The 72,089-nt window shown below is 33.1% G+C and overlaps 1 protein-coding gene across 1 annotated transcript; it reads right to left on the minus strand.

The window, feature by feature from the left end:
- Window positions 1–30,224: 30,224 nt before the first annotated feature.
- On the minus strand, window positions 30,225–58,942 carry LOC111051692. The gene is made up of 5 exons (XM_039435543.1): window positions 58,729–58,942; window positions 57,603–57,662; window positions 36,086–36,175; window positions 32,217–32,360; window positions 30,225–30,315 (listed from the first exon to the last, which is right to left on the minus strand). Exons 1-5 carry the CDS (start codon window positions 58,759–58,761, stop codon window positions 30,241–30,243), a joined length of 402 nt encoding a protein of 133 aa, XP_039291477.1. The 5' UTR covers window positions 58,762–58,942; the 3' UTR covers window positions 30,225–30,240.
- Window positions 58,943–72,089: the final 13,147 nt, after the last annotated feature.

Genomic DNA, 72,089 nt, shown 5'->3' on the forward strand with positions numbered 1-72,089 from the left:
CCCTCTAGTACACCACTATTAGGAGCGCCGCTCGGAACGCAGCCGTACACGAACCCGTTCACCGAACTACTGCTTTCTCCCAGGTCTTCTTGAAGCTGCACCGGGTCGCTGAAAATTAGGAGGCCGGGGGAAAAGAGCTTCCTGACCAATGAGAGTCTGAAAAGACGATCACGCCACTGGTCATGTGACAGGGTTTGACTCAGCTGCTCCTGATGCTAAGGGTGCAGCAAATGATGACAGTGATACTAATTGCTACACTAATTCAGGCCGGTAAACAATATTTCTATTCCAGAAATTTCATGAAGAACGATACCAACCCGACTCGGTAGCCGCTTATCGTTTAGATGATATGAATGCTGCTAATTTAAAGGGGTTGACGGCGATGGTGATGATGTGCATGTACACAACTGCAAATCTAACAAAATATATCCGGCAGTCGATCCTATTCCTATTCTAAAACAGAATAAATTCGCTAATTTTACACTAGACGACTGCTCTCTATCCGTCACAAAAATTCACTTTGTGACAAAACATTTAAACATTTAAACATTTAAACATTTAAACATTTAAACATTTAAACATTTAAACATTTAAACATTTAAACATTTAAACATTTAAACATTTAAACATTTAAACATTTAAACATTTAAACATTCAAACATTTAAACATTTAAACATTTAAACATTTAAACATTTAAACATTTAAACATTTAAACATTTAAACATTTAAACATTTAAACATTTACACATTTAAACATTCAAACATTTAAACATTTTGGGTCGTTTCGTGTGTGGTTACTTTGATTGTATCCGCACCAAAACCCCACTTCAGAGATAGAATCATTTGATACTCTTATTTTCCAAGAAGGATTTTGCCTCTTGTCTAATAAAAATATTCATCATTCTACTCTGGATCCTAAACTAACAAATTTACCATTTTCATTAAGTTGACAATGCGTTGGCAATAAATAAAATACATTGCATCTGATTACTTTTATTGAAAACTTTTTAAGTTTACAAAATAAAAGAATGTTAAACAATAAAAAACTTATTACTACCAAACCTATACTCTGAATTATGTTTTCTTTTTGACAAGACCTAATTTTTAAAATAATGAACAAATTTTACTGATTTTCTCAAAATAGATTAGATTAATTAATTTTCTACTCACGTGAATTTACCCAAGATTCCACTATTAATTTTAATCACCTTAAAAAATTTAAATTGACACTTTCAAAAGTTACATTAATAAACAAATTTTCTACTTTATGTTTAATTGAACAAATAAATGAAATAATAAGCTATTAATTTAAATTTTACCAATAAATGTGGAGCAACCAAATTTTTTGTTCTAACTCGTGGGAATCTCAGGTGAAAAAGGTACGGAATCAAACAGGATATATTATGAACTTCCTCTACCTGGAGCAATTAAATCTCAATGCTACTGAAATCTGAGTTATATAATTCAATGTATCAACCAAATAAAAGTTAAATTTTAATTTATAAACTGGTTATTTAATTTGTACAATGTCAAAACTTTATAAAAAAATAAATAAACTATTGTTACAATTCAATTGAGTTCATTTATTCTGTTGTTTGACAATGAAATAGACTAAATAATCATATGTGTGATTGGCAAGGCACTGGTGACTCCTTACTGTACTCTGTCTTTGTGAAGTGTGTGTAACATGCCTTAAGTAAAACGTTTGAGTTCAATGTATTGGTTTGACTTTAAAGTAAAAATAAAATCAGTAATAATGTTCAAATAATCGTAATACTTTATTTCTTCACCGATATAACCTTCAACAGGTTATGGGCCCAGGCTGGATCTTTCGTGTGCAAGTAAAAAAAACCTTTTTAACCTAAATACTCTCGTGCAAGACAACAATGGAAGTTCGGAGATTCAACTCTAAAATAGTAATACCGGTGAAGTGATTGAACTCTAGTAAAAACATTAAAAGTGAAAGTAAAATACCCAAAAGTAAAATCAGGTAAGGCAATCGAGTTCAAAGTAAAAATGGCTGGTTCCAGTGATTCGGACTTGGGTATGGTTGGAAAGCTATCCAACGATGAAGACTTTCAAATGTGGAAATTTAAAATTAAAATTTTGTTCGACTCTCAAGGACTTAGTGATATTGTTAATGGAAAAGAATTAAAACCAAACGACCCTAGTAAAGAAAAAGAACTTTCTATTTTCAATTTGAAGGACGCTAAAGCCAAGAAAATAATAATAACTACAATTGACTCAAAACCTTTGAATCACATTTTGAACTGTGAAACTTCATGTGAAATGTTTAAAAAACTGTGTCAAATCTACAAACGTGATGAAAAACAACAGAAATTTTCTCTAATGCAGGACTTTTTCAATTTTACACTAGAGGCTAATGAAGACATTGCTAGTTTCATCAGCCGTCTGGAAAATTTGACCCATAAATTGAAATCTGTTGGACACGAAATCGATGACGAGATGGTTATTGGCAAAATATTCAGCTCCCTGCCCAGGAAATACACCCACTTTCAAACTTCGTGGGAAGCAACCGCAATTTGTGACAGAAATCTCACAAACCTAACCTCCCGGTTGGTGAATGAAGAACGCAGACTATCTACTGATAAAGGTGATTCTGTGCAACCAGTGGTATTCAAAACATCAGAAATCCAGTGCTACAGATGCAAAAATTATGGACATATTTCCCGTGAATGCAGAAATAAAATGAAACAGAAAAGTGGTCTATTCTGTAGTATTTGCAAGAAGAATAATCATGAAGACAAAGACTGTTACTTTCGTAAAAAACAGAATGATAAGAAGAAGAACCAAGTATCCTTTTTAACTACTAATTCTAATGTAAAATACTATGACACTTTCGTAATTGACTCAGGGTCTACTTCACATATGGTAAAATCTAAATCACTATTTGATAGTTCCATTCCAATTAGTTGTAAAGTAGGAGTAGCCAAGGAAAATGAATCAATGTTTGCTCTTGAGGTAGGAAACATCAAATCAGACAAATGCAACTTAAATAATGTTTTATATGTTCCAGAACTTTCTAAAAATTTGTTATCTGTAAGTGCTATCACTGAGAACGATGGTAAGGTCTTATTTAGTGGAAATAGGGTTGAGGTGTTGAAAGACAATGAAGTCATTATGGAAGGCATAAAAAATTCGAATGGTTTGTTTGAAGTTGACTTGAAAATGCATAATTCAAATTCAGTCCATCATGTAATGACTAGCACTATTTCACCCAAGTCTAATGAGTCTAATGAAGTAGAATTATGGCATAGGAAGCTAGGCCACCTTGGTGTAGATAACATGAAAAAGCTCATAAATCTTAGTGAGGGAATGAATATTAAAACTAAAATTGATGACTTTTCAAAAAACCCATGTGAAATATGCTTGTCTGCTCGCCAAACAAGGCAACCTTTTAAAACAGTCAGGGAAAGGGCAACAAGACCCCTTGAAATAGTACATACTGATGTTTGTGGGCCTATTACCCCGGTAAGTTGGGACAATAAAAGATACATGGTTACTTTTCTAGATGATTTCACACATTTTGTCATGGTATTTCTTATTCAAAATAAAAGTGAGGTATTTGATATAATGAAACAATTTGTAGCTGAAGTAGAGGCAAAATGGCATTCTAAAATTTCAAAATTTCGGTGTGATAATGGTGGGGAATATTCTAGTAATAAAATCAAGGATTGGTGTCAAAATAGAGGGATTTTCATGGATTTCACCATTCCATACACTCCAGAATTAAATGGAAAGGCAGAAAGAATCAATAGGACATTGCTAGAAAAGGTTAGGGCACTTTTGTTTGATTCAGGATTGAAAAAGGAAATGTGGGGTGAGGCTGTAAGGACAGCAGCTTATATTGTTAATAGAAGCCCAACATGTACTCTTGATTGTACTCCAGCTGAAAAGTGGTACGGTAAAAAACCAGATCTATCAAGACTACAGATTTTTGGAAGTATAGCATACAGTCATGTTGCAGGTAATCTTAAGAAACTTGACAGTAGAACCAAGAAGCTAACGTTTGTAGGATATTTGCAAAATGGTTATCGGTTGTGGGATGCTGATAAGAGGAAAATAATTGTTTCTAGGGATGTAATTTTTTCAAATGTTGAGCAATCTAACCAAGGTGAAAAGTATTCTGACCCCAAAATATTCAAGATAAATCAAGGCTTTGACATTGAGGGAATCGCAAAAGGTAATGATCCAAACAATGTATTTGAAGAAATTGAAAATGATGGAGTACAAGAAACTGAAATAAATGAAGTTGAAGAAATTGAAAATAATGAAGTAGAAGAAACTGATACAAGTGAAGCTGAGGGTATTGAGATTGAAACAAATGATATTGAAGATGGAATCAATGAAGTAGAAGTAAATGAAGAAAGTGGAGAAGAAATGATGGATGAAAATAATGAAATAAGAGGGAGAGAGAAAAGAGTGATTAAAAAACCAGTGTGGTTGGAAGACTATGAAACCAGTTATCTTAGTCTACAAGTAGATGAGCCTCTTACATTTTCTGAAGCTATGAAATCAAACAATTCTGTAAAGTGGTTGGAGGCAGTAAAAACTGAACTAAATGCTTTGAAAGAGAATAATACTTGGACAGAGGTAGATACTGTACCAGAAAACAAAGAAATTATTGATAGCAAATGGGTATTTAAAATTAAAAATGATGAGAAGGGTAACATTCAGTACAAGGCTAGATTAGTTGCTAGGGGGTTTCAACAAAAGGATAGCATAGATTTAAATGACATTTATGCCCATGTGGCCAAATTGCCAACTTTTCGGATTTCCATGAGTGTTGCAAATAAATTAGGGTTTCCTGTATATCAGATGGATGTAAAAAATGCTTTCCTTAATGGTGATATCAAAGAAGACGTTTATATGTCATTACCAGAGGGAGTAGAAGGATTTAGGAATAAGGTCTGTAAACTTAAGAAGTCAATTTATGGTCTGAAGAAATCTCCAAAAGATTGGAATTCCAAATTTGATTCTGTAATGAAAATGAACAATTTTACTAGGTCTAAAAATGATTATTGCTTGTATTCTAAAATTGTGGAGGGTAAAAAGGTATTTCTATTATTGTATGTAGATGACTTACTTATTTTTGGTTCAGATGAGAATGATGTTTCAAGATTGAAATCAGTCTTACAAGAAAATTTCAAGATGAAAGACTTGGGCTTAGTTTCTAATTTCTTGGGAATTAATGTCAAACAAGATATTGAGAAGGGGGTAACTGTTATTAGTCAGAAGGAGTATCTCAAACATGTATTGGAAAAGTTCAACATGCAGGATTGTAAGCCAATGGACACTCCCATGGATAAAAATTTCAACTTTGAATTATTGACTAGAGATAAGTCAGAGTCTGTAGAAATAGAAAAGAAATGTCGTAGACTAATTGGTTGTCTTATGTATGCTGTTGTAGGATCTAGACCTGATTTGTGTTGTACTGTATCTTTCTTGAGTCGATTCCAAAGTTGTGCCAGTGAAATGTTGTATAAAAATTTAAAACGTGTATTGAGATATGTAATATGTACTTTAGATTTAGAGCTAGTATATAAGAGAGAATTGAATGATGATATGATTGTAGGCTATGTAGATGCAAACTGGGGTGGTGATTTAGAGAGAAGATCAACCTCAGGTTATTGCTTCAAGGTTTTTGGTAATACTATTTCTTGGTGTACCAAGAAGCAACAGAGTGTTTCATTATCTAGCACAGAAGCTGAGTATGTTGCTTTGAGCCAAGCTGCAAGCGAGGCTTGTTGGATAAAAGGAATTTTAATTGATTTTTGTGTTGTTGAAAATAAGAAAACTTGTATTTTGTTGTTTGAAGACAATCAGTCTGCTATCAAAATAGCTCATAATCCTGAGCATCATAAAAAAATGAAACATGTAGATATAAGGTATCATTTTGTAAGAGAGAAAATTTCTGAAGGTGTTATTCAAGTTGAGTATTTAAAATCCTCAGATCAGATTGCTGACATTTTCACAAAACCCTTGGGAAAGGAACCTTTTGTCAAGTTTAGAAATAATATTTTTTAATAATTAAGATGTTTTTGAACTATGTTAATTTTCCTATAACTTACTTTGTTTTTTGATTGATAAATTTTTTTTTGGGTTATTTCATTGAGGGGGCGTGTTGTTTGACAATGAAATAGACTAAATAATCATATGTGTGATTGGCAAGGCACTGGTGACTCCTTACTGTACTCTGTCTCTGTGAAGTGTGTGTAACATGCCTTAAGTAAAACGTTTGAGTTCAATGTATTGGTTTGACTTTAAAGTAAAAATAAAATCAGTAATAATGTTCAAATAATCGTAATACTTTATTTCTTCACCGATATAACCTTCAACATATTCAACCTGATTTATTGACATTAAAAGGCGGCAAGTTTAAAATTTTGTTTTGGCGGTATGAGATCGACAAGTTTGAACTACAAAATCAATTCTCTCTCAAGTTAACTTGATAATATTTAGTGTGACATTTTTCATTATTTTTCCTAACATTACAAATGCCTGCCTTCAACAATAAAAAAATTATTTTCAATTTTGAAAAAATTTAAAATTGATTTTTTTTTATAAGTGTAATTACACAAAGTATAGAAATTCTGAATCAAGATTACTACATCGAATATACTGAAATAATTATTTTTTTATATATAAAGCGATTGCATTAAATTCTCATAGCAAAATTTAAGTATGTCAAAAAATATTCAAATGATTATTAATTCATATAAGAAAATTACAAAATTATTTCGTTACATTTTTATGCATAACAATCTAGAATGTATATTGTCAAAATTTTCATCAAAATGAATACATTATAGATATAAACAGATTTGTCAAATTGTAAGAATAAAATTCCATAAGTTAATAATAAATGAATATAGATTATTAGAATACAAAACAAATATAGAATAAATCAATGATGTATAGTGGATATATTCATGTTATAAAAAACATTCTCAAATACTCATACTCAATTATAGTCTATTTACAAAGAATAGTTCAATATATGAAGACACTTTCAATATATTTACGTCGATGAATGTTTTTTGCGATGAAATGTTTTATGTGATGATCAATGATGATGAAGAATGTTTTTATTCCAATGAATGTGAAGATGGTAGCAGTATAGAACTCTAGAAGTTCTTGTAGACCAACTCGTTCTTGAAGTACCATGGAATTGAAGTCATCAGTCATCATTGAAGAATTATAGTCACAAATTGTAGACATCGCAAACATCTCGTTTCATTTTTCTTAGTGCTTCTAAAATTTTTTAGGAGTGATTTTTTTTTTTTTTTTATTCTTGAAGATAACATAACAGCATACAGATTTCAGACACATCTTATGCAGTAATAACTTGAAGATACATCGTGAATAACTTGAAGATATTGTAGATTTCAGTCATGATATTTTTTTTTTTTTTTTTTTAGCATCAATGAGAAAGTTCATTTGATAGAAGTTCTTGTAGAAATAACTATTTTATTCGATAGTTATTACAAGTTTTGAAGATCAATTTGACATTTTGTAAAGCAGGAACATTGTTTACAAAAATCCATTAGACTTGGATTTAGATGAAGATGTTACAAAAATCCATTAAACTTGGTTTTATGCGAATCTTGAAGATCAATTTTAACAATTTTTTACAACTGGAACATTTTTGGATTTAGGCGTAGATGAAAGTTCATTTGCAGGCACATTCGTAGATACATCTCGTTATTTTTTAATCACTCATTTCTTTTACTTCTCACTTTTACATGTCCATACTCGTTTAGATAGCACTTTTATTTGTAGTTGTAGTTGCATTATGTGCAAGTGGAAAATTTTGAAAAGATTAACTTAAGGAACGGAGTGAGTTGCTAGAAAGGATTCACTGTTGCCAATATCTAGAAAGGAATAGCTTTTTAAGGTAAGGTAAATTTTAGGTAAAGGTTTCTTGCAATGCAAAATCTTGAAGTTCTTGTGACTATAATTTCTGGAACACTCTCTATGTGGAATGACATCTTTACGCTGTGGAATGGAGTTAGGCCACATCTCAGCTTGAAGTTCTGCGACGAAGTTCCATACCACTACCATTTTATTTTCAGCGATTTCGTTGTCGTAGAATATTGAAGATTCGAAGATATCATTCACATTTGTATTATACGTTGCAGTGTTATTCGATGCACTAGTAGTCACTTTCACGTCAAGAATGTATGAGCATTTAAGAATAAAAAATTATTATTTAAATTTTTAATAAGAATAAAATATACATATATTTTTTTTTAAAGATAAGTTTTAGAATTAACTATTACTCAAAAATATAGTTAAGTTGATAAATCGTCAGTCATATTTCAAACAAAATGAATCATGAATATTGTAAGTTCATGAATTTATCCACAAATTTCAAGTAAATCATAAAATAAAATATTGACAGAAGAGTTATACTAAATATTTAGATAGGATATTAGTGATCAATAGCATATGAATCAATTTTAATTAAACAATATTATTATTTCAAGTACATACACATTATTATTACTGAATACAAGTGAATATAGAGTAAATATATCAATCATCATTAATACCTCAACAATATTTGAATACATGTTTGACAGATTAAACATAACAATCATCATTAATACCTTCATAATATTTTTCAAGTCATTGTGAACAAAATACATATTCAGAATTATTCAGACAGTTAGGTAACAACAATATTATATTATTTATTCCTTTATTTAAATCGTTTCAATGGTTTTCAGCAATTTATTTTCAATTAATTTGAACATTCATTATTTTATTAATCATTAATGTCAATCATTTGTTTATGAATTTACTATAAAAGTAGGAAGTTAAACACAATGAAATTTAAATATTACTTATAAATTTTCCAAAACTTTCAAAATACGTTTCATCAAGTCATTTAAATCATTGTATTACCAACACAAGCTACATGGTCATTCATAAGCACAAATTACATTACACAAAATTTATGAGCATCCCTTAAGACTTCAAGGTCAGGATTTCTTACTCAAACAAAATACAATTATAAATCAATAATTACTAATACTAATACATACCAACAAGAATACTAAACAACAGTACCAATACAATAGATTTCATGACTCAATAAAATTTGTTTGAATTACATTATTATTTTAAACAAAGTTTCATTTTCTACAGTTGATTTAACAAAGTGTTATAGTATTCTGACAGAATCCAAGGTCAGGGCAGTGGACTGTGAATGATAGTTGGTATAATACCTACAAATAAATCTTTGAATTCTGTGCATAAAAATACTGATAGCTTGAAGTGTGGTAATTACGCCAATAAAAGACTAAATGAATCAACAAGATGAGATTTAATAACAATAAAATAATAATAGGCAGATGGCCACATACGAAAACAATTGTAAGTAGATTGAGTCAAATATCTTGGGATCAATACAACATGATAACACGTTAGAGAAATACAAAATTTAAATGAGATTAGGTCAATGACATTAATGACCATTGAAGTCTGACAATAATCGAAAAGGTAATATTAATGATACCTGAAATGAATATAAATTGAGTGCTATAATGAAAGTTATTGCTGTAAGGTTCAATATTAATGATTAAAAAATGACAATAAGCTGTAAATAATGCTCAACAAGTAAAATACATAAAAATATAAGCGGCATAGGCCTTCAGTGATTTGAATGTCAAGATAGACATCAATCGAACGATAATTAGGCATCAGTGGCCTTAGTGAATCACTTGTAAAGCCAAGGGTAGCTGTCAAATCCAATGAACTAGTTGTTACTATTGAATACAATTATATAGGCGTCAGTGGCCTCAGAAAATCACTTGTAAAGCCAAGGGTAGCTGTTAAATACAATGAATTAATAGGCGTCGGTGGCCTTAGTGAATCACTTGTAAAGCCAAGGGTAGCTGTCAAATCCAATGAATTAATAGGCGTCGGTGGCCTCAGTGAATTGAATGTCAAGATAGACATTAATAAAACAATAAGTAGGCGTCAGTGGCCTCAGTGAATTGAATGTCAAGATAGACATTAATAAAACAATAAGTAGGCGTCAGTGGCCTCAGTGAATTGAATGTCAAGATAGACATTAATAAAACAATAAGTAGGCATCAGTGGCCTCAGTGAATTGAATGTCAAGATAGACATTAATAAATCAATTATGATACATACGTAAATGAAAATTGAATAGAACGATTTACGTAACCTGAATAAAATTTTGAAGAGGAGATGCAGCCAGGCAGACAGGCAATGACTCCGCAATACCCACAGGAACAGGACATCAGCAAGCGATGATGTAATCTGGCCATGCAATGACAAGAATGGAAACGTCCACCACAGCAGGCGAATCCCCCAGTGGAAATGTAGGCTGGAGCATGTAGAATCCCAAATGAATAATCCGACTTTCAAGTTGTGGAATTTTTAGATTGATTTCCAAACGGTAGAGATGATGAACTTGAAAGTTTGAGTTTCACGAGGTGAAGCCAATTGTAGAAGAATGGCAATTGAAGCCCAAACGAGGTTGTAATTTTTGAAGTTTATCAGAGTAAATGAGTGAAGAAATCGATGAATAATTGAATCACAATTGAAGAATAGAATAAATGAATTAATTTGCAGAAGTAATTCACACTTTAAAAACGTTCTGTAGATCAAATAAATAGCGATGAACGCCGACACGAGGTTGCAATTTTTGACAAGTTTATCAAAGGTTTATCAGAGTAAATATGCGAAGCAATCGATGAATAATTGAATCACAATTGAAGAATAGAACAAACGAATTAATTCGAAGAATAATTCACTTTTAAAAACGTTTCGTAGGTCCGATGAATTCAGATGAAAAGTTTAGACCGGGCGCAGGACATGCACACCCGACCATACTCCATTGAAAGACAAACAGCAAACTAAAGGCGCTAGCAACAAAAAGGGAAGGAGGAAATGTCAGCCATGTATGTGAAACGTCTACAAACGTTTGGTGAAAAGGTAGCAAATATCAAGAAAGTAGGATGCCTAAAGACAAATTAAATTCCAAAAAATCGAATAGTACAAATATTAAAATTGCAACGGCAAACAATCCAACGAAAAAATATGAATAATAGTATAGAAAACCAACTTGACTAGAGCAGTGGCAAAGAACCGCGACTGTGACGTCACTGGTCAGCGCAGACAGACAAAATGACGACATGATGTCTACGTAGTAGCGGAACGAGTAACAAGTGGAACCGTTCCAATAAATGCTTTGTCAGATTTTACATAAACTGGGCCCCTTGTGTCATACGGGGGTATGGCACAATAAGAAAGAGTAAGAAATATGTAAAATCCGGCAAGGCAATTGGAAATTGAAAACTGGGCCCCATGTGAGAACCAGGGGAAAAAACAATGAAACCTGAAAATACAACATGAACCATAAGAGCAAGGGGATTAACTAGAATCCTCATCAATGGGAAGAGGTGCTAAACTCGAAATAGCTCTCTTAAAAGTGCCAGAGGGAGTGAGAACAGTGACAACTCGAACCTTGTCGTCCTTACCGGGATGAACTTCAGTAATGCGCGCCAGCTTCCAAGTGGACTGCGCGGAACCAGGATCCTTCAAGATGACAACCGTACCGACCTTCAAATTTTCATAACTGTTTAGCCATTTGCCTTTTTTCTGAAGAGTGGTGGAGGAATGGGTCTTTTTTCTGAAGAGTGGTGGAGAAAAAGTACGAGATTTGGGGCCGCCTACACGGATGGAAATAGGACCGGCGTAATCCAAACCACAATTATAAAAGGGAAAATTAGCCTGTACGCGGGCCGCTGGTAAACTACCCATGATTTGCTCAGAACGAAGAGCTGAAAAGCGAAAACACAATATGCAATGCCGCAATACACTTTTGATGGTGCGATGGGTGGAGGGAAACCAAAATCGTTGTCTTACACTAGCCATGGTGGCCTGCACACCAGCATGACTTAGACGACGATGGTGAGCAATAATCAATGCACGAGTGAATTTGTGATTGCTGGGCAACAATATTTGATGTTTATAATCAAAGGAAGCATTTGCATTTTGCAAACGTCCACCAACTCTGAGCAGAGAATCTGAATGAATGAATGGTGACAAGGCTTTAATAGAACTATTAGGCAATAGCTCCTGATTTTGACGCAATGCTTTAAGTTCAGCAGAGAAAGCTTCTTCTTGAATAGATTTGAAGATACAATTTTCAGCTTTTGAAATTTCAGAGATAGATAATTGACCAAAGCGCGGAGTGACTGAATTTTGTTTTCTACAATTATGAATGAACCGTAGAACATATGCTGTTGTACGAACAGTTTTGTGATAGGTGGAGCAACTATTGATTATACCTGAAATAACATCATTATGAGCAGAAGTGGTAGCTAATACCTGAACTGATTGAGAACTGATTTCCTGAACTGATACCTGAACTGATTTCTCTAACTGATGAGAGACATCATTTGAAGTTAGAAAATTTGACATGACCCTACGGGGAGCGGCCACAGGTGAAGCGGGGAGGCACGAACGAGGTGGTGCAATAGGACGAATAGCTTTACAAGAACCAAATATGACCCAACCTAGACTGGTTTTCTGAAGAATGGGAGCATTTTGAGCTAGATATAATTTACCAGGCTGAAGTATCGATGCAAATATGCCAGCACCAAGTAACAGATCTACAGGCTTAGGCTGATCAAACAATGGATCCGCTAATTTGAGTTCAACAGGAATTGAAATTTTGGAAAGATCAATGTTCACACTAGGAACATTAGATGATATGCTATCAACTACAATACAATTTTCTTCAACCGACCACGAACGATCAGATGAAGACAAGCAAACTGAATGAGAAATAGATGATTTGGTCTTATTCTCACCTACACTATGAATCAAAGTGTCAGAATACAAAGCAGCAAGTGACAATTTTTCAGTCAACCTAGTTGACATCAAATTACAATTAGAGCAAGAATCTAAAAGCGCGGTTGCTTTAATAAATTCCCCACTAGAAGATTGAACCAAAACTTCGGCAGTAGGTAACAAGGCGACAGTTGATTGCTGTTGCAAACACAGAGACGAAGTGGAGCTCATTGTGACATGAGAGTTCTTCTGAGTCTGTTCTGCATGAGAAACAGCTTGCTTAGTTGTTTCCGCATTCTGAACCATGACAGAATTCAAAACAGCATTCTTACCCTTGGAGGGAGCAAAGGATTGAGAATGATTAACATTTGAAGTTACCTTATCCTTAGAAGTAGGCTGAGTGTCTCGTGATTGAGGATACGACCTATGAAGAACAGTGTGGTGACTCTTGCCACAAAGTGTACACGATTTGTCCGAACAAACATGATTGGGTGTGAAAGGCTTGAGGCAATTGTAACATAACCTTTTGTCACGGACAGCATTCCAACGATCAGTAACCTGCAACTTCAATAATTCATCACAACGATTTGGAAAATGACCAACAGAATTACAAAAACTACAAGGTGACATAGAAGAGGTAGTAACCTGCATCCTAGCTTGAACATTCGATTGATTTTGATTGAACTTCGGCTTGCTATGAGCACCAACCGAGTTGGATGTCCTTTGCTGTACATTCCCTTGATGATGGTTAGCTGAGCTTGAAGCAACAGCTTCCATGATTTTGCATTGTGATTCCAAAAAATTCCAAAATTTATCAATGGTGGGAATGTCGTGTATACCAACACTCTTTTCCCATTCTCGAACAGTAGCAGTATCCAACTGCAACAACATTTTGTGCATGTACAATAAGTCCTTGATTTGGACTCCAAGTTGAAGCGCTTCGAGCGCAGTAATGTGGGACTTGCAAAAGTCAATGAATGCCCGTAATGATTGCGGACAGTTACGCTTTATGGTAGGCGGAGATTCAATTGCCGTGACGTGCCTGGCAGCAATTAATCTCTTATTGTCATACCTCTCCCTTAAGAGGTTCCAAGCAAGCTGAAAACCATTTTCGTCAGCTTCAATGTGTTCCACTCTAGCAAGAGCTTCACCACTGAGTGATTGACGAAGATAGAAAAATTTCAATGAGTCATTAATATTATCTTGATTACCAATAATATTGGTAAAAGCACTTGAGAATGCTTGCCATTTTGAAAGATCCCCATTGAAGCATGGAAGCGGAATCTGAGGCAACTGAAAATTTGCCAAATGTGAGTTTTGAGATGTTGGCCGCTGGGAAGCACCAGCAGTGGCCTCATTGTTGCGTTGTCTGCTTTCAAAGGCAGTTAATGCAGCGTTTGCCTTAGAGGTAATGGAGATAAACTTATTAAGTATCTCAAAATGAGTTGAAGTGTCTTGTGCTTGCAACTCTGAATTCCATAGCTGTTCATGTATTTTATCATACTTAATTCTAAGTGAACCTAGTTCGTTTTTGACAGTCAATAATTGATAATAAGTGGCTTCAGTGTCCACAACATAATCGCTATAGCTGGTTATGAACCAATCTATTTCCTGGTGTAAATTGTCTCTTGCATTGAAAAGAGCAGAAGGCTCAGGAAGTGAATCTTCCTCATGATCGGACATGCTTAAAAACTAACAGAAAAACCTGAGTGAACAAAACGATGCTGCACTGTGGCAATGCGATTGCTGCGCCAATAAGCAACTTTGAGCGCTGGTCCAGAACGCAGAGAGGCACGCCTGTGCGTTTGAGGCAAGTTGTATCAAGCTTGCTGTGCGGCGAGTCAAGTAGCGAGCTCGCAAGGCGGTGTAGTTTGCCGTGTGTTGTTTTCTCAATGCGCAATAGCCGTCTGTGACCAGTTCAGTGCGGTTCAGTCTCTCAGGGTACAAGATAGTTGATAGCTGGTGCATACACGTCGCAGCGTGCTTTGAGTTGCAGCCAGTACTGAAAATTTGAAACAAGTGTGTGAATGCTTAATATTAAACAATATAAACATACAAAGGTACAATGGAATAAAATATACTCTAGAGTGGGACCTAATCATTGGCGTCAAGCTAGACTATTAGGCACACGGTCACTGAAACCCTAAGGTTCAATGGACCAAGAAATGGGTAATAAAAATTAACAATTATCCTAGGTAAACTGGGTCAAAGATGACGGGCAGGAGGACCAATTTTTATCCAATTGGTCCCCAATTAACAATATCCTAGGTAGACACTGGGTCAAAAATGAACGGGCCGGAGGACCAATTTTTATCCAATTGGTCAATATTAACAATATCCTAGGTAGACACTGGGTCAAAAATGAACGGGCCGGAGGACCAATTTTTATGACAGAATCCAAGGTCAGGGCAGTGGACTGTGAATGATAGTTGGTATAAATACCTACAAATAAATCTTTGAATTCTGTGCATAAAAATACTGATAGCTTGAAGTGTGGTAAGTACGCCAATAAAAGACTAGATGAATCAACAAGATGAGATTTAATAACAATAAAATAATAATAGGCAGATGGCCACATACGAAAACAATTGTAAGTAGATTGAGCCAAATATCTTGGGATCAATACAACATGATAACACGTTAGAGAAATACAAAATTTAAATGAGATTAGGTCAATGACATTAATGACCATTGAAGTCTGACAATGATCGAAAAGGTAATATTAATGATACCTGAAATGAATATAAATTGAGTGCTATAATGAAAGTTATTGCTGTAAGCAAAGGGTAGCTGTTAAATACAATGAATCAATAGGCGTCGGTGGCCTTAGTGAATCACTTGTAAAGCCAACGGTAGCTGTCAAATCCAATGAATTAATAGGCGTCGGTGGCCTCAGTGAATTGAATGTCAAGATAGACATTAATAAAACAATAAGTAGGCGTCAGTGGCCTCAGTGAATTGAATGTCAAGATAGACATTAATAAAACAATAAGTAGGCGTCAGTGGCCTCAGTGAATTGAATGTCAAGATAGACATTAATAAAACAATAAGTAGGCATCAGTGGCCTCAGTGAATTGAATGTCAAGATAGACATTAATAAATCAATTATGATACATACGTAAATGAAAATTGAATAGAACGATTTACGTAACCTGAATAAAATTTTGAAGAGGAGATGCAGCCAGGCAGACAGGCAATGACTCCGCAATACCCACAGGAACAGGACATCAGCAAGCGATGATGTGATCTGGCCATGCGATGACAAGAATGGAAACGTCCACCACAGCAGGCGAATCCCCCAGTGGAAATGTAGGCTGGAGCATGTAGAATCCCAAATGAATAATCCTACTTTCAAGTTGTGGAATTTTTAGATTGATTTCCAAACGGTAGAGATGATGAACTTGAAAGTTTGAGTTTCACGAGGTGAAGCCAATTGTAGAAGAATGGCAATTGAAGCCCAAACGAGGTTGTAATTTTTGAAGTTTATCAGAGTAAATGAGTGAAGAAATCGATGAATAATTGAATCACAATTGAAGAATAGAATAAATGAATTAATTTGCAGAAGTAATTCACACTTTAAAACGTTCTGTAGATCAAATAAATAGCGATGAACGCCGACACGAGGTTGCAATTTTTGACAAGTTTATCAAAGGTTTATCAGAGTAAATATGCGAAGCAATCGATGAATAATTGAATCACAATTGAAGAATAGAACAAACGAATTAATTCGATGAATAATTCACTGTTAAAAACGTTTCGTAAGTCCGATGAATTCAGATGAAAAGTTTAGACCGGGCGCAGGACATGCACACCCGACCATACTCCATTGAAAGACAAACAGCAAACTAAAGGCGCTAGCAACAAAAAGGGAAGGCGGAAATGTCAGCCACGTATGTGAAACGTCTACAAACGTTTGGTGAAAAGGTAGCAAATATCAAGAAAGTAGGATGCCCAAAGACAAATTAAATTCCAAAAAATCGAATAGTACAAATATTAAAATTGCAACGGCAAACAATCCAACGAAAAAATACGAATAATAGTATAGAAAACCAACTTGACTAGAGCAGTGGCAAAGAACCGCGACTGTGACGTCACTGGTCAGCGCAGACAGACAAAATGACGACATGATGTCCACGTAGTAGCGGAACAAGTAACAAGTGGAACCGTTCCAATAAATGCTCTGTCAGATTTTACAATTCAATTTAATATTTTTTATTTTAGAATGATTCTCAAGCCATTGATCACGTAAGTTTAGAAAAATTAATCATCTTTATGGTAAAAACGCTTCATCATAAACTTATTTACTTTCAAAATTTTTCCAGTTTTTATTTCTTCAAGTTCATAGCAACCCTTTCTTAATTCTTTTACTACAACATACGGTCCCTTATATTTTGCACACAGTTTCGCAGATATTTTCTTCAATTTGTTAGATAGAATGTAATTTTTTATCAAGACTTGATCACCTACATTGATTCTACATGGATTTTTATTTCTCATATTCTGTTTAAATCTTCTGATTACTCCTTTATTTTTTATATTAATTAATACTCTTCTATTTCTAAGTTCTTCGGGTTCAAGTTCAAATTTATTATCAGGAGGAAATCTAATACTTTTGAAAACTAAATGACCTAATTTTTTATTCATCATCATCTCTACTGGAATCTGTCCTGTCGTTTCATGAAAGTTACAGTTAATGATGTATGATTTGTGATGCTCCATATCCAGGCGGTGGGTAGTTGAACTGCTGCGGAAACATCATTGGATTTCTAGGATGAAAATTACCTGGTTGATTCATGTTTTGATTCATTTGATTCATGTTTGAATTATTTGATTGTCTACGATCTTCCTGACGTTGTTGATAACCTGATCTTTGAAAGTTGTTATTATTTCTTCTATTATCAAAATTATTGCGTCCTACCTGATCAAATCTTCTATTGTCATTTGACTGATTCCTATCTTGATTTTCTTGATTGTTTTGATTTTTGTTCACCCTATATTCATCTAATAAACTGAATGCATCCAACACCTTAATAAATTCTTCTGCATTCTTTACATTCCTAACAATTGCAGCGGTAATTATATTTTCATTGTAATGATTTTTCAACATTTCAAAAATTGTGTCTTTGTCAATAGCCGGAATTAAATTTTTACAGATATTAAATTTGGAAATAAAATATTCACTTAAAGTTAACTTACTACCAATGACGTATTTTCCAAATTGAAGTTCTTGTCGTGCTTTCTTCTGGATGTCTTGCGACCACATCTTCGAGATGAATTTGTTTTTGAAGCTTTCAAAACTGTCAATATCGGTTTTTACAAAATCCCACCATTCTTGTTGTTGATAAGTTTTATTCAAATTATTGTCCAAAATACTTTTTATTTTTCCCCATTCAGTAATATGGTTACGAGATAAATATTCAGTTAAGCTATTGATGAAGTTCATAGGATTTCTCCTGTCAATCGACATTTGAAATTCGTATTTGTCAGAAGGAAAGCAATTATTTACTTGCGGTACAAAGTTCACTTGTGATGAGATTTTTTTCTGTAATTTATCAACTGTTTCACTGTTTTTCTCTACATTCAACTGTAAGGTACAGACCTTGATAGCTTCTTCGTTCTGCTTAACTTCCAAAATATTCAGATTCTTAGTGATCCTATCTTCTAAATTGATTTGCATGGCTGATTGTTTATGAACACTAGCCCTAACATTTTCCATCTCTTCATTAATATTATTAATTTTATCTTTCAATTGACTTGTATCATTGTTCATTGTTTCGGTTACCTGACCTACTTGTACTTCAAGTTTTTTAGTTTTGACCTGCATTTCTTCGATTTCTGTGTTATTTTTCATACAGTATTGATCTAACCTACTTTCTTGTTTTGTAATTTTGTTGTCTAGTTCTGACCTAACCTTCTCAATTTTCTTGTCCTGGCATTCAACTTTCTGATTTATTGTTTGAAACTGTGCTTTCATTTCATTAAACTTCTCATCAAACCTATCATTTTGTCTGTTAAGTTTTTGGTTTAAACCATTAATTTCATTTTTTACACTGTTAATTTCACTTTTAATTTCATTTTTTGCTTCATCTTGTTTTTTAAATTCATTTTTTATACTTTTGTTTTGTTCTTCAAGAAACTTCATCAAGATATCCATTTTAGAATTTACATTATAAAGTGAATTGCTAGATTGAGCAATAGAATCTTCAATGTTTTGTTGAGCATCATTGTTTGAATTATTGACTTGATCATTTGAAATCTTTAAATTTGAATCATCAACTTCTTGTAGTTCAGGTTTATTACAATTCCTATCGTTTTGATCGAGGAAACCAACAAAATCTTCACCTAAGGATTCATTTGACTCTACTAGGGTTAAGTTCAGTTGTTCTTGCGACTCCATATCACTTGAATTCAATACAATAGTATCATTGGATGTATCAAACTCTTGCATTGTACTTTCCCTATCTTCTAATTCATCTACCACTATAGTATCTTTGGACGCTTCGGATTCATGAATCAATTTTTCCATTTTGGTTGATGTCTTCGTCTTACTTCTTAGTAGATAGTTGTTCATCAGAACGCGGTATTTTGAATACAGATATAATCATTTACAATGTTTTCTATAATTTACCTCGCATTTCAACTCAATGAACTCAACTGATTCGTAATCTAACCTAGTCAAAATCATTCAAAGTATCTCTTAGCGGCACTATCAAATTCTAACCTAACCATGAACTTTTCAAGTTTCAACATTTATTATTTGTGGTCTTTGTGAATATTTTGTTTTGATTTTCCCCATTCAGGGATGCCATTTGGGTCGTTTCGTGTGTGGTTACTTTGATTGTATCCGCACTGAAACCCCACTTCAGAGATAGAATTATTTGATACTCTTATTTTCCAAGAAGGATTTTGCCTCTTGTCTAATAAAAATATTCATCATTCTACTCTGGATCCTAAACTAACAAATTTACCATTTTCATTAAGTTGACAATGCGTTGGCAATAATAAAATACATTGCATCTGATTACTTTTATTGAAAACTTTTCAAGTTTACAAAATAAAAGAATGTTAAACAATAAAAAACTTATTACTACCAAACCTATACTCTGAATTATGTTTTCTTTTTGACAAGACCTAATTTTTAAAATAATGAACAAATTTTACTGATTTTCTCAAAATAGATTAGATTAATTAATTTTCTACTCACGTGAATTTACCCAAGATTCCACTATTAATTTTAATCACCTTAAAAAATTTAAATTGACACTTTCAAAAGTTACATTAATGAACAAATTTTCTACTTTATGTTTAATTGAACAAATAAATGAAATAATAAGCTACGGTATTGATTAAAATTTTACCAATAAATGTGGAGCAACCAAATTTTTTGTTCTAACTCGTGGGAATCAAAAAGGATATATTATGAACTTCCTCTACCTGGAGCAATTAAATCTCAATGCTACTGAAATCTGAGTTATATAATTCAATGTATCAACCAAATAAAAGTTAAATTTTAAGTTATAAACTGGTTATTTAATTTGTACAATGTCAAAACTTTATAAAAAATTGAATAAACTATTGTTACAATTCAATTGAGTTCATTTATTCAACCTGATTTATTGACATTAAAAGGCGGCAAGTTTAGAATTTTGTTTTGGCGGTATGAGATCGACAAGTTTGAACTACAAAATCAATTCTCTCTCAAGTTAACTTGATAATATTTAGTGTGACATTTTTCATTATTTTTCCTAACATTACAATTTAAACATTTAAACACTTAAACATTTAAACATTTTAACATTTAAACATTTAAACATTTAAACATTTAAACATTTAAACATTTAAACATTTAAACATTTAAACATTTAAACATTTAAACATTTAAACATTTAAACATTTGAACATTTAAACATTTAAACATTTAAACATTTAAACATTTAAACATTTAAACATTTAAACATTTGAACATTTAAACATTTAAACATTTAAACATTTAAACATTTAAACATTTAAACATTTGAACATTTAAACATTTAAACATTTAAATATTCAAACATTTAAACATTTAATAGAAATGCCAAACCATCAAATGAAACAAAGACCTCACTTCGCTCGGTCAATAATAGAAACCATTACAGCACAATTGAAACCAGCCTTAGAAAGCATACGCCAATAACAATGCCAACGCTTATTGCTGACTTTGTATCTCAAACTTCAATACTACTACATTACCTGGAGTTAATTGCCATCCATGTTCACATTCGCAACTTTGAATTCAGAATAACAGTCACAGTATCATGAAAGAATTGATTCAAAAAATCCTCTCCTAAATTATTCCTGTATGCAGAACTCTAAACCTTGAACACTGAAAGTATCAAAAAACCAAACCTTACCTAAATTAATCCTCACCTAAATTAATCCTATATGCAGCGTCTATCTCTTTTCAGAAAAACGAATTACATTGTCATTTCAAGCCTGAAATGTACATTGTATAATTATATGATACAAAATTTACGTGACTCTGTATCGAGTTTGGTATGCAGCCGTCTACTACAAGCATGAGGCAATGCTAACTGAGATGTCACCTGTATCGAGTTTGATATGCATCAGTCGACTACAAGTATCAGCCCAACACTACAAGTATTCGGATCAGCCCAACACTGATGTCATCACACTGGAGTCACACTTAACTGAAAATCATACTGAGTGCCTTAACGGACTGTTTTCCAAAATGTGCATCAATAAAATCAACCACGTCAATAGTGAAAGAAATGAACATTTTTTGATTTATTGAAATTTAATGTGAAAATTAAATGTAACAATTCATCAATTCATTTAAAAAAAAAAAAAAAATAGAATAATAATAAATTTTTCATTCAACATACTAAATTTTTTATGCAATAAAAATTAAATTTATGTGCAATTTCAAAAAACTATTCTTTACATATTAAACTTTCTGTTGAGATATTTTCCTTTTAAATTATAAAGCTAAATCAAAAGTAATTTTGATATTCTATACTTTGAAATATTGTTTGGAAACATATAACAAATGCTATTGATGAATTTTTATAATAATTTTCAATTATAGTTGACATGTAATGTTTTTATAAAAAAAAATTGTTACTGTTCTCGAATTTACAATTCAAAATTTTCATTAGGGTCAATGTAATTTTTTTTCTTTAAATTTTCAAACAGTAAAATTTTTTTATGTCAAGAGGGGGGTATTTGTAATATTACATTTTTTCTCACATTGGAATCGAATCTTCAATTCGAGATCTATGAAACTTTATAGTAAATATCAGAGTCATCGATATACTTACAAACTTTTCGACTGAGAATTTATTATCGTAAATGATTGTTGCATTGTTCCATGGTGTCACCGAGGCTGGGTTAACAGAATTAATAGATAAATGGTTTATTTGAATAGAGATGATATATATAAAAATTTAAAATAACAGTTTCAAAATAAAGTTTTATTGAGAACAAATATAAAATGTGAATTCTAAACTTGTAATTTATAATTTTTTGGTGACGTGTCTGTAACGTAGACAATGATTTTTTGAGGTCTCTCTGTTCTGACTTGTAGTTTTTCCTGTTCTTTCTTCTCTCTAAAAACATGGCTGGCTGGTGTGTGTTGCAATTTGGTGCTCTCTAAATAATTGTCTGTTTAAGTGAATTTATTAATGTTTTAAATTGAGTTTTAAACAGTTTATAGTGTTCTATTTTGTCTGTATATTGTTATTTGTGTATTCAAGCCAATAGCCACTGTTTTTCAACTATAATCTGGATAAGTACCCTTAGCTCGTAGTAACTTTAAATGCTTAGGCTTGTAATATATTGTTCTTTGTATATTTGTGCATATTGCCAAAATTCTTTTGAAGATTATAAGTTCATTTGCTCTGAAAACTGGATTTCTCATTCATAGGCGATAGATCCATTCATAGTTTATCAAGAATCTATTACATTGGAGCCGACAACTATCCTTAGGTTAATAGGTGTTAAATGCTATCCAACCGATTTAGGAAAAATTGGTAGCACGGCAATTTAAACATTTAAACATTTGAACATTTAAACATTTAACATTTAAACATTCAAACATTTAAACATTAAACATTTAAACATTAAACATTTAAACATTAAACATTTAAACATTTAAACATTTAAACATTTAAACATTTAAACATTTAAACATTAAACATTAAACATTAAACATTTAAACATTTAAACATTAAACATTTAAACATTTAACATTTAAACATTTAAACATTTAAACATTTAAACATTTAAACATTTAAACATTTAAACATTAAACATTAAACATTTAAACATTTAAACATTTAAACATTAAACATTTAAACATTTAAACATTTAAACATTTAAACATTTAACATTAAACATTTAAACATTTAAACTTTAAACATTTAAACATTTAACATTTAACATTTAACATTTAACATTTAAACATTTAACATTTAAACATTTAAACATTTAAACATTTAACATTTAAACATTTAAACATTTAAACATTTAAACATTAAACATTTAAACATTTAACATTTAAACATTTAAACATTTAAACATTTAAATATTCAAACATTTAAACATTTAATAGAAATGCCAAACCATCAAATGAAACAAAGACCTCACTTCGCTCGGTCAATAATAGAAACCATTACAGCACAATTGAAACCAGCCTTAGAAAGCATACGCCAATAACAATGCCAACGCTTATTGCTGACTTTGTATCTCAAACTTCAATACTACTACATTACCTGGAGTTAATTGCCATCCATGTTCACATTCGCAACTTTGAATTCAGAATAACAGTCACAGTATCATGAAAGAATTGATTCAAAAAATCCTCTCCTAAATTATTCCTGTATGCAGAACTCTAAACCTTGAACACTGAAAGTATCAAAAAACCAAATCTTACCTAAATTAATCCTCACCTAAATTAATCCTATATGCAGCGTCTATCTCTTTTCAGAAAAACGAATTACATTGTCATTTCAAGCCTGAAATGTACATTGTATAATTATATGATACAAAATTTACGTGACTCTAAATAATTGTCTGTTTAAGTGAATTTATTAATGTTTTAAATTGAGTTTTAAACAGTTTATAGTGTTCTATTTTGTCTGTATATTGTTATTTGTGTATTCAAGCCAATAGCCACTGTTTTTCAACTATAATCTGGATAAGTACCCTTAGCTCGTAGTAACTTTAAATGCTTAGGCTTGTAATATATTGTTCTTTGTATATTTGTGCATATTGCCAAAATTCTTTTGAAGATTATAAGTTCATTTGCTCTGAAAACTGGATTTCTCATTCATAGGTGATAGATCCATTCATAGTTTATCAAGAATCTATTACATTGGAGCCGACAACTATCCTTAGGTTAATAGGTGTTAAATGCTATCCAACCGATTTAGGAAAAATTGGTAGCACGGCAAATGTTACCCCTGTGGTGGGACCGAATTACAAAATAAATATGTCCCAAATGGTACACCATGAAATCCCTGGTTATGAAAAATTATTAGTAGGATAGATATCTTGATAGGTTATGAATGGTATACTGCTGAGTGGGAAATCGGTTCAAGAGAGATCAAGTCCTAATGAATATATTATCTGTGCAGACTAGCAAAATGGCATACAATATGAAAAATATTAAAAATGATGATGAGTTAATAGCTGCCTTAACACAACTGTTTGATAAGCAAGATGCTAAGTTAGACCAAATGTTTAAAAATCAAAATGCTAGGTTTGATGAGCTAAATGCTAGATTTGATGAGCAAAATGCTAAGTTTGATAAGCAAAATGCTAAGTTTAATGCTAGGTTTGATGATATGAAGCAAGAATTTGCTAGCATTAGACTAGAGCAGGTTAGTATAAACCTTCTATTGAAAAATGCACATGAAACATTGAGTGATAATCATGAAGATGAAAACAAATTGAAGCAGGATAATAGTAGTGTTAAGATACAGGATCAACTCATTCAAGTTTCTGACAATGTAGGCCTAGTTACTGTTGTTGAAAAAGTCAACCCTAATGAGATAGTAGAATTGAGTAAAGAAGTAGGTAGGGAGTTGTCTTCACTGAAAGTCAACTATCATGAAAGTAATATTGCTACATTGAAGGTTAGGAAAACTATAAATAAAGTGAATGATTACATGAGACAGGTTTCTGTGGAGGTTAGGAATAATGTAAACAAAATGAATGTTGCTTTGAGTCAAGTTGATGAGTTCAACTTTCAACTGAGAATTGAAAAGGTGTATGCAATGCATTCTCAAGTGAACATGACTAACTTTTGTAGGCAAAATGGCTTTGTTGAAACAAATGAACCCATGAATAAAATCATGTTCTTGAAGAAAACAAAGCATAAAGTCTCCATTGATGTATTAGTATTCAAAGGTTGTTTCAAGTTGCTTATTTACAAGATAATGACAGTGAATCACATGATGAAAGGGTATTCCCCAACACACAATGATTAGGAATCCTGTGTTATGCCGGGATTCAGAATAGCATAATCGCTACACAGTGTATGGTAAGAGTCCATAATTGTGTCTTTTTTCTTTCCTGTAGCCTATTTTTCTTGGCCCTTAATCTTTTCAAATTTCGATTCTTTCCTGTCTTTGTGTAATGTTCAGTAAAATTCTTCTATGATGCATATCTTAACCAATCTTGTCCATAGTCATTTAAATTTGTATTATTCCTGAAATAATATTAGAAGTTAAAATAGTAGCTTATTTTCCTAATCTTTAAATTGCTGATAAAACTTAACTTTTCTAAAATCTATCCATTGTAGTGTAAATAATTGTTTGCTTGCGGTATATTTTTTCATCATGTATTACATATTTTAATCATGTCTAATTTTTTTTTAGGTATCATATTAGGTAATTAGGTTTTTCAGAGCAAATTATGTCCCATGTTCTCATCTTTCATTGCATATCGTGCCATAAGCCATATGTAATTAGGTTATAGTTTTCTTCTGGGCTTTTAACCCATTTTTCATTTTATATTTTTTTTGCTGTCCAATACTTTGGATTTTTGGTAGACAAGTAGGTGTGATTCTTTTAGAGGTGTGGGCGTGAACCACATACGGCTGGACTCGATTATCTGACCTACTTGTTTGCGATATAAAAACCTTAAGACTGCAACATCAAATGTTTGTAAAAACTTTTGCATACTTTTGTTTTTGTGGTCCGATACTAGAGTCTGCTATCACATTGCCTTACAGACATCTAGGAACTATCCACCCAGTCACAATAGTCAACATTTTTTTTCCTTCACCAGTTGTTTTTGTGGGAGTGATAGCTCACAATTATAACAAATTAGAGTCATACTTGGAATTTACAAAATTCCATAGTAGTATATTTTATTAAATATACTTCCTCATGAAAGTTCAGTACTGACATGTAAGATAGGCTCTAATTAATCTTTCTCTTCTTTGTATTGTTTTAGGAAATTTATTTACCCAGTTTTATTTTTCTCTTTTTTTGTATTTTTTAGGGAACTTATTCACCCATTATTCATCTTGATCATCTTTGTATTATAATCTTGAAATGTTTGTACTCATTATACAGTCTTTAAATTATAAATTATTTTCAAAAATAAATGGTTCAATTTAGAACATGCTGAAATCTATTCTTATGTATAAATTCTTTTGTTATAATAAATAAACTTCAAAATTTGAAAGTATTAATGAATTGTGTAGCCATATATATGTGATGTATTAATGAAAGTTAGCTTGAATAATAATGTTTTCATTGAATAAAAAAGTTGTGCTATATTAACAATTGAAATGAGTTAAAGGTTAAAATTTTTCTAAAGTTTTTTGTGATTGAGGTCTTTTTCTAAATTCTAAAACTGTTTGTTCTATAAACTTTGATATGATTGATTATCGTTTGAAATGGATGCTGGAGTGTATGTAGAATTTTTAATGGGGTTTGCTGATTAGAATTTTGCTGGTATGTGATTGTTTTTTGAGATGGAAAACCATTATTACCTAAAGAAGAAATGACCAGAAGGTTATGACTTAGAGAGGCAGTAATGAGATAATATTTTTTGTGTTAATTAATAATGTTGATTGCCATAGATGCAAAATAATAATTAATAATGTTGATTGCCATAGATGCAGATGATTATGATTACTTATGAATATTGATTGCCTTTGAAGCAAAATATTATTGATGTTTTGAATGGTTTCTTGTTTAATGATTGATAGTAAAGTTTTGTCATGAAATGTAGTTTGTGTTTAGAACATTGAAAAGTCGAAATAAACTATAGTATCCGACAAACGATGATTAATAATATTAAATAATTTGCTTTTTATACAATTTTTGAACAAAAAATTAAAACTAAATAATTTTGAAACCCTGAATGATAAATCATAAATGTGAAATGAACTTGATATAAATGAAATGTTATACTAAATGATAATGAAATGCAGATATATTATGAAATGATTGTGAATAGAAGATCAATTGTCTGAAATTATTGAAATATGTATTGAAATTATTTTTTGTTTTGATGATCTGATTTTTCTTACAATTTTGATAAATGATACAGGGTGTTATGAAATTCTATTTCTATTTTGAAGAATGGATTAAATTTTGATATTTGAACAGTGAATAAATGGAAATGGAATTATTTTTTTTATATTGAAATTTATAATTGATATCTCCATATTTCACAATTTATGTATTGCTGACTGTATAATAAGATGTTAACAAATTTCAATTTTATATTGATTATATACTTAAAAATAATTTTCATGTGTATTAGATTGTATTGATAGCCTAATCAAAATTTTTCTTTTTAGTTTATAAGCATTTTAAGATAACAGGTACAGCACAGACATTAACATTGAAATAGTTATCATGTGAATCTCGAAATCGGCAACAAGTGAACACCATGCAGAGTGTTAAGAACATTTGGGTGATTTTCGAACTAGTGTGACTCAACTATGCCAATGTCAACACCAATAACTACGCCAAAATCTACGCTGAGGCCTACACCAATAACTACGCCAAAATCTACGCTGAGGCTAACTGAGATGTCACCTGTATCGAGTTTGATATGCATCAGTCGACTACAAGTATCAGCCCAACACTACAAGTATTCGGATCAGCCCAACACTGATGTCATCACACTGGAGTCACACTTAACTGAAAATCATACTGAGTGCCTTAACGGACTGTTTTCCAAAATGTGCATCAATAAAATCAACCACGTCAATAGTGAAAGAAATGAACATTTTTTGATTTATTGAAATTTAATGTGAAAATTAAATGTAACAATTCATCAATTCATTTAAAAAAAAAAAAAAAATAATAATAATAAATTTTTCATTCAACATACTAAATTTTTTATGCAATAAAAATTAAATTTATGTGCAATTTCAAAAAACTATTCTTTACATATTAAACTTTCTGTTGAGATATTTTCCTTTTAAATTATAAAGCTAAATCAAAAGTAATTTTGATATTCTATACTTTGAAATATTGTTTGGAAACATATAACAAATGCTATTGATGAATTTTTATAATAATTTTCAATTATAGTTGACATGTAATGTTTTTATAAAAAAAAAATTGTTACTGTTCTCGAATTTACAATTCAAAATTTTCATTAGGGTCAATGTAATTTTTTTTCTTTAAATTTTCAAACAGTAAAATTTTTTTATGTCAAGAGGGGGGTATTTGTAATATTACATTTTTTCTCACATTGGAATCGAATCTTCAATTCGAGATCTATGAAACTTTATAGTAAATATCAGAGTCATCGATATACTTACAAACTTTTCGACTGAGAATTTATTATCGTAAATGATTGTTGCATTGTTCCATGGTGTCACCGAGGCTGGGTTAACAGAATTAATAGATAAATGGTTTATTTGAATAGAGATGATATATATAAAAATTTAAAATAACAGTTTCAAAATAAAGTTTTATTGAGAACAAATATAAAATGTGAATTCTAAACTTGTAATTTATAATTTTTTGGTGACGTGTCTGTAACGTAGACAATGATTTTTTGAGGTCTCTCTGTTCTGACTTGTAGTTTTTCCTGTTCTTTCTTCTCTCTAAAAACATGGCTGGCTGGTGTGTGTTGCAATTTGGTGCTCTCTAAATAATTGTCTGTTTAAGTGAATTTATTAATGTTTTAAATTGAGTTTTAAACAGTTTATAGTGTTCTATTTTGTCTGTATATTGTTATTTGTGTATTCAAGCCAATAGCCACTGTTTTTCAACTATAATCTGGATAAGTACCCTTAGCTCGTAGTAACTTTAAATGCTTAGGCTTGTAATATATTGTTCTTTGTATATTTGTGCATATTGCCAAAATTCTTTTGAAGATTATAAGTTCATTTGCTCTGAAAACTGGATTTCTCATTCATAGGCGATAGATCCATTCATAGTTTATCAAGAATCTATTACATTGGAGCCGACAACTATCCTTAGGTTAATAGGTGTTAAATGCTATCCAACCGATTTAGGAAAAATTGGTAGCACGGCAATTTAAACATTTAAACATTTAACATTTAAACATTTAAACATTTAAACATTCAAACATTTAAACATTTAAACATTTAAACATTTAAACATTTAAACATTTAAACATTTAAACATTTAAACATTTAAACATTTAAACATTTAAACATTTAAACATTTAACATTTAACATTTAAACATTTAAACATTTAAACATTTAAACATTTAAAGATTTAAACATTTAAACATTTAAACATTTAAACATTTAAACATTTAAACATTTAAACATTTAAACATTTAAACATTTAACATTTAAACATTTAAACATTTAAACATTTAAACATTTAAACATTTAAACATTTAAACATTTAAACATTTAAACATTTAAACATTTAAACATTTAAACATTTAAACATTTAAACATTTAAACATTAAACATTTAAACATTTAAACATTTAAACATTTAAACATTTAAACATTTAAACATTTAAACATTTAAACATTTAAACATTTGAACATTTAAACATTTAAACATTTAAATATTCAAACATTTAAACATTTAATAGAAATGCCAAACCATCAAATGAAACAAAGACCTCACTTCGCTCGGTCAATAATAGAAACCATTACAGCACAATTGAAACCAGCCTTTTTTTTAGCTCCAGCAACAGAATATTGAATCTGATATTACAATAAATGAGAATAATTCATAGAATAATAATTTATAATTTTATTGATGATTAAACACAAGAGGTAAAAGACAACCTCTACTCTGAATTCATGGAAGAGAGATTCCAGAAGAAATATAGCATCACAAACAAACAAACAGCTCCCACATTGGATTTTTCAATGATAATATTTGTTTCCAATGAAACTCTGTAGCACATGTGATACATTACTTCACGGCTTCGAATCCTGCCTTAAAGTCAGTACCATTAATGCCCGTTACAGTATGTCCAATGACGGTTACCTGCAAAGAATGAATGCAGAACAGTTCCTTCATTAATACTCCACAATAAACAATGATTACAAGAGAAATTAATTGATTGATTGATTGAGTACCGTACTTTATTTATGTAGATTACAATATATACTGGTTTATACACTTATATACAATAGCTTTCAAAACAGCAGAATTATAGATGAATTTACAAAATATAAATTAAGAAAATAATTATTGAGCTGTATATATGATATGAAAAAAAGCATTTGTAAACTATAGATAAAATAGATAATATTGTTATGCATCTACTTAATTTGGCGGAGCTTTGGGCATATCAATGTCCATTCTTCAGAAAGAATATTCGAAGTATCCTTTTCCACCAACTCTCTACCAAATTAATGATAGATTGATAAAAGCAAAATGCAAATCACAAACAATGATGCGAAATATTGACAAAAATTTATTATTACTCTCCTTGCCCCTATTACCATAGGTAAGGAAAGTATTGCTTTCCAAAAAAAATTAAGGTACCCCAATTTCTAAATTTCTATACGTTTCAAGGTCCCCTGAGTCCAAAAAAGTGGTTTTTGGGTATTGGTCTGTGTGTGTGTGTGTGTGTGTGTGTGTGTGTGTGTGTGTGTATGTGCGTCTGTGTACACGATATCTCATCTCCCAATCAACGGAATGACTTGAAATTTGGAACTTAAGGTCCTCCCCCTATAAGGATCTGACACGAACAATTTCGATCGAATGCAATTCAAGATGGCGGCTAAATGACGAAAATGTTGTCAAAAACAGGGTTTTTTGCGATTTTTTTGAAAACGGCTTCAACAATTTTGATCATATTTATACCTAAAATAGTCATTGATAAGCTCTATCAACTGTCACGAGTCCCATATCTGTAAAAATTCTAGGAGCTCCGCCACATCTATGCAAAGTTTGATTTTAGATTTCCAATTATCAGGCTCCAGATATAATTTAAACAAAAAATTCAAAGTGGAAAAGATTAAGCATGAAAATCTCCACAATTTATGTCCAGTAACATCTTCACCTAAAATTTAAAATAAGCTCAAAATTTGAGAAAATGTGATTATTCAATTGCAAACTGTTGGCTACTGTTGATTCTATTGAATCATTCACTATGAAGAGATAGCAAACTTCGTGTGTCTCCAGCGTTATTGTACTGTCACCAGCTAAATATGTTCCAAATTACATGAAAATTGTTAGAGCCATTTTCAAGATCCAATGGACATAGATAACCAGATATTTAAATAACCAGATAATTATAAATATACAGAGTGTTTCTTAATTATGGTATAATAATTTAATATGTCATAGTGGAGGTGAAAATAAGAAAAAAAGTTCTTATAAATATATATCCATAAACGCTTCGTTAGCGAGTTATACAGAGTGAAAGATTTTGCCCGGAATTCATCAGTGAAATACACCAATGCTGAATTGTTTGGGGACTAGTTTGTCTCTGTTTTCTAATGGTGACAGTCACGGAGACTAGAATCGACTATAATAGTCTGAGTGTCACCATTTGGAAACACATGCTCTTGACTATAGTGAGGTCCATGTTATAATGACAGTATTTGATCAACTTTGGTTTCGCTATCCTTGTCTATCATTTGACAAAGCCGGTGGTACTATCCTTTTATGAGCCCACAATGATGCCAATTATGTTTTTTACAGTGTAGAAATAAATTAATTAATGCAGAGAATCGGCATCGCTATTCTTCTATCTTTATCCACTGCCATTATAACGTGGACCTCACTATAGAGTCGAGTCTCTTCTCGACCTGAGTCGCCTAAGTGTGAGTTGAGCCTAAAGAGCTCTGAACAGATGACAAGCGTCTGTGGCTGAATTTTCACATATCATTATGAATTTCATGCCAAATATATTGAGGCAAATATTCAATACTCACCTGTTGACCATTCTTGAAGAAAGCCAAAAAAGGTGTTGCTGAGTTCCGGAAATGTGTATTGAATGAAGTATCTGGTTGATGACGATTTTCTGCACCTTCCATTCCATAGTAGCATTTGACAGTTGGGTAAATATCGCAAAAAGCCTATGTATGGGAAAAAGCAAAGTTTAATAAATTGTCTCACAAGTCAAGTTTTAGAATACGATAGATAAACCAAATGAATTGTCAAGGTCAGGGAAGCCACTCAACACTCAACGACTCAACACACTGCATCGCTGCTACAACCCTTATGCCCGGTTGCATAAGAGTCGCTACATAAAGTCACTCATAGTTAACAGAGCCATTAGTTAACAACTCGCACATAAATAGATGTTCGTTGCAGAGTCGTTTGCCAGACCCCTTTTAGCTATGGCTCTGATAAGGCACACACATAAGTCACACTGCTGCTCATACCACTTTTTGCTGGTATGCTTAGGTTGCCGGAGTGCCGTCTGCCCTGAAAGTCGCCACTCACCAAAAAAATGGTCAGTTTTTACGGACGCTACCAAAGTGGAACAGTGAAAGACAAACTGGGTCTATTCCTATTTTACATCTATCATTTTTTGGCAGCACTGAACCTGTGTTCCTCTTAGTTTGTAGTTACATTAAAAAGGCTGAAAAGTAAATAGGCCTATTAATAGTTATTTGTATATCTAGAGTGAAAAGTACGACTTTTTCTCCCTGTGGGAAAAAGTTTGAAGCCTGAGGCGAAGCCGAGGGCAACAATTTTCCTCCATCTACATTTTTTTATAGAAACTGCAAATAAAATCATTCTAATAACTTATGTATTGGTGAGAATGTTTCCTAACAACATAACCTAAAATCTAAAACCTAGAAACCGGTCATCTGATTGGCAATGCCAATTGCACTATCTATCGGCCAAAGTTTTAACAATTATATCAGCTGGGCAGCTACCAAAAATGGCTGACTCCAGATCACGCTGTTCAGATTTGAATTGCAGATCAAAAATATTTGTTGGCTGGTATTTTGAATAGAATAAAATATTTTAAAAATTGTATAAATTTTTATCATCTACTAATAATTATCAAGTTACTGTTTTAGATTTTTCGATTCTAGACTGTAATAGTATCCATTTGATTCAAAATTTGCTCGTTTATTTGAGTATTGAAGAGCGTAAATTGTATTTTGAAAAGTGAAAATGACATAACCAACTTTTTGATTTGGAAGGATAGTGTAAAGTGGAAATGGGACAGTTTTGGGCATGAGCCTGTTGTGCCTTTCCTCATGTTAAGTATGTATACACAATGTGATTAATAAATAAATGAATAAATAAATAAATAAATAAATAAATAAATAAATAATAAATAAATAATAATAAATAAATAATAATAAATAAATAAATAAATAAATAAATAAATAAATAAATAAATAAATAAATAAATAAATAAATAAATAAATAATAAATAAATAAATAATAAATAAATAAATAAATAAATAAATAATAAATAAATAAATAAATAAATAATAAATAAATAATAAATAAATAAATAAATAAATAAATAAATAAATAAATAAATAATAATAAATAAATAAATAAATAAATAAATAAATATAAAGGATATAATATCATACAAACATATATTTCATGAGTTGATCAAATTTCTGGTTGTGGTATTGAATTCAGTTGACTCAATGACAGACACCTCTATTACGCTTTCTCATCTGTGCTTAGACCTTCTAACCTATTACCATGTAAGTTTTTAAAATAGAGATGCTTCCCATGTTATTTAAATGGAGTCACTTTTCCTCCCTAGGGAGTTTTTCTGTTTTTTAATACCGAGAGCAAAAAAGTGACACTTTTAGTATTATGTTTCAGGGAGTAAAGTAAGTACTTTAGACAGTAGGTGGAGGAAAAAGTGTTTTATAGGAGTAATCATTAGTTTTAGTAATATTCTTGAATTGGGGAATTCCATCATATTCAGGGAATCAATAAATTTATGAAAACATAATGTTAATATCATTTTTCCTCAAATCTCCTTCTAGTATCTAACTGTATTGGAAACAAAACTAAGATATTTATAGGCTCAGAACAGAGATGGTGTTCAATTTGGGTTATCTATTTTATAGGTTAGTAATTAGAACCCAATAGATTAGAACCCAACAATAGATTTCAACTAGTACAGTAAAAATAAGTTATATAATTATGTCTTGACTCTGAAAAATAACAAACAATTTATGAATTACATTTTTGTGTGATCAGAATATCCAATGATTCTTAATTGACCGAGCGAAGTGAGGTCCAAGATTCAAGTTGACGGTTTGGCATTTATCTTAATGTTTAAATGTTTGAATGTTTATATGTTGTTAATGTTGTTAATGTTTACGGCAAAACGCGGAATAGATTTTCATGAAATTTGACAGGTGTGTTCCTTTTTTAATACATCGATGTATATACAAGGTTTTTGGAAATTTTGCAATCCAAGGATAATATGAAAGGAGAAAGGAGCTTCCTTCATACGCCAATATTAGAGTAAAGATCAGAATTATTCACCATAAATCAGCTGATAAGTGATTACACAGATGTGTGGAGAAGCCAGTCTATTGCTGTATTCCCATAAGGTCTATAGTTTCAATCAGGTACTTGTTCACATAACTACTAATAATATTGTCCTTCATAGTACTCAACCAATAATATGAATCTGAACTCAATGACAAAATAATCACCTACAGCTCTGTAAAAAGATGCCACTTTCAACGAGTTGGAAAACGTTGCCTACGTTTGGTCAATAGAATTTATCGCGTGGATTTCCGCGAGTGAACCGAGCTTGTCATTTGCGTGAAACGACCTAGTTTGTCGTCGTCCCAGTTTGACTAAATAACCCAATTCGTCCCAATTTTTACTTTCCTTGTCCCATCACCATAGGTAAGGAAAGTATTGCTTTCCGAAAAAAATTGAGGTACCCCAATTTCTAAATTTCTATACGTTTCAAGGTCCCCTGAGTCCGAAAAAATGATTTTTGTATATTGTGTGTGTAAGTGTGTGTGTGTGTGTAAGTGTGTGTGTGTGTGTGTGTGTGTGTGTGTGTGTGTGTGTGTGTGTGTGTTTGTTTGTATGTGCGTCTGTGTACAGTTGACTTGAAATTTGGAACGTGAGGTCCTTACACTATAAGGATCCGACACGAATAATAATTTTGATCGACTGAAAAAATTCAAGATGGCGGCTGAAATGACGAAATTTTTGTCAAAAGCAGGGTTTTTTGCGATTTTTTCGAGAATGGCTCCAACGATTTTGATCAAATTTATATCTAGAATAGTCATTGATAAGCTCTGTCAACTGCCACAGGTCTTGTATCTGTAATAACTTCAGAAGCTCCGCCCCATCTATGCAAAGTTTTATTTCAGATTTCCAATTATCAGACTTCAGATACAATTTAAACAAGAAATTTAAAGTGGAAAATATTGAGCATGAAAATCTCTATAATTAATGTCCAGTAACATTTTCACCTAAAATTGAAAATAAGCTTGAAATTCGAGAAAATTTAATTATTAAATTGCAAACTGTTTGCAACTGTTGATTCTATTAAATCATTCACTATGAGGAGATATAAAAATTCGTGCATCTGCAGCGCTATTGTCCTGTCACCAGCTGGCTCAGATCTTAGAATAGTAGACTTGAGATGCACGAGAACACTAGCGTCAGGTGATCAATTTTCATAACGGCAAGGAAAGTTGTGTGAGTGCGCCACACCAGATTTTTTGGCTGTGATGGTTTTAAGAGCTGGCGATATTCTGCGACCCCCATATTATTTATACAGATTGTGATCAAAAAATTCTTACAAAATGTGTTACCTTTGTTCTGAAGTACTCACCTCAACATCTGCCAATTCGTTTTTGTCAAAATCATAAAGAAGAGTCAAGCAATACGAGCCACCTCCCTTCATCATGGATTCAAACTCGGCCTGTAACAGGTGCAATGGTAACTTGTGTGAATTCTTAAACAAGGTGCAGAGAAGTATAAAAATCAGCAATGCTATTTTTACTTTCCTTGCCCTATTATCATAGGTAAGGAAAGTATTGCCAGTGGCGGCTCGTGGAGGATAATTTAGGGGAAGCCCAAATAACATGAAAAATCGAATATGACATAGGCTATCAAGTATGTGATTTGAAAGATGCATTCCTTATTATTCCCATTTCCGTTTCGTGTCAAAAATGAGTCATTTGAGAAAAATATTGAAAAAAATAAAACTATACTTCAAGCACGCCTGAAAGTTTGTATAAAGGAGGCTACTCCCATTGGTCTTTTTTGTCATTATCAGTCCTCTTGAAGAATGGTGTCTCTATAGTGAGGTCCACGTTATAATGGCAGTGAAGAAAGATAGGAGAAAAATGTTGCCAAGTCTCTCCATTTTGCCACTTACTGTACACAGCTGTTACTCAATTCATCCCATTAAATTTGATCTAATAATAATTATCATTTCCTTGATAAAATAATCGATTTAATGTCAAATTAGTCAAGAATATATATTTTTCATAATTTGATTCAAAAATTTGCTTCCATAACTGAGATCAGATTTTATTTTTATACAAACCTGAAATGGCATCTAATTCAAAAAGCTGTGAATTTCCAATCTGAATTTCAAAACAACAGAAATTAAGTTATTTGGTAGGCATTCTATTCCAATTTCATTTAAAAATAGAAATCCTATTTAAAATAAGTAATTTAAATGGGAATACTTCTGAAATAACCTTTTAATATTATTTATTAATTCACAGTCGTCAGCCGAACGGGGTAGAATAGACATCGTAGTGCCAGTGTAGTTTATATTGTAGAATTAGCTAACAGTATTCTAGCCGTTTGCAATAATAAGATTATGGTCTTTAAACTATAATAGTTGAAAAGTATTCGAGTGTTATGAAGTGTATTTCCGTAACAAACTTCAATTATGGATAGATCGGGATCTCAATTCCTTACACCGGTGAAATTGCCACCTCTTCTTGCTCCAGAGTTTGAGGAGGAAGATGAATATTCGGAGAGATGCAGCTTCATCAACTTGGAGGATCAGAATGCGAGCAAAATCATGGACCAGAGTTTACTGGAAGACGTGGGAACTCTTCACGATCTTTACTCCGATCTCATTAAATGGGGCAGTGAGACATTCGAGAAAAAAACTATCTCGAGCGGATTTTGATCAAAACAGTGCTCTGTGCAACAAGCTGGCATTGATCATAACTAGAGTCGAAACGAGGAAAAAACCCAGGAGAAAGAAAAGAACGAAGTTCTATGCAGACTGGATAAATTGGAAAAAAGCATAAACCAGCTCTCATCGGACTTCAAGAGAGGACAGCCACCCACTACTACTGCTACAAGATCATTTGCAGAAGTAGTGCAAGTACCAATTATTAAAGTAAATAAACAGCAGCAGTAACAAGTGACTGGAAAAAAATTAGTGCGCAAGATTACCGAAAAGAAGAAAATCGTGATAGTGGAGCCTGCAGTGGTAACAGGAAGTGATAGTGAAAGCAGTGCAAAAGTCAGAGAAACTTAAAAAAAACAATTCCGAAATAAAAATCACTGAAAATAAAAAAACGGTAAACGTACGTGGAGGTGGAATGTTACTGGTGATGGACCCATCCGAGGACAAGGTGAAAGTTCTAGGAAACAAACTAATTAATGATGAAGATTTAGAAATTAGTACTCCTTTGTTGAAAAAACCTAGAGTATCTATATGTAAAATGTATATAAAGAATTGAGCCAGAGTGATTTAAGTCTAGAAATTCTCAACAGGAATTTCTCAAACACAATAAATAAAGAATAATTTGATAAAGAAATAAACTCATTATTTATAGTAGGTGAGAAAGAGAGAAAGTACACCCATTGGGTAATCGAATGTTCTCCTGATATTCAACGAGAAATAATCAATAAGGGACGAATCTATGTAGATTGGACCTCTTGTCGAGTCAAAGATTACACATCAGTAACTCGTTGCTTCAAATGCTTGAAATCACGAGTACAAAACTTGCCCTAACAAATCACAAGCACTTATATCTGCCAATTGCAAGAACAATAAAAAAGATGATAAACATCTAGTAAATGATACAACTTGTCCCTGCTATATTAGAGCAATTCAAAGTTTAATAGATAAACCAGATTATGGCCAATAAAATTCTGCATTCAGAGCAGAGGTCAAAAACCTTTTCATCACTACACTTATTAAGAGCCAACTCGAAATTGTGTCATTCAAACAGAAATACGAAAACCTAAACATTTTGCTGGCTCATCACATATCAAAAACAATTGACTCTCATTTTTCACTACTGTTTAACATATTAGTTTTTGTAACCTCTTACCTTATTGTGATTAATTTATTTTCAATCTATAAATATGACGAATGATTTAATAAATAATTTTGAAAATGAAATCTCAGTTGAGTCATACAATACAATTCAAGTAGATGATATTTTCAATTTCAAACCGCAAATTTCATACCATTGAGCCTTGTAGATTTGTGAATATTTGTCACATGGATATATGAAGTATGAATAGAAACTTTGATAACTTAGCATATATTCTAAGGAATTGTGATACTAAATTTGATTTTATAGCTCTTAGTGAAACTTAGATTAACGATAGTAGGCTACAATTAACTACAGTTTGAATGATTATTCAATTCATAGTGTACAAGGTAGACTGAATAAATGCGATGGAGTTTGTATTTTTACTAGGAACACATTCAATGTTGAGAAAATGAATTTTCTTATACTCGAAAGTAATTCTCCAATACTGAATGTCAGTATACCTGATGTATACCCACAATAGTTACTATTTACCGATCACCTTCTTCTAATTTGCAAATTTTTCTCAATAGTCTGAATGATTGCATTGATTACTTGAAACATGAAAATAGTCAAAACATAATAATCATCGATGATACAAAAATAGATATAAACAGTAATCAAACTTTGTTAATGAATATCTTAACCTTTTGTCATCAAATGGTTTCAAATCTTACATTAATAAACCTACTTCGATAAATAAATGGATCCCAATCATGTATTGATCACATATTTTACAGAAAAGCAAACGACGCTTGTGAGTCTATTATTGGATCAATAATGAAAATCAAGTATCACTGACCACTATCTGACTTATTGTATGAACATTGGTCTTGGAAAAAAATCTGGTAGAACTAAACCAAGTGTTAACACTAGAAAATCTATAAACTACCATGATTTGATGAATAATCTTGAGAAGTACAATTGGTCCGAGGTTGCATCACAATTTGATTTAAATATTGAAAATACTGTTGAATTATTTGTTGATGTATTATCCACTGAGATTGGAAATGCAACCCAAATAAAAATTGTACTACACAAACTAAAGCCTCTCAAGCCTTGGATAACTGCAGGATTAATAACTTCAATAAGAAAACGAGATAAATTGCATCAGAAATTAAAAAAAAACAGCCTCAAAACAACTTTCTCAAATTACTATATAAAAACTACAGAAACACATTAAACAACATAATAAGAAAATCTGAGTATGACTACTATAATAATATACTACTCCAAAGCAGAGGCTATTCGAAAAAGACATGGGGGTGTATCAATGATCTATTGAATATAAAACGAGATAAAAAAATATAGATCTCGAAGTTCTAAACCACCATTTCACGCATTTAGGTCAATTATATGCTAATAAAGTAATAAATAACAGCCCTAGACAACGCACTCATGCCTATTCGTCAATCCCCTCATTCAATTCATTTTATTTATTTCTCAGTCTAGTTCTGGCATGCCTAGAGAGTAGACACATCTGCGCAGCTCCGCATTGAAGTAGTGTTTTCAAACCTAAATTTAATATAGTTTTATTCAGTTTTAGAAGTAGAGTAACCAAATCATATCATTATTTTTCAAAAAGTGTTAGTTTTTCAAATAAATCAGTTTTAAGTTTAAATTAACTAGTTGACACAAGGCCAGAAGCTCACACGACAACGGAACAATGGTGAAACGTAACGGTACTGGTAGTTCATCAACCCCCAAGCAGCCAGCTACCACTGCTTCTATTTCCAGAACCGTTGGCGACAACCCTTCGCACAATAGCCTGGCTGAAGACATTCTTCTGAACATGAAAAGTCAGGTAGAAGAGGCAGTAGCCAACGCTATGAAAGGAGTTTTGCTGGAACTGAAACAACTGAAAGAAGAGAACGGTCGACGGACGCATCAAGATCGCCACCAACAACCATGGCAGAAAAACCATTCATACGTTCATACCATTGAGAGACTCTCACAACTGAATAAAATACGCCCTCTCCAGGAAGCAGACCATTGAGAGACGGTACACCCTCGAACGGAACCGATCGGTAGTGATAAACATCAATAGTGGAGCTAGACAATGCGTGCTATTAACTTCCTTTTTGAATTTTTAATTATCAAACCCTAGTTTATAGTTTCTATGTTTAATCCCTACGATGAAGGTGAGTCTATTGGCTATTACAATACAATTGAAATAGACAATTTTTTCTCTTTTCAACCCAAAAATTACGTAAATAATCAAGACAATATTTTCTTTAACATCCTTCACACTAACATAAACAGTATTAATAAAAATTTTAATGAATTCTCACAGTACTTGAGCAACAGTAAAATAAAATATCAAATAATTTGCCTAACCGAAACATTGATAACTGATGATTCTCAAACAAATTTTTCCCTGCAAGGTTATAATATGATACATAAAAAATGTAATTTCTCAAGATGCGATGGTTTATCCGTTTATATAGATGAAAATATTCCATACAATGTTTTAAATATTGAAATGAATCAGGCAAATTCCATAAACATCTCTTTTCAAATCCAAAAAAAGAAATTTAATCTGATGACAATCTACCATTCCCCAAATTTAAACATTGAAACCTTTACAAATAGCCTGGAACAAATCCTTTCAAATACAGAAAAAAATATAAATGTGATTTTATTAGGAGGTATAAACATAAATATTCTAGATAATGACAGATCTTCAAACGAATACTTAAGCTCACTCCACCTTAATGGGTACAAGTCTTACATAAATAAACCTACCAGGGTTACCAATAGAAACAGCTCCTGTATCGATCACATCTTCCTCAAAAACCATTCACTAACTAACAATTCTATTCTGGGAACTATACCAAAAACTAACTTAACGGATCATTACATGACTTCTCTTCACATAGGAAGAATTGATAAGAATGGATGTCAATCAGACGAAAAGGAAAACAAAATAATTAAAATTGACTTTGAGGGCCTAAAACAAGATTTTCAAGACTTAAACTGGGATATTATATACAATATCACGGACAATAATGTAGGTAGAATGGTTGACATTTTTATTGAGGAAACCACTAGAGTAATAATTGATAGTAGTTCAAAATTGATCTAATTAAGTAGGAGCAAGAGACCACTCAAAAAATGGATTAGTAGTGGTCTGGTGAACTCGATAAGAGAAAGAGACAAACTCCACAAAAAGTTGATGAAACAACCACAAAACATCCAACTTATAGAACAATACAAAACTTACAGGAGCATTTTGAATAATTTGATTAAAAAAGAAAAATAGAATACTTCGATACAAAGTTTGAAGAGCACAAAAACAATCCTAAAAAGACTTGGGAAAATATTGCCGAAATTTTAGAAATAAAAACGTCCCTAATTTAAAACCTGAAATCTTTAACGAATACTTTGCTAAAGTAGGAGAAACATATGCTAAGAAAATTGTTCCAGACATAAATAATATACCTATTCCTAAATCTATGTTACCACCATGTAACTACAGTATATTTCTGAAACCAACAAATGTAGATGAAATAAGCAGCCTTATACATAGCTTGAAAAATAAATCATCCCCAGGCACTGATAACCTGACGGGTCTGATCTTGAAAAAAATATCACCCCACATAACAAAGCCTTTAGAACATATCATAAATAAATGCTCAAGTAATGGTTATTTCCCTAAAAGATTCAAAATAGCAAAAATAATCCCTTTACCCAAATCAGGCAATTTGAGGCTACCAGAAAATTACAGACCCATCAGTCTCTTAAGCAATATCTCAAAAATATTAGAGAAAAAAATAAAAAACAGACTAATGGAGTTCTTGATCAAACATAAAATTATTGACAAAAATCAATATGGCTTCCAATCTAAAAAATCAACCAAAGATGCAGTAATACATCTGAATTCTATTATCTATGAAAACTTTATTTCCAAGAAAAAACCCTAGCTGTATTTATGGATTTATCAAAAGCATTTGATACCATTCCTCACAATATTATCTTGAACAAATTAAATACATGTGGTATTGGAGGTATAGCAAACAACTTATTCAAAAGCTACCTAGAAAATAGGGTAGCCTACAATGCCTCACATTGAACAATGAATCAAACATCACAAACTCAACATGTTTTGGACTGCCTCAAGGAACCGTATTATCCCCTATTCTATTTCTTTTGTATGTAAACGATCTCCTAAAATTAGACACTGATAACTACTCAACTATATCCTTTGCAGACGATACAACATTCATATTCACAGGAAATAACTGGCAAGATACGTTTAAAAATGCAAACCTTAGACTGGAAAAAATCCGTAAATGGCTCCAGGAGCACTTATTAACACTGAACATAAATAAAACTAAATATATAACTTTTTTGCCTAACAATAGTGGGCAACCCCCAAGAGCTCTAGATATTAAAATGAAAAATAACAATTTAGGCAATAATGAAATCAATCAGTTTAAAATTCTAGAGAAGGTTGAATCAATAAAATATCTAGGTATAATAGTTGACCAACACTTAAAATGGAACAAACATATTGATCACTTGTGCTCCAAGTTGAAATATCTTATCAGCGTATTCTATAGATTAAATGAACTTAAAGACATAGAGATTATTAGAAAAATATACTTTGCATATGCACACTCCCTCTTCCAATATATTATTGAAGTTTGGGGTGCAGCCTACAACACTCACTGTAAAAAATTGTTCAGTCTACGAAAGCATATTATAAGAGCCGCCTTAGGGAGACCTAAGACCTAAGCCGCCTTATAGACCTAGACTATATCCCAGCAGGCTCATATTCAATGAATTGAAAGTACACACACTGCGACAGACCTATGCGAGAAACATAATCCTATTCATTAATAAAAATAGAGATCAATACAATCTACACAACACCATATAATATACGTCTATCTGGAACAAATATGTACAATGTTGACAGGACAGTTTTATCAGTAAATCGCCATCAAATGTTCTATTATCGCAAAATCCTCATCAACAAAATCCCAACGTCCTTTATTATCAATAGAATCACTAAAACCGAAGCTAAGGAATTAGATAAGTGGGTTCAAGAAATGATTTTCTTTGACTTACGAATATAAATAAAAAATTTTTACCTCCATTACTTCTAGCCATATGGACCACCTCATTGTTACTCTTACTTCATTCAATCAAAACAGATTCCATCTCTACCTATTTATTACTTCTCTTTTAATAGCCTATAGGATTAGATTATCATTATGACTATTATTACTACATTTTTTATTATGATCATTATATTACATTATTTCACTGAAATCGGGACTATTCACTAGATATGAGTTTTCTACAACGAAAATAAATTATTGTTCAATATTATTATAATTTATTATACCCGAATAAATTTAATAATAATGTATTTTGTTTGGTAATTATATTATTGTCTTACAAATACCTGCATAATTTATATCAGCTAGCGCACAAGTTCTTAACTTATGCTAGTCGAGCCACGAATTGATAAAAAAACTTGATGTTTTGCTTTCTCTATTTAATAAATTGATTGACATTTGTGTTTTATTACAGAAATATTATTTTCAAAGTCAAATTGTATTTAGAGGACAATTCATATAATTGTAATGTATTTTATGGCAAATAAATTGATTTTGATTTATTTGGCTGATACAAACAATGATGAAATAATAGACACAATCAGTTCTCTCAGGAGTAACTCTCCTCCTGGAGTAGACAATTTGAGTTCTGCCTGTCTGAAAAAAATAGCTTCCTATATTGTAGAGCCTCTTAAAATGATAATAAATAAATGTTTTTTAGTAGGTTATTTTCCTAAACTATTTAAAGTTGCTAAAGTTGTTCCTCTTTATAAACAGGTGATAAATCAAACCCCTCAAATTATCGCCCAATAAGTTTAATAAATAATTTAGCTAAAATAATGGAGAAAATTATAAAAAAGAGACTGGTAAGTTATTTGAATAAACATAGATATATCAATGGAAATCAATATGGATTTAAGAGTGGCATATAAACAGAAGATGCAATATCCAACTTTTTGGAAAGAATAATTGAAAACTATAACAGTGAAACGAAAACTTTAACAGCTTGCTTAGACTTGGCAAAGGCTATTGACACTGTATCTCAGTCAAGATTATTAGAGAAGATGGAACACCTTGGAATCAGAGGCTCACCTCTCAAACTATTCAATACCTAGTTATCCAACTGAACGGTATCAACTACTTACGCTGAATACTTTATCAAGTAATAAAAAACTTACAGAATATGGTCTGCCTCAAGGCACTGTTTTATCACCAATACTTTTCACTCACTTATCACAGAGGATAATAAATCTTGTTCCTACTCATTTTGTTGCCAATACAAGCCGGAGCAAAAAACTAAATTGCGAGATCGAGGAATGGATAAGATCAAATAAAAGTGAAGAAAAAATCTTCTAGGCACCAACTGTTTCTTGTTTTATGTTTTGTTTTTTATCATAGAATAATAGTTATTGTGTGTTACTAACTTTTATCTAATTTCATCATCTACTAGTCTACAAAATTATATTTGTGTGTAAATTCCACTAATCTTTGTTCTTAATTTGGTTTAATTTCTTAGTTTATATTCAATAAATATATTACTGCAACTTAGGTCTACGCACAGGTTTTACCTTGTAGGCTACTCCTTAAACATTGATGGACATAAAACATATACTGTAGTTTTGGGATCATTTTATATATTTAATAGTATTTTTCTTGTATTATTTTTTAGATGTTACTTATAATATTATTATAATTGGGTATGTTTTTTGAGAAATAAATTTGAATTTGAATTGAATTTGAAAATTTATACTGGTATGAGTAGGTCAAACCTACACGTGTAGGCTAACTGAAGCATGGATGAAGTATAGGATGGTTAGTTATCAACTTAATCAATTCAGGTATTTTAATTTGTGTTTCTCATACAGTAATGTCTAAAAATTATTCAATTGTTTCAAGAATACATTTTAAGTCAATTATACAACTTGTGTACTAAAGTATTTTGATAGAATGGTGAAAAAAATGGCGGCTGAGAATTGTTTGTCTACTTTTGTACAGTCACTGTCAAAAGTAACAATAAAATATTCTGGCAAACAGACAACATTGCAAAGCTAGAGAGAGATAGCGTTATCTGTTTTGTTGTATGATAGAAAAGGACAGCAACAGTATTGTCAATTCCACACTGCCATAATAACGTGGACAAGTTAAAAAAGTGACACTGGAGATCTTCTATATAGCCCAGCTGTATAGCAGTTTTAAGCCTATTTTCTCAGCTATATAGCAGAAAATGAGCTATCCAAAATTTTCGGTAAACATCAAAGAGAATCTGAGCTATATGTAGCTCTGCTACATGACAATTTTTGTTCATAGGAGAGCTAGATGTAGCTGCTCTGTCCTTGAAGGAAGGCTGCCGCATCTGCTTGCAGCTGTTTAGTGCCTAGCCTGGGAAAAAGAAAAAGAAGTTATTGGATAATTCTGTCTCCATTCCAGTCAAATTCACTCTCCATCAGTGCAGAATAATTCATTAAACAAAAATAAATGCTCCCAGTAGCCTACTAGCACTCTGACAACAAATGAGTACAGTATATCTGGTGTAAACCCAGCAGGCACTATAAACAGCTGCAAACAGCTGAGGCAGTCTTCCTTCAAGGACAGAGCAGCTACATACCTCTGCTATAAACAAAAATTGGCATGTAGCAGAGCTACATATAGCTCTGCTACATGAAGTTAGTTTTAAATCTACTTATAGCAGAGCTATATGTAGCTGACAGAACTATTTGTAGCTCAAATTTTATATAGCTCTGCTATACAGCAGAGCTGTATTGCTTTCCGAAAAAAATTAAGGTACCCCAATTTCTAAATTTCTGTACGTTTCAAGGTCCCCTGAGTCCAAGAAAGTGGTTTTTGTGTATTGGTCTGTATAATGTACCTGTGTACGCGATATCTCATCTCCCAATCAACGGAATGACTTGGAATTTGGAACTTAAGGTCCTTACAATATAAGGATTCGACATGAACAATTTCGATCAAATGAAATTTAAGATGGCAATTGAAATTGCAAAAATGTTGTCAAAAACAGGGTTTTTTGCGATTTTCTCGAAAACGGCTCCAACGATTTTGATAAAATTTATAACTAAAATAGTCATTGATAAGCTCTATCAACTGCCATAAGTCCCATATCTGTAAAAATTTCAGTAGCTCCGCCCCATCTATGCAAAGTTTGTGGGGTGAGGAGGAATACACCCAAAAATGAAAAATCATGTTCTACAGCCAAAATACAATTATTTCATTATAATACCTTTTCAAGGCTTTCCTAACAAGGAAAAACATATATTTCAAATGAAATCATCTTACGAGGGTTATATTCTATGAGAATCACCTGTTGGATACATTTAATTTCAGTATTCCCTAGTGGGGGTGTTAGACATAAGGATACATCAAGGATCAAAACTTCAAACACTTAAACTTTTGACAGAATGATCTGATCTCCTCGTACTACAGTCATTCTCCTCAGCTCGTCAAGGCAGTTCAAAATCATGTATCATTGCTAAGATTTGATGAAAAACAAAATTCCCCCTTGAGTGTATTTTAGCCCATATTTACATACACGAAAAAATTGCAAATTTCTATATTCAAAACTGTGTATCTCGGAAACCCGATATGATAAAAAATTGTACTTGGTCTTGATTTGAATAACAGAATCTTCTCTTTCATGTGAGGTAAATGATTTTTGTAAAAAAATAATGGTGAAGTAAGATAGGCTTACGTTTGTTTTGTGCCGTGCTATGAATTTAGAAAGTTAATTTGGAATTTAGAATTTAGAAGCACACACAATATAACTTAATAAAAGGGATGCTTGATGAACATACCTAGTGCTAGAGAACGGGAAACCAGAAATGACAAGAGAGACAAGGAAATAGAGAGAAGATATCAACTATATTGTCACCTCTCACAGTAAAATTCAACAGTTAATGAAACAAAATGAAGTTACATCGTGAAAACCGAAAATAGAATTACTAAATTTAGAAAGTTATCTCTGATATAGATAGTTCGGTAATAACCAACTCTGTCTGCTCTACAATGAAAACGTTTTAGATTGAATCATAAGAAGCTTAAAGGACTCTAATTTCAGAAAGAAGAATTGAAAATTATCATTCTCAGAAGTCAATCATAAATAACAATACATCTTTTAAAAGAGATATCAACATAAAATTCATCAAATTCTTAGAACATTTAGAACATACTTGAAAACTTGTAGAACAGTATCAAAACATTATCAGATATTAATAATCCCCAATAATATCTATCTTTATACTATCATGAAAGCTGCAAAGACAAATACGGTATTCCTCAAGTATCACATCACGGAATTCTACATAGGAAGACTATTCAAAATATGTGATATCAAAACAAATTTAGAAAAGCTAGGGTCCTTGAAAATTCTATTCGATCCTTTACAACTTTAAGACCAAAATTATTTTAAAACATTAATTTATAAATAAGGGACCTTTAAACATTTCATATACTAATTCAACTTTTAGTAGTTTAGTAGATTATAAAATATAAATTCAAAGAAAACTGAAATTCCCAGCTGGATCCTTACAGAGAAAATATATGGCCTCACATTTCAATGTAAAGATACAACCGAAAATCTATTACTCAAACCAAATTAATAAAATTTGTAAACTATCCATTCCCAATAATATCTCAAAGTACGATTCAACAAAAAGTCTAATTCCGCATGTTTTAATTGATTTAAATGGTTCACCTCTAATACCCCTCCCTTTTTGAAAGTCTATATAGTTACTAAAACCCATTCTGTCACATCCGGAGTTCCTGGGACGTTTGTTTTATTTGGAAAAAGTTGTTACCTCAAAGCTGTTTCTTCAATTTGAATCTAGGCTCAGTGATCGAGCTCTATACGTCCAGATGGACAGGAGACAGCATACCCCAAGCTTCTAGGACTGCCATCGATTCAGAGGCATCTCAGCGGCTTAAAGACACACGTTCACGAGACATTCATGAACCCGTAAATTGATGGACTCGTACATTGATGGACCCATACTTTGATGGACCCATACTTTGACCGCTGTAGAATGAAAAAATAAACTAGGATAATCAAATTAACTCAACTTCAGTTAAGTCATAAAGTCAACCTAGGTACTTTAGGTTATATAAAGCTCAAATCAATACTTATTACTTTAAAACACAAATAGACATTACCTACTCCAATATCTTGATTTAATAGAAAATAATTTATTTGTAATCAGGGTCATGCCCTATATACAAAGAGATGGGTGTACATAGTTATTATTCCATAATACCAAACTTTAATTCACTAGTTGATTGAACAACTTTTCATAACAAGGTCTTTCGAGTATTGTTGTTAGTTTGTTCAGTCAGTTCTCTTAAATTACATATATAGTGTAATTTAAAAAATGAATTACATGATAGGTGTTTCCTTAAGAATCAAGAAAGCTTTTCATTAGAATCAGCAAAACAAATAAAATCTATATCACAAAATACTGTCATTTATATTTAGGTTAATAGCTTCCTCTTCAAAAATGATTTAAAATAAAAAAAATCTCAATTACTTCTAATAGGTACTCTAAATTTCTACAAAACATATACCATTCATTTTCTTCCAACATTTATCAGTTTGAATTACCATTACCATCTTCCATTCAAATCAAAAGGACTATTCTCAATTATTATACTTTAATTACATTACAATAGATACTTTGATGAAAGCTTTCATCGATAATAATTTCCTTAATTATATTATAAATCTATGACATACATTCAGTAGCGGTAATAGGAGGAAAATCTCCATTGTGAGGTGACAAATTTGATATCCTCTCTTCTCAATTGAAGCAATTACTGAGGTGTGAAAAACTAGATATGCTACTGGAACAAAAGGTTCCAGAGCCAAATACTACCAAGCCCAAAGCTGGCATGAAAGCCATGATGAACACAAAATACTGTGACAACATTTTGTACTGCTTACAACAGAGGACAGACACTGTGTGAATGCACTTCGCTTCTGTCGTCTTGCCGTGGACAGCTGTAAACGGCCTCACTAGATAGGAACCTAACCAACGTTAACTGTGATTGGCAGTTACTATTTTCTAGAAAAATTTCTGCCAATAGAAAGGAACAGTACAACTATAATTTAAGATACATTCTCCCACCAAGTGACAGCTATTTTCCAAATTCCTAACCAAATAAGGCATGATTGATAATCAATCGGACACAAACTCCGTGCCTTATAAGGTCATGAACCAGACTGATGCTCCAGGAAAATCGTTGATTTTCTTAGTACTATAACTTCTATGCACACACTAACAAAGTCGACACAACACAACGCAGAAAAGCAAACTAGTGAAACAAACTGTTATAGTAGACTGACTTCTAATGATAATTCGCATAATCCTCATCATTCACAATTGGAACAATAAATATTGTTACAGTTTAAAAAAATGAAGAAACTCGTGATATTTTCCTCATCTTCACAGTCTCGACAGTTTTTTGATGATAAACAGTGATGCGAGATGTACCAAGGTATTCAAGGCAACACAGCTTATAAAGCATGTAATTCTCTTCTATTTGAGACCAATTGCAAGTTTCTATCATGTATCATACTTGTTTTAGAAACTCTTCAATAACATTAAAATCGCAGTAAAAATGAGAAAATAAAAATCATTATTTCTCCAATTGACTGTAACTTTAGAACAGTATTGAAATAAAAAATATGATTGATGGGAGCGAAAAGAGAAGAAAATCCTCTACAAACTTGACTACTTTTAAGATTTTTTATCTGAAGTGTTTCACAAGATACACAACTTTTTCCTCATGAGAAATTTGTGATATTTCCCTCATTTCCACAGTCTCGCATATTCAAAGTGGCATATCTTGTGAAACACTTCAGATAAAAAATCCAAGAATGTAGGTAGTCATCAAGTTTGTAGAGAATTTTCTCTCCTTTTGGCTCCCATGAATCATACTTCTGATTTCAAGACCGTTCCAAAGTTATAGTCAATTGAAATAGTTATTTGTGCAACTAGTGCGCAAAGTGACAGTTTGCTGCACTGAAAGAAACGTTTACGCCTGAGCCGTAGGCGAGGGCGGAATGGCTTCTTGAGTGCAGCAGAGGAACTTTGCGCACATATTTCACATTTAATTTTTCCTACAGTTACCATTAAATATGAGAAGTGGTTGATTGAATGATTATGGGTAAAATGATGGCTGAAATCCATCAAATGTTTGTGTGTGTGTGATGCTGTTATTAATAGCAACTTTAATTCATTTAAAAATTAATAATCCAATTGAAGTTCAAAATTCTCAGCCAAAGTTCTCATTTTTATTCATTAAAGAATCAGAAAAAATACAGATGGAACAAAAACTTCATATTCAAAATACACGCCAACAGCTTGTTGGCTGAACTGAGATGCAAGATGGCTGAACAAAACAAGATGGCTGAACCGACAAGTGCACGACCTAGTGGGAAGAATCGTACCTAAGTTTGTTTCATCCAGCTAAAGATTATTATTATTTTTTTTTTTTTTAAGATTACGTCCTAAAGACTCCAGTCATGGAGTATAAGACAAGTCATGTTATTACATAATAATTCTAATACTAAGTAGTTCAACCTAGTTTAGGTTTGAAAGGAATTCTTGTACACTATAAAAAGCTCTATCAACTAAATATTTTTTAATTTGTTTTTTGAAAATCTTCAAATCATCATTACTTTTCAAGATTTGAGGTAGCTTGTTATAAAATTTCCTACCAATATAATCTGGTTTTTGTTCAAATAACCTACTATTGTGACCCATTATATGATAATCTGCTCTGTTTCGCGTATTATACTCATGAACATCTGAATTCTGGATCACACCACTCGTTTTCACATGCATTACAACTTCATATACATACAAAGAGCACAGTTAATAGACCAAGCTTTTTAAATAAAGGCCTACAAGAGTCTAACCTATTCACTTTCTCTATACATCTGAGTGCCTTCTTTTGAATCTTAAACACCCTGTCCATATTTTGTTGAGATGAATTACCCCATACTAAAATAGCATACCTAATATGAGATAGTATAAGTCCATGGTAAGCAGTTAACAGTAGTTTTTTATCATTCAGCCTAGCAAGCTGCCGCAGGACAAATACCCCAGATGATATCTTATTACATATCCTCTCAATGTAAGGATGCCATGTTAATTTCCTGTCCAATAAAATTCCCAAGAATGCTACTTTCTCTTCTTGGTCTAATTCATTTCCCTCTACAAACACATTTATTTCTCTATCCTCTACTGAATTATATTTACTTTTGAATTGTAGGAATTGACATTTCTTACTATTTATTGTTAATTGCCTTTGCTTCAAGAATTGGACAATTGCCTGTACTCCAGTAAAAGCATTTATTTCTAGACTATCTAATAAATAATTGTTAAAGATAAGCGATGTGTCATCAGCAAACAACAGAGCTCTGTGATCTTTTAACTCTTTTGGTAATTGGTTCACATACAACAGAAACAGTAAGGGACCCAGAATTGAGCCTTGAGGTACTCCAGCCTGGACCTCCAGTTTTTGAGATTTAATTTTTACTATTTCATTCCCATCCACCTTGGTAAGCTCAACACACTGGTTTCTACCTATGAGATATGATTCAAACCATTTTAGTTCTATACCATTCACACCTACAGTTTTTAGTATTTCCAATAATATTCTATGGTTCACACAATCAAAAGCTTTGGATAAATCAAGAAATATTGCGGCTGCCTTCTCACCTGAATCTATTATATCTATTAGTCTTTCAACAAGGGATACTATTGCAGTCTTAGTAGATTTCCCTTTCCTGAACCCATGCTGTTCATCACATATGAAATTAATTTCTTCCAGGTGCATCAATAGCCTATTTAAAACTACTCTTTCAAAAATTTTACTTATTACATTTAGAATACTAATGGGTCTATAATTTTCAACTCTTTCAGAATCACCGCTCTTGAAAATTGGCAAAATTTTTCCTTGTTTCAGATCATCAGGGAAAATACCCTGCTCTAGTGAAGTATTAAGGAGATGCAATAGAGGGTCCAGTAATTCATTTTCACATTTTTTTAAAATTTTGCTTGAGACCCCATCCAATCCTACTGTTTTTTTGTTATTCAAATTTTTTATTATTCTTGACAACTCATCTCTTGATAATGGATGAAATTTAAATACCTTTTCAATTGGCTCAGCATTTAATGTAGTTGTATTACAAGTATTAGTGTTCAGTGACTTTTGGAGATTATATGCAACCTGTTGATAATACTTATTGAAAAAGTTACAAATGTCTATACTATCATCCATATAATTTCCATGTTCATCGATTATCCTAGGGACATTAGTAACTGTATCTTTTTGAGCTGCTCTCCTATTTCTATTAATTACCTCCCAAACAGCAGAGTTAAAATTGGTACTAGTTGTTAATATTTCAGCTGTTTTCTTACACTTAGCTTTCCTCACTTCTTTTGCATAGTTTTTCTTTAGACATTTGTATTTGACTTCACTCGGAACATCCCTCACTAATTTAAATTCCTCATAGGCTTCTCTAACAATATTTCTTTGAGTAAGAATATCTTATTACTGAAACACGATTCAGAAATTTAGACTTTTGCTCAAATTAACGAGAAAAATGCTCAAAGTAAACTGAAAAATATTTATAAAAATAACATAGACAACAGAGAATATTTATTGTAGTATTGTTATGTTTTTTATTATTTTTATTCATATGAATATCGAACGGTAATCATTTAACCTCAAAATTCGAATTTTATAATGTATATTTGCTACTTTTCTCATTTCTTGGAGTTGAAATAATAATTATCAATAGAAAAGAACTATTATTTATTATTATTATTCAATGATGAGAATTCGTAAATGATGATTATTTAATTATGATTTAGATGAAAATTATTCTTGTGAATTACGGTCACATTAAATTTTTCCTACAGTTACCATTGAATATGAAAAGTGGGTAATTATGGGTAAGATGATGGCTGAAATCCATCAAATGTTTGTGTGTGTGTGTGATGCTGTTATTAATAAAAACCTTTATTCATTTAAAAATTAATAATCAAATTGAAGTTGAAAATTCTCAGCCAAATTTCTCATTTATATTCATTCAAGAATCAGAAGAAACACAGATAGAACAAAAAATTCACATTCAAAATACATGCCAACAGCTGATTGAGATGGCTGAACTGACAAGCATGCGACCTAGTGGGTAGAATCGTACCTAAGTTTGTTTCATCCAGCTAAAAACTAGAGAATCAGGATTCAGAAATTTAGACTTTTGCTCAAATTACCGAGAAAAATGCTCAAAGTGAACTGAAAAATATTTATAAAAATAACATAGACAACAGAGAATATTTATTGTAGTATTCTTATGTTTTTTATTTATATGAATATCGAACAGCAGTGAACTCTATACTAACTGGAAGGGGCTGACCAATGCTAAGCTACAGCCAAAAGTGTGTAAGGCGGAGTGAGTAAGACAGGCCTACTGTGTGGGATTCCCTTCTCTCTCGTACTCATACATTTAAGCAGGTTGTTGCGGCTCTTGAGTACGATTTTTCATTTTTAAAGTTGAAAAACGGATTTGAATGAGTATTAGGGCTATCAGTATTAGATCACAACCTTTTCTCTTAAATATTGTGATGTATTTGTCATAAAATGTGTAGAATTGAATAAAAATACGACCGAGAAATGGTGATGTATTGTGTTGCATTTGGATGCAAGAATGGGCATGTTAAAGGAAATGAAACAGGTAAGTCAAACATTTTTATTCTATTAATTGATTTGAAGAAACCTTTTTGTTTTGCATACATTTCCAATACTTTTTTCCATATTGATTAGTTTATTTGACCAAAAATAAAACAACAAATTTGGTTATATTCCTAGTATACGGTGATAGTCTCTATGCTAATTGAAAATTTAGGCCTACATTATAGCATCTAAAATAAAGAAACATAGTTGAAGAACGAATTAATCCTTATTCAAAAAAGAATAAATACAAAAAATGATTAATAATTCTGTGTTATCATCATGAGATGACATAATTTATTTTAGGTACCTTCTTTTATTTTGAAAAATATGATATTGCAATCAGCTGAATTTTGATTAATTTTTTAAACCTTTCCATTTCAAATAAATAATCGTTCAATTTACAATATTATAATAATTATTTAGCATATTTTACTGTTTGCTTATCATATGGTCATAATAATAATATCGAGTGACCTGGCTGGCTCAGGTCTGGTGTCAGAGTTTTCAGGTTGCAACTGATCAATTTCAGGGCCTCTGACATGACCTAACGACTGCTTTTTAGACAGCCGGGAACGACGACTTAACGTGTCCATCCGAAACACGGGAGTGGCCCGAGATATGGTCATAATTATAATACAATTGATATGTTTCTTCATAGATTTCTATGCATCATTTCTGAAACTCCCACACTTACATGATTTGAAATGTTATCAGAATACCTATTGCTATCATTACATATTCAATAATCCTGTGTTATTGAACCATCAAGAGTCCACATAATTCATTTTATTTACCTACTTTTATTGTAAAAAATATGATATTGTTATCAACTGAATTATAATTTATTAATTTTTGGAACCTTTTAATCTCAAATTGTTCATTCTACTCTGGTAATTATGTAGCATATTTTACTGTTTGCTTATCATAGTCATATAATATAATAAAATGTTTCTTCGTTATTTGCTTCATTTCTGAAACTCCCACTCTTACATGATTTGAAATTACACCAATGCACACCTACATAATTCTACATTCATAGCCTGCTGTAAGTAGGCCTATATTATTAAATTTATTTCATTAAACAATAAATCATAAATCTTTCCTTTAACAATAACAATAAATCATATAATCCAAAAAACAATAGTATATCCAATCAAAATAAACATCAGACTGTGATAGTTTCAATTAAACACAGCCCTCCTTTGGACTGTGTACAAACAAAATTCGGGATTGGAATAATAATGACTATGAGCCTGTTTTTTCATTACCAATCATTTCATGACAGTTTATATTTGTCCTTGTTAAATAAATGAAAATTAATAAATCATACGCTTCTCTGAAATCTGGCCCAAAGTTATTCCCTTGCTTGTGAAAAGTTGACATTACTAAAACTACTGCAGTCACAAAAGAAAAAAACTTTTCTTTATTCATATTCAACCTATTTCATTATTTTTGCTCTCAAAAAGTTAACAATAAACTCCTCAATGAAGGAAAAATAACGCTTCCATGGAATAAGACATACAATATAGAAATAAAATAGAAATTGCAACTGTGCAACGCATTTTCCCATAGAAGCCAATGTGTTACAAAATGACGAATCCCACAGCAATGCGGGTTGCCTATCTTCACCAGCTGCCTCACTTTCTTTGTGTTACTAGTCCATTCCAGTTAGTATAGAGTTCACTGTCGAACAGTTATCATTTAACCTCAAAATTCGAATTTTATAATGTCTATTTGCTACTTTTCTCATTGCTTGCAGTTGAAATAATAATTATCAATAGAAAATAACTATTATTTATTATAAAAGGATTAGAATTCGTAAACGATGATTATTTAATTATAATTTAGATGAACATTATTCTTGTTTTGGATTTCTAGATTGGGATTTTATCATAAATGTAGGGTAGCCATTGAAATGATTCTTATCTAAATCTAACCACAGTCATTGTTACCAACTCAATTTTTGTTTTCGTGCACTAATCCTACATATAACCCACCAACTATTTTGTGTTGCCATGTTGCAAATCTGGAGTGCAGAAACATTTTTCCCGCACTAGAGCGGAAAAGTGATTCTTTGCTTTCTGTAATCAGTGCAGGAATGGCCACTTTTCAAGGTAACTGTAGGAAAAAATTATAATTTTTATTTTCTCATTTTTTCTGTGATTTCAATGTTATTGAAGAGTCTCTAAAACGAGTATGATACATGATAGAAACTTGCAATTGGTCTCAAATAGAAGAGAATTACATGCTTTATAAGCAGTGTTGCCTTGAATACCTTGGTACATCTCGAATCACTGTCTATTATTGATAAACTGTCGAGACTGTAAAAGTGAGGGAAATATCACGAATTTCTTCATTTTTTTAAACAAACGTATCTTACTTCACCATCATATTTTTACAAAAATAAATTACCTCACATAAAAGAGGAGATTCTGTTCTTCAAATCAAGACCAAGTACAATTTTTTATCATTCCGGCTTACCGAGATACATAGTTTTGTATTTCTATTAACTGTGATAATTACAGATATTATGAGTTCTTAATATTATTGTGCTTGTCTTTTTGGTCTCAAAATTTTATAGTTTTTTTCGAAATTTAAAATTTTCAATTAATTGTGATTGTTTTAATTTAATTTGGAAGTATTTTTTAATATGAAAATGATTTTTGTGTGTTTTTGATTGAAAATTGAGTGTGTGATTGAAGAATGTTGAGTGACACATAACCTAGCTACATTTGAACTGTTGTATAAATTAGAATTGGAGCCGTTTTGGGCTTATATGCCTGTGGTACTTTTCTGTAAGTTGTGTAATTCTGAATGATTGAATAAATAAAATAAATAAATTATACTTCTGATTTAAATACTGTTAACTGTTAAAAAACTATTTTTTACAGTTGAACTATATTCAATCTATTTGTGTTTCAACTGACCCTTGTGGAGTACATTTAACACCTGCTGATATTCAATATTATGGAGTGGCCGTAGTTGAGTGGATTAGATGCTGGCTTCGTGATCCAAAGGCCCAGGTTCGAATCCCAGCCCGGGCAAGATATTTTTATTGGGCCACTCCCGTGTTTCGGATGGACACGTTAAACCGTAGGTCCCGGGCTGCCTAAAAAGCAGTTATAAGTCATGCCAGAGGCCCTGAAATTGATCAGTTGTGACCTGAAAACTCTGACACTAGACTTAAGCCTTCCAGGTCACACAATATTATTTTATTATATTATGAAAGTCCACTTACCCATGATTTAGATTCCTGCATATTTACTTCTAATACTCCTACCGCAATGCTGGGGAGAAACTGCAAAAATAAATTGTTACCATTCAGTGTTCATAATTGAAAAAAAAAATCAACTCTTTCCAAATTCTTAGAAATGAAGACTTTACCTGATGTTCGTAGAAGGTGACTATTTATCAGAAAAAATTGAAAAACATAATTTCGGGTTGAGTTTTCTGCTCCCTTATCCTATACTATTAAACGAGCAAATTCTGTTTATATGTTCAGATGTTTTTATGTTTTTATTTGTATGTGACCGGATCTCGAAAACTGCTCTAACGATTCTCACGAAATTTGGAACAAAGCAGGTTTATGATATGAGAATTCGATTGCACTAGGTCTCAACCCTGGGATAGCTCGCTGAAGGACATTAAAAGGATAAATACGTCATTGGAAAAACAGCTGGAAATGTTGTCGTTTGTCAATACTGTAATGGAAGTGAGTGGACGAGTGCATGTGTGGGATCATTCAGCTGATCTCACGAGAAGAAAAATTCAGCAAGAAAAAAATATTTTCATTTATTTCTCTTTTTTTAGAAAAGATGTTTACTTCAGAAAGTCTAAAATAGTAACTAGATGCTGTTGGTGTATAGTAGAATTGTAGCCTACATAGTATATGAACAAAATATTGTAGCAAACATAGTATATCATTCTAAATCGAATTCATAGTATATCATTCTATTTGTAATTGATGATGTGTTTGTTTTTGGAGTGTGAATAAATTTTTATTTTGATGAGTGATAGTAGCTTAACCTAGATTTTGATTTGGACTATAGTATAAATTTGAAAAGGGACAGTTTTGGGCATAAGCCTGTTGTGCCTCCTCATATAACTGTAAAAATAATTGTACGGCTGAAAAAATGAATAAATAGATATAAACTATAAATTCAATCTTTTAATACAAATTATCTATGCTCTTACACTCCAGAGCGAAGCTCTATATTGTTGATTTCAACACGAAATTGCAGTCCTGTGAAAAGATGTGACAAAAATAGAACTGTGTTTGTACAATTGAAATTTTCCCTCCGTTAGTTCTCGAAAAAAAATGAGGAAACTGGAGGAGAAAATCTAGATGTATATGGAGTACTTACAATAGTCAGTAGGCAAATAGTGGAGATATGCATATTGCACTTGCTCTAAAGGATGGAGTCTAAGTGAAATCTAGAAGATGAAGTTTAGAAGTCTATAAGTGAAGTCAAGAAGATGAAGTTTAAGTGAAGTCCAGAGGATGTAGACTAGTCTGGAGGATAAAGCCCTGAAGAATGAAACGTTGTTTTAGGAACGTGGATAACGACTGTGACAGTAGAAGAATGGAGTCCTCTTTTATGTGAAATATTGACAATACAACTGATTGCTTGAACCAGTAAGAAAGTAAATAGTTGTTAGAGCTCTACTATATTGAATGCTTATTTCGATAAATATTGTACATATGATTGGATGTATTGTTCGCAGAGTATACAAGTCTATTTTTTATTTGATGTGAAATCTTGACAATACAACCCAGATTGCACACAAACGGAAAAATCAATGAAAATCACGTTTCCTTTTGACATTTTTACTTTCCTTGCCCTACTACCATAGGTAAGGAAAGTATTGCTTTCCAAAAAAAATTAAGGTACCCAAATTTCAAGTTTTCTATACGTTTCAAGGGCCCCTGAGTCCAAAAACATGATTTTTGGGTGTTGGTCTGTGTGTGTGTGTGTGTGTATGTGTGTATGTGTGTATGTGTGTATGTCTGTGAACACGATAACTCCATTCCTAATCAACCGATTGACTTGAAATTCTAAACTTAACGTCCTTATACCATGAGGACCCGACAATAAGAAATTCAATAAAATTCAATTCAAGATGGCGGAAAAAATGGCGGATAATTACTAAAAAACCATGTTTTTCACGGTTTTCTCGAAAACGGCTCTAACGATTTTCTTCAAATTTATACCATGGATAGCTATTTATAAGCCCTATCAACTGACATGAGTCTCATTTCTGGGAAAATTGCAGGAGCTCCGTAATATTTTTGTGAAAAATGGCGGATAATCACTAAAAAACCATGTTATTTACGGTTTTCTCAAAAACGGCTCTAACGATATTCTTCAAATTCATACCCTAGATAGCTATTTATGAGCCCTATCAACTGACATGAGTCTCATTTCTGGGAAAATTGCAGGAGCTCCGTAATATTCTTGAGAAAAATGGCGAATACTCACTAAAAAACCATGTTTTTCACGGTTTTCTCGAAAACGGCTCTAACGGTTTTCTTCAAATTTTCACCATGGGTAGCTATTTATAAGCCCTATCAACTGACATGAGTCTCATTTCTTGGAAAATTGCAGGAGCTCCGTAATATTCTTGAGAAAAATGGCGGATAATCGCAAAATAAAAACATGTTTTTCACGATTTTCTCAAAAATGACTTGACCGATTTTTTTCAAATTCATACCCTGTATATTTATATATCAGCTCTATAAACTAGCATTGGTTTCCTCCCTGAGAAACTAACAGGGGGTCCACCCCATTCTTGAGAAATTTACTTTGTAACCTCCTTCTCGTGCTTGAGGTAGGTGGGTAGAGCAGTTTATTCAAAAGAACACACGTCGATATTTTATTTGTAGAACAGCTGTTTTGACAACTTTTAAAAAATCCTTAAATTTCATAATTCAAACAAAGGAAAATGTACTCTGAAAACAATAACAATAGTATAATCGTAGTTTTAATAAAATTATTAAGCCGCCAATCGGCATAATGTTATTCCCCTAGATTATCCTCGTTTAAGAATGAGGCTTATAGATCAATGAGCAAGGAAAGTTGTGTGAGTGTTCCACACCAGATTTTTAATGTTATTATAACATGAAAAATGTACTTTTTACGTTTTTTTCATGTGATTTTTACATACAAATGTCGCTCTTTTTTACAAAAAAAACGTAGAAAAAGTATGTGAAAATAACTTTTTCAATCACTACTGTGATGTACCAAAGATTGTACAGCCCTCAAACTACATAATAGATCTATTCATAGGCCGTTATGAGAACGAAATAAATTCCATCACCGAAAAAGCACTACAATCTTATCTGAGGTAGATAGACGACTGTTATCTGACCTACGAAGTAGGAAATAAATAAATCAGTAATTATATGCCTTGCAAAATTTTGTCACAGAAAAAACCATATACGTTTGTATGTTTATGGATTTGATCAGTAAAATTATATTTGAAGGTTGGTTTTGAAACAAAAACATAACCCCAAAACAGACCAAAGCTAACTTGTTAACAAGTAGCAAATTGAGAAGGCATTTCGACTAATGATCGATCATAAAAATTATGTAATATTAACATTTTCTTTTTTATATTTTGATTTCTATGCCGAATAGGCCTGAATATTTATTTAATGAACTATCATAAAAATATACTTGTTAGAAATATGAAGACAGATTAGCTTAGCCAGTATATGATGATTGAGGGTCGATATTCTAGCATATAAAAAACCATATAAACAAAAAAAGGAAGAAATATTTATTTATTATTATGTTCATTATTATTATAAGCATATATATTCTTATGTTATGTCTACTCTATGTTATAAAAGCATGTCTATGTTCTATAATCATTAGCTATCCGTCGAAGCTAATTATAAATGCATATCATCATAGACGAATTCTATTATTTATTTGTGTATTATTATAATTATATAAACTAAATGATAATTTGGAACAGCTTAAAATCAGGAATTTCGCCCTATCTAAAAGCTTTAAAGTTGGACACATTGACACCACCCATTCAGCGTATTGGTTACATCACAGAATCTGACCAATCCTGAATTAATATGTAAATTTGGCGAGATAAAATTTGAAGAAGAAACTCAAGTGAAAATTAGAAGAGGGAGACTCGATGCCATTTTGCAAGGATCATCGGTAGGATGCAGACCTAGTCCATGTACTTAATTGTTCAAAAGCTTTAATTTCTGTTTAATGTAATTCAATCTTTGTCTCTCTGTTTTAAAAAAACTGTTCCAAAGTTCCTATAATAATTGTGACACTAAGATTTTCAATTTCATTTAAATAATCCCCGAAATTATATTAGTGAAGTCTGTTCGACATTTTTCGCCACGTGGAAGGATCCAGCCGGAACAATATATTCTATGGCCGAATATATTTCGAAAACCAAAAAACGGAAACAAAAGTCTACGTAAGTTACTCGAATATATAAAAGGGGATCCCCATAAATCTACGAAAATTGCACAGCATATAAATTCGTCCATTTGAGAAAGTCATGACTATAGTTTTAAGGGTAAAAAAGTTATCATAATCTACCCAATGAGTGAATATTCTATTCTTAAATTCTTATTTTACATTAGTTACATGAATCTGTATGTTCTATAAAGATTACAATTCCTTATTGTTTATATAAATAATATGTGTATATTTTGAATTAATTTGCTCTTACCACTGGTCAAATACTGCATTGTGATTGGTACATCCCAAAACTACATCATGTATCCATGCACTGAATAAAGTTAGATCCCATTTCCTCCATCTTTTTAATTTGTTTTTTGTATTTTGTTCATGCTCATTTGATATAATAAATATTTTTGTGTTTTCTTAATCGCTTTTCGTTTACATTGATTTGGTGATTTGGCATGCTTGCTTACCCTCTGATCATAGTCTAAGCAAATGCTATTTATAAGCAACTAATTTGCCACAAGTTGTCTGACTAATTCTCAAAATATACGGCTCGACCGATTACTAAGGTCGCCGACTAGTAAATACCAAAGAACCTAACCTCAAAATAGTATATATTTTATATTATTAAATATATAGCAATAATACTTTTATTTTCATTTGGCTGTTCAAAATCATAGCCTTGAAAACAGTTATTATCTAATCTAGACCATTGACACCGTATCTGGTGATAACAATACAGCTGCTTGCTTGAGACCTATCAATTTCCATCCATTACAAGATTTTGGGGAATATCCAAAATTATATTCTTACGGCAGGAAATTCAAAATTAAGTTGGTAACAATGTCTGTGGTTAGATAAGAATCATCAATGGCTGTATTGCTACATATTTATGATAAAATCCCAATCCCAATCTAGAAATTCAATACAATAATAATGTTTATCTAAATCATAAATAAATAATAACTTCTCATCTTTTAATAATAAATAATGTTTCTTTTCTATTGACAGTAATAATCATTTCAACTCCAAGCAATGAGAAATGTAGCAAACACACATTATGAAATTCGAATTTTCAGGTTAAATAATAAATTACCATTTGAAATCCATGTAAATAAAATTAATAAAATAACATTAGAATATACTACAATAAAATATTTTCTGTTGTCTTTGTTATTTTATGGACATTTTTAAGTTTACTTAAAGTGTTTTCCGGTAATTTTAGTCAACCATAATTCTAAATATCTGAATCCTGATTTTAGCTGGATGAAATGAAGTTAGGTACAATTCTTTCCACTAGGCTGCATGCTTGTCGGTTCAGCCATTTTGCAGCCATCCCAATCATCTATCAACCATGTTCTTGACTGTCGACTATTAATAAGCCCTATCAACTGACATGAGTCTCATTTCTGGGAAAATTGCAGGAGCTGCGTAATATTCTTGAGAAAAATGGCAGATAATCACTAAAAAACCATGTTTTTCATGGTTTTCTCGAAAACGGCTCTAACGATTTTCTTCAAATTTATACCATGGATATTAGGTAATTGGAAATCTGAAATTAAACTTTGCATAGATGGGGCGGAGCTTCTGAAGTTATTACAGATATGGGACTTGTGGCAGTTGATAGAGCTTATCAATGACTATTTCAGGTATAACTTCAATCAAAATTGTTGGAGCTGTTTTCGAGAAAATCGCGAAAAACCCTGTTTTTGACAACATTTTCGCCATCTTGAATCACAATTGATCGAAATTGTTCGTGTGGGATCCTTATATTGTAAGGACCTCACGTTCCTAATTTCAAGTCATTCCATTAATTGGGAGATGGGATATCGTGTACTCAGATGCACATACACTCATACACACACACACACACACCACACACACACACACACACACACACACACACACACCACACACCACACACCACACACACACCACACACACACACACACACACACACCACACACACACACACACACCACACCACACACACACCACACACACAACACACACACACCAACACACACACACACCACACACCACACAACACACCACACACACACACCACACACACCACACCACACACACCACACAACACACACACACACAACACACCCACACACACACACAACACACACACACACACCACACACACACACACACAACACACACACCACACACAACACACACACACCACACACCACACACACACACACAACACACACACACACACCACACACACACACCACACACACACACACCACACACACCACACACACACACAACACACACCACACACCACACACACACACACCACCACACACCACACACACACAACACCACACACACACACACACACCACACAACACACCACACACACACACACACACACACACAACACACACACACACACACACACACACACACACACACACACACACACACACCCACACACACACACACCCACCACACACACACACACCACACCACACACACACACACACAACACACCACACACACACACACACACACAACCACACACACACACACACACACACACCACACACACACCACAACACACACACACACACACACACACCACACACACACACACACACAACACACACACACCACACACAACACACACACACACCACACCACACACACACCACACACACCACACACACACAACACACACACCACACACACCACACACACACACACCACACACACAACCACACACACACACCACACAACACACCACACACACACACCACACACCACACACACCACACACACACCCACACACACACCACACCACACACCACACACACACACACCACACACACCCACACACACACACCACACCACAACACACACACACACACACACACACCACACACACACACACACACACACACACACCCACACACCACACACACACACACACACACACACACATACAGACCAATACCCAAAAACCACTTTTTTGGATTCAGGGGACCTTGAAATGTATAGAAATTTAGAAATTGGGGTACCTTAATTTTTTTTCGGAAAGCAATACTTTCCTCACCTATGGTAACCTGGCAAGGAAAGTAAAAAAAATTAAGGTACCCTAATTTTAAGATTTCTATACGTTTCAAGGTCCCCTGAGTCCAAAAACATGATTTTTGGTTGTTGGTCTGTGTGTGTGTATGTGTGTATATCTGTGAACACAATAACTCCATTCCTAATTAACCGATTGACTTGACATTTAAAACTCAAGGTCCTTACACCATGAGGATCCGACAATGAGAAATTCAATAAAATTCAATCAAGATGATGGAAAAAAGGCGGATAATTACTAAAAAACCATGTTTTTCAAGATTTTCTAAAAAACGGCTCTAACGATTTTCTTCAAATTCATACCGTAAGTTACGTAAGTTACTCTCGCACACTCTCTCTCACAACCTTCATGACTATCTTGTAGTACGGTAGTGGTAAGTGTTTGCTCGGAAAACCAGTCAACGACGCTAGATTGCGCTGGGCCTGCGCTTTTCTTCGTTTCGACTGACTCCGAATGCTGTGGATTCTCCTCACACCCTTTCAATTGGCGCGCTCACCTATTCAAAATTTTGGTAGTTTTTTTCATTGGCGTCCAACTTTCCTTAACGGGGAGAGAATCTGTACCAAAATTTTGAGTTATTAAATAGAATTTATTCTATCTTAAGTTAGTAGTTTTCAGTTCCCATGAAGATAGTAAATTTATTCTTGTTCATTGGCAACTTAGCCAGCATTTCTAAAATCGTTATAATTATGATCAGAATCTTATTAAAGTCCTTGATTCCCACGATCCCACTTGGAATTATCTATTCTCACGACAGTTCTAGACGCCAGAAGTATGCTGAATCAATCCCATAATTCTAAACTTGCAAAAGGGAAATAACTTTTCTCTCCTAGTTTCCTTCTTACTTGAACGTATCACCTTCTTATTTACTGAGCAGAAAGTTAGTGGGCGAAGAGAAATTCACAGGCGATCGGGTAAATATTTCAAATGATGATGGCAAAACTGATCAGTCTGGAAGCCTCTGAAAACTAGGAGAGCGATCATTCTAATCCCAGCTGTCAGAGTGTTAACTGTTTCTTGACATTTTCTTTCAATTTCCAATAATGTTTTCGTTTGGGGGTACATTCTCATTCTCTCCAGGAGATTGATTGTCCAAGTAAATCGGACATCTTTTGAAGTTACTTTAAATGTAGGCTAAGAGTAATATTAGAAGTAAAGTCCCCTTTTGAGAATACAGTAGGTCTAAAAATGGGATAACTGGAATTAATAAATGACGATTGATTCCCTCTATATGTTGGATCTTCAATACCCCTTTTGGGTGAGTATTTTTATTATTCTCATTGAATATGATTTATAATTTGTGAAGTGATTTATGTATGTTAATAATATTATTTCCTCATAGGAAGCGGTGAATTGTATTTATTTGATGATCTACCTAGATCATCAATTGAATACAATCCTATTAGATATTGGTAATTATTATGTTTCTAATTCTGTTGTAAATTTGTCATCAGGTTTCTGTATCGGGCTGAGAATTTCCATTGTAAAAGGGCCGGCGACTTCTTCCAACCATGGATGGAATCGTACGTCATTGAACGCTGATGAGGAGAGAACAAGACTAACTCCCTTTTGGATCTGTCGCCGCGACGCCTGAACATTCCTGGAGGACGACTAATCATTTTCACCCTTCATCCATCTCCGCCAGGGACTCCGGACATCGCGACGACAACTACAAGATGAGTACTTGATCTTTCCCCACCAGAATTCAATGTGTCCCTTAGATTTTGGTCTCTTAAAGACGTAAATACAATTAAATTGGTCTCTTAAAGACAAATAATCTTTAATTGAAGAAAGTATTTATTGTAAAGTGTTGTTTGAATTTAAATATTAATATAGAGGCAATCAATCGTCAAATGATTTTTATTTCGGATTCCTCACCACTAGAATAGTACTAGAAATTTCACTAACCCCTCCACCATCGGGGTCTCGCATGATTTCCAAGCTTAATTATAGTTGTCTGAGAATTTAGATTCTCAAAAGACACTATACAACTTTTGAAAAATCATCGAATTTTACAATTTACACAAAGGGAAAAGTACTCTGAAAACAATTATATATACACATATTATACAGAAGTCTGATCTTAGTTTCAATATGTTGCCGCCAATCGTCATTATGTTATTCCCCTAAATTATTCTCGTTTAAGAACGGGGCTTACAGTTCAATGAGCAAGGAAAGTTGTGTGAGTGTATCACACCAGATTTTCCTTTTTTTCGTTCCTTCCCTGAAAATTTACAAAAATATCATGCTGTGTAGATTACAATCTCTAGCCAGCCATGATCTTTTGAAATTGCTTTGAAAAACTGCCTTGTATTATAATGTACTCTTAAAAGTGAACACTGCTATTCTACAATCACCAATCAGCAATATTGGCTCCGTGAACTTGTAGTGCACAAGCCCGAAAAAATTTGAAAAAAATGACAATAAACTACGAATTTTGTGTCGGCAGAATATCCAAAAATCAAATTTTGTACAAGCACCGTTTTTTTTTTACTCGCATTTGAAGTCGCGGTCAAGGTCATTTTTCAATGCTAATTTCCCTATGCTGGAAGTGTGAACTTGTAGTGCACATGTCAGAAAAAATCCGAAAAAAATTGACAATAAACTACGAATTTTGTGTCGTCTGAATATGCAAAAATCGAATTTTGTACAAGCACCGTTTTTTTTTTAGACGCTTTTGAAGGTCATACATATCATTGATTATTTGCCAGCTATGCTACCGCTCATGCAGGCGTGATAGTACGATTTGTATTACTTTGAATGAATAAAATACTGTATTCAAGTCGAAAACATGATCTATTGAATCATCTTCAACCACAAATGAAATATGCAAGCCCAGTTTTCACGGGAAAATTTCAAAGTTGAATATTTGTAATAGTGATACTATGGAGAATTCTTGAATAATCAACCACGAAAGTCAGGTGCATGGCATTTCTCCTGTTATTCTGGACTGAATGCAATGTTGAACATACTAATGTATGTTCAATGTATTGCATGTTACAATGTTGTTATATATAGTATCATTTCTGATCTTGAATGAATTTTGCTCAAGCACAGTTTTTACGAAAAAAATTTTAAAGTTCAATATTAGTAAAAGTGATACTATGAAGAATTCTTGAATAATCAACCACGAACGTCAAGTGTATTGCATTTCACCTGTTATTATGGAATAAATGCATTGTTTAACATATATAGAATCATTCCTGATCATGAATGAATTTTGTACAAGCACAGTCTTCACGAAAAAAAATGTCAAAGTTCAATACTAGTTGATTAACTCCTTCTGGGAGTTCTTGAATAATGAACCACAAAAGTCAAGTGCATCGCATTTTGTCCGTTATAATGGACTGAATGAATTGTTTAACATATATAGAATCATTCCTGTTCTCGAATGAATTCTGTACAAGCACAGTTTTCACAAAAAAAAAATCCAAAGTTAAATATTAGTGATAGTAGTACTCTTAGTCCTCTATTGAATTCTTGGCGAACGACTTGGCGAATAAAATAGTTTTTGTTATTGCATTTCTTATGTCGCTGAATGAGATCTCCAGAACCCATTCAATTATCTTTTACTCACAATGAATTTCGTAGAAACAGAACGTGCACGAAAACAATTTTTATATTTCGATTCTATTGATTGTAGTAATGTAGGAATTTTATTGATTGTAGTAATCTAGGAATTCATGAAGAATCAACAACAATATCTTGCATTCGTCATGTTATTCTGAGCAATGAGCAATATTGTTCGAACCCATTGAATAATTTTTTAAAAAATGAGGTTCCAAGCATATTCTTATCGAAAATGATTTCAAAGTTTAATAATGGAGTTGGTATTATTCTAGAGAATTCATGGAGAATCATCCACGAAAGGCTAGCGCATTGCGTACCCTATGTTATATCTGGTTGAATGCGATTTTTGAAACCATCCCGACAATGTTTAATCAAGACTGAATTCAATATAATCAGTGAATAGCAAGGCCGTTTTTGGAGACAAAGACGCAAGCAGTTGACAAGAGAGCCATCGACCCAAGAGAGCCATTGGTGAGTATTCAAAAGGACTTGAGGGGTTGTGAAAAAGGTATTGTACTTTAGGTTCTTCATTTCTTTGTTTATATGTGTGTTTTGGATCAATAATGGAATTGCCTCAGTCAAAGAACTAGTCTTCAAATACGAACGTGTTGAAATACAAAAATTTGTTCTGCTGGAAACTGAATAATAATTGTTTATCGCTAAACAAAATCGAAAAGAATGCACACTGAAAGTAAGTTGGCGTCACTTTTTGCAGAACAACTGAAATAGTTTGAATGATCCACAGATGCGTTGGAATAGTGTTCTTGTCAAAGACGAGGGTTCTTTCATCCACATGAATACCATTGATGGTATTATCTTCAGCGCCCTTCTAATAACAATATTATGCCGATGTCAAAGTGAATTGTTCCGGACACGTTTCTTTTCACATTTTCCAACTACTTCTGCTTTGGAAGAGCTTGGCGTATGGCGTTGATGAATGACATGAAAGCAAACAATATTTACAGTCTTTAGTTGCGTTAAGAGTTGTACCACGTTCCAACAATTACAAAGGAAATGTGGAACAAAGTGTAGCAAGAAGAGATTCAGATAATATCCTTCACCTGAGAATCATACGCTTGAGAAAATTACCAATACTTGTGTCACTGATAGTCATTGAGAGAGCTGTGAAGTCTTGTTACTAATGACCATTGAGATTCACTAGAATATTATTGGTTAATTACTTATACTTGGATACTAGTAGTTCTGTGAACAGTAGACCTCACGCAGTATTCTCATCCACAAGTACCTGATGTCACTTGTTTTAAATGTTAACAAACTCAGTTCACGTTTGAATTTGTATTCCATATGATATAATTCATCTAGTTCCGTGATAATCTTTCTATCTGATGGGAATTTATTTTTTACAATCCAAAATATTATAATTTCTCCAGCATTATTTAGATTGTCACAAAGTAAAATTGTGACGAGAAAATAATAAATAATATTATTGAAAGACGCTCGGCTATCAGCAATGCTAGCCGACCGCGGAGATAAGGGAGGTACCGATGGTGCACCATCTTCCGCGCATCAAGACGATTTCCACCGCCTCTGGCGGCGGCACTACTCCATCCCCTCCACTTTGGGGGAGTATTTAAAGGCCGGACGAGCCCCAGACCACAGCATTCCGCTCACAACCTTCCTGCTCCTTGTACAGCGGCCCGTTGGCTGCCGTACGTCCCCGACCTCCTGTCCTGGTACAGCGGTCCGTTGGCTGCCGTACGTCCCTGTCCTCCCATCTCCTAGGGCACAGCGGACCGTTGTCTGCCGCCCTGTCCTCCCATCTCCCTAGGGCACAGCGGACTGTTGTCTGCCGTCCTGTCCTCCCATCACCCTAGGGCACAGCGGACCGTTGCTGCCGTCCCTGTCCTCCCATCTCCCTAGGGCACAGCGGACCGTTGTCAGCCGTCCCTGACCTCCCATCTCCCTAGGCACAGCGGACCGTTGTCTGCCGTCCCTGTCCTCCATTTCCCCAGGGCACAGCGGACCGTTGTCTGCCGTCCCTGACCTCCCATCTCCCTAGGGCACAGCGGACCGTTGTCTGCCGTCCCTGTCCTCCCATTTCCCCAGGGCACAGCGGACCGTTGTCTGCCGTCCCTGACCTTCCATTCCCCAGGGCACAGCGGACCGTTGTCTGCCGTCCCTGACCTCCCATCTCCCTAGGGCACAGCGGACCGTTGTCTGCCGTCCTGTCCTCCCATTTCCCCAGGGCACAGCAGACCGTTGTCTGCCGTCCTGACCTCCCATCTCCCTAGGGCACAGCGGACCGTTGTCTGCCGTCCCTGTCCTCCCATCTCCCTAGGCACAGCGGACCGTTGTCTGCCGTCCCTGTCCTTTCATCTCCCCAGGGCACAGCGGACCGTTGTCTGCCGTCCCTATTCTTTCTATCCCTCAGGGCACAGCGGACCGTTGTCTGCCGTCCCTATTCTTCCTTCTCCTCAGGGCACAGCGGACCGTGTCTGCCGTCCCTATTCTTCCTCTCCCCAGGGCACAGCGGACCGTTGTCTGCCGTCCCTATTCTCCTTCTCCCCAGGGCACAGCGGACCGTTGTCTGCCGTCCCTATTCTTCCTTCTCCCCAGGGCACAGCGGACCGTTGTCTGCCGTCCCTATTCTTCCTTCTCCCCAGGGCACAGCGGACCGTTGTCTGCCGTCCCTATTCTTCCTTCTCCCCAGGGCACAGCGGACCGTTGTCTGCCGTCCCTATCCTGTCTGTCCTTCCTTTTCCTACTTCACTGGAGCGGAACCGAGGCCATAAGGCCGATACAAAATTACATCAAAGTGGTGTCATCAGAGAAGAGAGCGACCTTCACGCCGTCAGAAGCACCAGGAGGTGCTGTTTATGCCAGCTGAGGCACAAAGAAGAAGGAAGAGGAACTTCGACTTGCCTCCTTTCCCCGCCCACATTACGACTGAGCGAAGTCATCCAGGAGCAACACCTGGGTATCAATCACCCACCTCTGAAGCTACTCAGGGTGTACGTGATAGATTGGCGCCCGCACTTGGGGCACGAGGCAACGAAGTAAGAATCATGAGTGAACAGGGAGAGTCTGATTCAGATGCTCAACACCAGGAGCTGACAGATGATCAGTCGGTCGAGGACATAACCCCGAGGTGATAGCCGACCCCAGAGTTTCCTGGATCTATAAATTGAAAAAGGAAGAAGCATTCAATCTTCTACAAGATTGGGGCATAGTGTCATCTGGAACACTTGCTGAGTTGAGAAGGTTGTTAGTAGAACAACATAAGAAGATGGCTGTACGTTTTCCCAGCCCAAGACCTGGAATAGTGAGCAGAAGCAGTGAGAATCCGGACACTCAGCAACAGGTACTCATGCTGAAGTTGGAACCAACATTCACACAAACCCCCTCATGGACCAGGGGCGGTATGTGACAAAGTAAGAAGCTGGAGACTGTCATTCGATGGCCAGTCAGATGCTCCCAGCTTCTTAGAAAGGCTAGACGAGCTACAACAAGCCTATGGGCTCACTGGCAACCAACTACTAGTCGCGCTACCTGAGCTACTAGTTGGTAAAGCTACTCTATGGATGCGTAATCGTCGTGACCAGTGGAAATCGTGGGACAATTTTGTGACAGATTTCAGATCACG

The sequence above is a fragment of the Nilaparvata lugens genome, chromosome 9, assembly GCF_014356525.2.
Source record: "Nilaparvata lugens isolate BPH chromosome 9, ASM1435652v1, whole genome shotgun sequence".
Classification (NCBI taxonomy): Eukaryota; Metazoa; Arthropoda; class Insecta; order Hemiptera; family Delphacidae; genus Nilaparvata; species Nilaparvata lugens.

What these genes read in the sequence shown, in the direction of transcription:
- LOC111051692 (XM_039435543.1), bottom strand. Translation starts at nt 58,761, where the DNA reads ATGCATATCTCCACTATTTGCCTACTGACTATT. An exon ending in ACGAATTGGCAGATGTTGAG is followed by an intron (nt 32,361 to 36,085) that starts GTGAGTACTTCA and finishes TCCCATACATAG; the next exon opens with GCTTTTTGCGATATTTACCC. An exon ending in TCTTCAAGAATGGTCAACAG is followed by an intron (nt 30,316 to 32,216) that starts GTGAGTATTGAA and finishes CATTCTTTGCAG; the next exon opens with GTAACCGTCATTGGACATAC.